General features: G+C 40.6%; 6 protein-coding genes and 1 long non-coding RNA gene across 11 annotated transcripts in view; 1 reads left to right on the top strand and 6 right to left on the bottom strand.

Annotated features, from left to right (window-relative positions):
* The window catches only part of crtac1a (cartilage acidic protein 1a), a 9,253-nt gene extending 6,748 nt beyond the window's left edge, over positions 1–2,505 (bottom strand). The window contains exons 1-3 of one of the 2 annotated variants that reach the window (XM_031289601.2): positions 2,421–2,505; positions 1,219–1,424; positions 926–1,122 (exon numbers count right to left, since the gene is read on the bottom strand). In XM_031289601.2, coding sequence (XP_031145461.1) covers positions 926–1,122; positions 1,219–1,415 — 394 coding nt within the window. In that variant the 5' untranslated portion in view covers positions 1,416–1,424; positions 2,421–2,505. Of the gene's footprint in view, positions 1–925; positions 1,123–1,218; positions 1,425–1,992; positions 2,255–2,420 lie in introns of those variants that run through there. The other variant, XM_031289600.2, reaches the window with a different exon arrangement.
* r3hcc1l (R3H domain and coiled-coil containing 1-like) lies at positions 2,411–9,619 on the top strand. Of its 2 annotated transcripts, none has more exons than XM_031289607.1 (7): positions 2,411–2,548; positions 2,907–3,413; positions 3,618–3,805; positions 4,042–4,112; positions 4,978–5,073; positions 5,186–5,326; positions 7,345–9,619. In XM_031289607.1, the coding sequence occupies exons 2-7, from the start codon at positions 2,937–2,939 to the stop codon at positions 7,395–7,397; spliced, it is 1,026 nt and encodes a 341-aa protein (XP_031145467.1). In that variant the 5' UTR covers positions 2,411–2,548; positions 2,907–2,936; the 3' UTR covers positions 7,398–9,619. The 2 variants fall into 2 exon arrangements, with proteins under 2 accessions (XP_031145467.1, XP_035856691.1); XM_036000798.1 differs by having other exon boundaries at positions 2,519–2,728.
* A 6,008-nt stretch (positions 9,620–15,627) lies between these two features.
* On the bottom strand, positions 15,628–34,929 carry LOC116042730 (lysyl oxidase homolog 4-like). Of its 2 annotated transcripts, XR_004897165.1 has the most exons (16): positions 34,758–34,929; positions 33,657–33,925; positions 32,925–33,562; positions 32,064–32,275; positions 26,484–26,522; positions 26,157–26,364; positions 25,391–25,571; positions 23,185–23,339; positions 22,922–23,089; positions 22,206–22,368; positions 21,109–21,352; positions 19,622–19,737; positions 19,100–19,236; positions 16,673–16,784; positions 16,411–16,571; positions 15,628–16,351 (listed from the first exon to the last, which is right to left on the bottom strand). XR_004897165.1 is itself a non-coding variant. In XM_031289047.2 (15 exons), the coding sequence occupies exons 1-15, from the start codon at positions 34,901–34,903 to the stop codon at positions 16,501–16,503; spliced, it is 2,859 nt and encodes a 952-aa protein (XP_031144907.2). In that variant the 5' UTR covers positions 34,904–34,929; the 3' UTR covers positions 16,358–16,500. The 2 variants fall into 2 exon arrangements, 1 of the variants encoding a protein (XP_031144907.2); XM_031289047.2 differs by lacking the exon at positions 15,628–16,351 and having other exon boundaries at positions 16,358–16,571.
* A 1,350-nt stretch (positions 34,930–36,279) lies between these two features.
* Positions 36,280–39,969, bottom strand: tekt4 (tektin 4). The gene is made up of 7 exons (XM_031289049.2): positions 39,271–39,969; positions 38,382–38,452; positions 38,109–38,252; positions 37,851–37,937; positions 37,597–37,732; positions 37,358–37,512; positions 36,280–36,739 (listed from the first exon to the last, which is right to left on the bottom strand). The coding sequence occupies exons 1-7, from the start codon at positions 39,796–39,798 to the stop codon at positions 36,526–36,528; spliced, it is 1,335 nt and encodes a 444-aa protein (XP_031144909.1). The 5' UTR covers positions 39,799–39,969; the 3' UTR covers positions 36,280–36,525.
* Positions 39,970–40,575: 606 nt separating this feature from the next.
* Positions 40,576–45,833, bottom strand: LOC116042733 (CMRF35-like molecule 1). Of its 2 annotated transcripts, XM_031289050.2 has the most exons (7): positions 45,419–45,555; positions 44,748–45,074; positions 43,955–44,275; positions 43,529–43,639; positions 43,168–43,272; positions 43,004–43,074; positions 40,591–41,184 (listed from the first exon to the last, which is right to left on the bottom strand). In XM_031289050.2, exons 1-7 carry the CDS (start codon positions 45,453–45,455, stop codon positions 41,044–41,046), a joined length of 1,113 nt encoding a protein of 370 aa, XP_031144910.1. In that variant the 5' UTR covers positions 45,456–45,555; the 3' UTR covers positions 40,591–41,043. The 2 variants fall into 2 exon arrangements, with proteins under 2 accessions (XP_031144911.1, XP_031144910.1); XM_031289051.2 differs by lacking the exon at positions 43,168–43,272 and having other exon boundaries at positions 40,576–41,184; positions 45,419–45,833.
* Positions 45,834–57,035: 11,202 nt separating this feature from the next.
* Positions 57,036–58,426, bottom strand: LOC116042955. The gene is made up of 2 exons (XR_004897166.1): positions 58,371–58,426; positions 57,036–57,639 (listed from the first exon to the last, which is right to left on the bottom strand). It is a non-coding gene; the product is annotated as an uncharacterized LOC116042955 (long non-coding RNA).
* Positions 58,427–67,460: 9,034 nt separating this feature from the next.
* LOC116042731 (polymeric immunoglobulin receptor-like) overlaps positions 67,461–70,525 on the bottom strand; it is a 6,318-nt gene continuing 3,253 nt past the window's right edge. The window contains exons 4-8 of the mRNA XM_031289048.2: positions 69,976–70,275; positions 69,181–69,291; positions 68,987–69,085; positions 68,808–68,878; positions 67,461–68,055 (exon numbers count right to left, since the gene is read on the bottom strand). Of these exons, the coding sequence (XP_031144908.1) occupies positions 67,882–68,055; positions 68,808–68,878; positions 68,987–69,085; positions 69,181–69,291; positions 69,976–70,275 (755 nt within the window). The 3' untranslated portion in view covers positions 67,461–67,881. The remainder of the gene's footprint in view (positions 68,056–68,807; positions 68,879–68,986; positions 69,086–69,180; positions 69,292–69,975; positions 70,276–70,525) is intronic.

Below are 70,525 nucleotides of genomic sequence, written 5' to 3'. Positions count from 1 at the left end.
AAATAACACAGCTGTTACACGAGCAGTGAATAGTGGGCCCAAATGCAACGATGAGGCAGGAAGGCAGGAGAAGGTTTGAGCGCGGGGGTTTATTTCATCAAAAAAAAAACAAGGAAAATGCCAACAGAGAGAGTCCCCAAAAGCCAAGGGGAAAAACTTACATCCAAAAAATACAAACCACAAGTCTCAAAAAACCAGGAAACAGATAAAAAAGGAAATCCAGGGAGTAACAACCTTGAATTGACTGACACAGGGAGGTAAAACACACACAAACTGACCGGACGAAGATACAAAACGATCTGACAAGAGACAAAGGAAACACAGGGGCTAAATAAACTAGGTAATGAGCACACACGGGACAGGTGACACCAGGGCTGGAGAACAGGTGGAGCACATTAGACAAACTAGACACGACAGAAAACTAGACTATCAAAATAAAACAGGAAACAGAACATAATACAAACAACAGGTAACAGAAGTATACACAAACCAGAATACACAAAACAGGACAAATCTACACCACAGTGAACAGAAATATACAGAATAAATATACAAAATGGGAAACAGACAGAATTAAGAAAACAGGCAACAGAAATATCCAAAACCACAACAACAGCAGCTTAAAAAACTTATGAGATGTTCAAAAAAGCTTGTTTCATTTGAAATAAGACTCAGCAAAATGTTTTCCACTCTTTCACTTAACAAGATATTTGAGATTTATCGTCTAAAAACAAGTCCCTATATCTCACTGAAATATTACTTGTTAGGTGATTGTGTCTTATATTAAATGTTATTACATATTATTACTAGAAATTAGATGAATATACTTGGTAAGATTTTACTTTTTTGAAGTGCATTCAGCTACCTGAAATTACTTGCTGGGGTAAAAAATGTTGAGGACATATCATAAGAATGCACTATTTACCAGAGTAGGCACTGTTTGTGTTGAGGAAGTAGATCTCCTCACGTCCATCTCCATCCACATCACACGCAGTAACTCCAATAGCATTTCCTGCTCGGTCCCTCAGGGCATAGTATGGAGAGTTGCTGTCATCAACAGCAATGTTTACCAGCCTGTTTTGAGTGTGATCGTACTTCAGCACCAGGTTGGGCCCATTGTACCTGACGGAGAACATCACACACATTTGTTTTGCACATATAAGAATTTCTATGCAGTGAAATGAACATATGAAACAAGCTAACCATTTTCACACTCACCCTGCCACAACCACTTCAAGGTCTCCGTCACCATCCACGTCTGTAACAGCCATTCCATAGTTGAGTTGTGTGGGATTGTGCAGACTGTCAGGAGGAAGTATTGTCTGTGTTACAACCTGAAGCATGGGCTCAGAGCCCTGGGTGTGGGACTGATGGCAGAGTCCAAACAAAAGGAGCAACAGACCTGAACCCCACATAATTTCAACCTGGTGGAACACAGAGCAGGGTTGGGTTATGCATTTCAATTTATAATACTCTTTTGGATAAAGCAGGGAAGACATACTGATGATGACCAAATATATTGTATAGAGATACTGTGCATGAGTAATATGTATTTACAGAAGAACACCACCAATTCAATTGATACATTTTACACATCAAAGTGTACAAAAAGCCTAAATTATCTGAAGGGTTTCAAAATGATCATCAAAACAAACAGAAATATTTGAGGTGTTTCTCTGCAAATTCACCAGTAAACACCATTATGTTTTTATTTTCCCATTTTGAGAAGGTAATCTTACATTTGAAAATAAATCATCAGATGCTTGCATAATGTCCATAAAACAAACATGTTTGTATCTGTATCTATACACAGCTATATTAACGCTCTGTAGTGTTAGTACATTTTGAAGATTTCTTGGTTAACTGTTGTTAAAAATGACGCACGATATATATTCTTGCAGCACTGATACCTAGTCCTCATTCCTGTTTGTTTCTGAGCAGACTGGCGTGTAGGATTTTTTTTTTTTTTTTTTACTTCAAAATCCTTCTTACCTGACAGCTCTATCAGTGTATATAGATGGAGATGATCTGACTTCGCTGCAGCGATGTGAGTGCACAGAGCGCTGCTTATTATATTAGTTGGCAAAGGTCCTCCACCTCACATATCTTCTGCTTTTAAAATTTACGAAACAGCTTGTGTAACTTATGTGAAGATTGACCAATCAGCGAAGAACTGCGTGCCTAATTAGAATGTTGACCAATGGCTGGTCTGTGCTTCTGTGAGCGTGTATGTCAGAGGCGGAAGTCTGCTCTGTTTGTGGCAGCTGTATGCGCTGATATACAAATACATTACTGCGATGACACAGGAAGAATACATTCAGGCGACAGCACATTAATAATTCCTGCCGGGGTAGAAATACTGACATATAAAGACGATAAATATTTTGATGAAAAACCAATTCGACGGTAAACAAACGTATTCGCCGTCCAGAGTGGTTCAGCTGCAGCGCCAAACAGGAACGCTATCTCCCAAAAAGCTTTGCGTTGTCCTATGCTTGCGTCATTAGTGCGACGAAAATCTGTATCGAGCTAAACAAAACAAACACGGGTAAGCCGACAGAGCAACCGTTATTATATATCATTTGTTAAGGCATGCTTTTGAATGAAATGAACGTCATTACATTTGAATGTACATCGATAACTTAATGTATAATAATAACTTTATGTTTATGTCTTCAATAAACAATTATTACAACCTCAGCTAGTGGAAGTTAAGTTAGCTGAATTGGTAAGCTAACTAGCTAACAGCATTGTCGTGGTTAAATGCTTTTAGTCAAATTTATAGACTAGGAAAAAAAACCTACCGAAAGGGGTGATGTCAGAAAGTGCTTGATTTCCGACGGAAGGCCCCTTGCTATTTCCACTGCATTGACTCTTCTCCTGTTTTCTTGTCCTCTATGATCCAGGTAACGTTATTTTTTAAACATAATTAAATAATGGAGTTGGAACAGGCAACAGAAGACTGTGCTCAAACCCAGCCAACACCCACACCTACCGCTCAGTCAAAGAAGCCCAGTCAGGGTCTGTATGTGCCCAAGCAACGACTTCAAGGCTCCAAAGAGAAAGCTCAGACTCAGGGAGAAGTAAAACCAAGACCCCGGCCTCGCTACACAGACAAGGCAAAGAAAAACGCCAAGAACAAGAAGGACAAGGCTGGAGCAGCGGCCAAGGAAGCGACTGTTGGAGGAGAAGATGGAGGTAAGACAGAGAATGGGGACCCTGATGTGAAGGAAGAGCAGTTACAGGATACAGATGTGCCGGTTAATGGTCAGCCTGACTCCACCAATGTGGGGGCAGATGTTACCTCATGGCTGGAAGAAACATCCCCCCAGGAAGGGGAAGGGGAAGAGGAGAGTTGGGACACCTTGTTCAATGATGATGGAGATTGTCTGGAACCACACCTACTTAAGGAGGTGAGAGCTTGGTCTGGGTGGTAGAACCGTGCCCAAAATTCACACACACTCATTTGTCAGTTTATTTGTATGCAGTTTAATACGTTTTCTTATAATACATTTAACACTTACAACACAGCAGGAAAACTCAAATCCAATTGTCCTTTCCCTCTTCTTCCACCTGTTCTCATCTGCTCTCACTCTTCTCACTTCTTCCCTCTTCAGCTCTCTTTGAAGGAAGGTAGAAAAAAGAAGTCAATCCAGGACCCCAGGTTTGATTACTACAACATGGATCGAGATGACGAGGACGACATCGACCTCACAGAGGACGAACTTGCTCACATTGTAGAGATCTACGACTTCCCTGCGGAGTTTAAGACGGAGGACCTTCTCAAGTTATTTCAGTGCTACCAGTATGTAGAATTCAACGTACCACTCCTAGCCTTGCTAGTCCTTGCTGCATTTTAAGATCAACATTGGAATCCTGACTAAAGCACTATAATGAAATCTCACAGAATGTGGTATCCCTGGTATTTGCATTGCATCTGAGAGCCATAAGACACAGAAGTAACAGTTGTATCTTCCTTTAGTTTTTATATCTGTTTCTGCACTGCTTGTTGTGTGACTATTCACTCCCTCTTTTTTTCAGAGAGAGAGGCTTTGACATCAAGTGGATTGATGACTCACATGCCCTGGGCCTCTTCTCAAGCCCCATAGCAGGTTAGTGAAGTGCTGCATCACATCAAAGGCAATCTTGGAACCCATCGGCTATCAGCCTGACAATGTTTTAGCCTCCGGCGGCAACGGCCAATGTTTCGGGGGTTCCAGTGAAGCCTGCCGATATCCGGATAACAGATCATTGTTTACAGTCTGAGTCAATACCTTTTGTAACTGTTTTAGCTAAATCATCGTCAGACGATAGCTGATGGGTTCTGAGATTGCATTTCGAGGTCAAGGTAAACTTTACTATCCCAAATAGGGAAATTTGGGCGGTCAAGGTGCAGATACACAAAGATACACAAAACAGTCATCAATCAATGTGTTCCTCCTCTTTTACTCTTCACACGGGCTGTTTACCTGCATGCAACCAAAGCCCGCTCAAACGTGATTGGTCAGCACTACTCAGACTACAAACAGAAACAAGAACGCTTCCAATACCAAAGTCTTGTCCGTTTGCCTACATATATCTGGCAATTATAGAGATTACATGAAGGGCGGTTTAGGTGGGAAATACCTAACAATACTATCCTCTGCAGTAGATATTGTTGTGATACTTTTCCCTGCCACAATGGGAGGAAATAAAGTAGATTCTGATGGGAAAAACTCAAGATTATCGACCTTAGTTAGGTGTTGCGAAGCTATTATATGATACTGTGGTGAGTTGTAAGAGGAAACACGTTTGAATCACGTTTGGACATAATTTTACAAATGTGCTTTTTCAGTTGTCTCCAAAATATATTAAACGACGTAGACGGTATTGAGAAAATGAATAGTTTACTGTCTGAATTGTTGGTGTGTTATTGTTGTATTTAACAGATTTTCCCACCACATAGACCTGTGTAATTAGTTTCTTCTCCATTTTCAGCTCGTGAAGCTTTAAGATCCAGACATCCACTGATGAAGTTGCGACCTCTTTCCAAATCCTCCTCTGCCATAAAGGCCCAAGCTCGTAGCTGCTCAGGTACAAATATAGCCATGTGCCTTTCCAGTTCTTTATCAGTTTGGCTTCTCTAGCTCACATATTTAGAGACTAATATTATGTTTACATTACTATCTTTTCTTCCCATCCTCAGACTACCTCCTGCCTGCTAAAGAGAGACCTCAGACGAGTGCAGCACTGGCTCGAAAGCTTGTGATCGGTGCCCTCGGTATAAAGAGCAACCAGACGAAGGATCAGCGTGAGTCAGAGAGGAAGAAGCTGCAGGAGGCGAGAGGTACATTATTAACAGAGATGTTATGTTCAGCTTATGATTTGAGTTTTGTTATGTGAAGCTGTACGGTGGTCAGCAGAACATCTTCTTTTGAAGGCCTAGGCTGCATTTCATGGCCCTTATTTGATAGCTCCTCGACTCCTCGGTCCTCGTCTGAACCAGCAGTTGTTCTGTCCCTCCTCGGTGAAGGCCGTCTCAAAGCTCTTATTTCTGCCCTGAGGAGCGAGGAGGGATCATCGAGGAGGGATCATCGAGGAGGGATCATCGAGGAGGGATCATCGAGGAGGGATCATCGAGGAGCTATAGGCGAGGATACACGAGAGTAGCCTTCCCTGAAGCCGTGTAGCTGAAGGAGTTGCTGACGAATTCATGTGGCACTTTAGAGGAAATAACATCTCATCCCTCTCAAAACAGATTTGCTCGTTGCCTCTCTCCTCCCATGATTTCCTCACATCTCTCCCGTGCCTCCTCGGTGGGAGGGACTAAGATGCTTGTAAAACAGGCAAGTGGAGGACTCAAGGAGGCCATTTAAGAGCCATGAGATGCAGCTCTGGTCTCTCTGCATGTAGTCTAGATGTTTGAGAAGCAGACTTTGACTGAAATACTGCAGATCTTTATCGCATACGTGAAGGATGGGTTTAATATGTTTGAGTGTCAAGTAGGGCTGTCACGGCATTGATTTTTTTTTTTTCATACCGCACAAATTTGTGAAGTCATTTAAATTGTCGCAGTTACCACCATAAAAAATGTTTTAATTTCAGCTGTTATAAAATAGTTCCTGTAGTAGCTAGTTCTTTCTAGCATACATATTCTAAATAGCTATCTTTATTTCAGTGTTGTTATTAAGAGGCTGACATTGCAGGAATATTGGTCTGGATCAGAGCATGTGAGCGGAGCGGGAGGGTTTTGGATGGAGCGCAGAGAGGATGTTTCAAAAAGTTGGAGCGTTGCCTTACCTCCCGCTCTGGTACTGCTGAGTTCTAAGCATCGCCGAGCCCTGCCCAGGCTCACATTGTACATGCAGATGAAGGCGCCCGCCCTCAATACCCAGAGCATCGCTGGCATCTGGCTGACTTTTTGCCGGCGGGTGAACGAGGAGCTCCTGGCACTGGTGGCATGGAGGGAGGGCGGGCGCCATTTCATAAATACAACGCAGCATGGGGAATAAACCGCTTCGTGAGGAGGAGTGAGAAATTCTGGACCCAACACTCTGCTCACATGCATTCGGCAGGCCCGCATTCATTATTGAAACACTTACAGACAGGCTACTCAACACTGTTTATTGACAGTAACTCGCTTGCAAGAACAAAAAAACAAACATCAGTTATAAGCTTGATTCACTAAGCGGTGGGTGTGACGTGACCGCGTCACCGAGGTAATGTGGTAATTACCACAGCCATACTGTCAAGCAGGGTGTCCTTAAAAAAAGAACATGGGTTCCCAGGCAAACCGTCACTGAATAAATAAATATTAATAACACGTAACAGTCCTTATCTGACTGTCCTAGTCTTTGCATCACAAGGTTTCCACCACAAGTGGGAGCTGTGTAGTTGCAAGTTGATGCGAAGTTGCTCTCCTTCCACTGCTGCACAGATCATAACAGGTCTATAATCAGTACAGCAGCCTTTTCCCTTCGCAGATGGAACATAAGTATATAGGCACAGAAAACCACAAATGGCTGTCCACTAAAGAGCCAGTCAGGAAGTTAGGACCTTGAGTATAGAAAACTAAAAAAAGGTTCCTTTGTTCTTACTGCTGTGCTCTTTATGTAAGATCACAACACGCACAGTGGATGTCAGCGCAGACGTGCATCATGTGCCGAACATTGTGTCCTTGGAATGAATGCCACGTAAGGTCTTATCCAGAGATTAATTAACCGCCAGCTCTTCAGTCTGCCTCAGCTCTTTACTTCCCTGACCGCTATACTAATTTAGAGCACCAAATACACGTAGTCTTGTTTAGTTAAGGGCTTTGGCTGATTGATATGCTGAACTGTGTCTTTGTGATTTATTTTTTTTCAGAACAAAAGCACCTGGCAGCCAAACAGAAGGAAGATGCCTGGGAGGGAAAGTGACTGAACAGAAAACTACTGTTTTATTTCAGTTTTCTTTTTAGATGCTTTGGTTCAGCAGAGGCTAAAGTCTTCTCTGTCTCTTCCGCTGTTCTGTTTTTGTCAACTGACCGCTCCTTCCTACCACCGCACTTCCCAGAAATGTAGTCCCACCACTTTTTCCTTCTCTCCGCCACTGTCCTTTACCAATTGTTACCGACGGTCTCATCATCCACTGTCCGTTTGCCTGTCGTGTTACATCAGATGAGAGGGTCCTACTATTGTTCTCCCACCTTTTTATGTTTATAGTCTGTCCATGCAGGGACTGTTGCCTCTGTGCCATGGCCCGGGCTAACACAACCGACTCACCAGGGTTTTCTTTTTATATTTCGTAAGATTGTAACCACCGTCTGTCGTGAAGCACCCAGTCTAACCATTTGTCTTACCCAATTGACTAGATCTAAGGTCTCGTGTTTGTCTTTATATGGTTTTTTGTTTTTTGTTTTTAAAGATGACCTAAGTAAATCCACCTGTAAATGTGAGGGAAGCAAAGTTTTCTGTTGAAGGTCCCGTACTATTAAATTCAATCATGATGATCACTATACTATATATGAAGACATTGTTGAGGACCTGTTAGCTTGTCTTATTAAACATTTCTGAGAAGTGAAAAGCCTCCAAATAAGTTTCATGGCTGTTCTGTCTGTTGTATCCTAGGCGTATGTATTTTATTTTGTGTACTCTACACTGTACTGTCTGTACACATTTTCAACGAGAGGAGTCTTGTCCAAGAAAAACTGATACAGTTCATTCTGGTCATACATTCTGAAGAACACATTTCAATCAAATAAGTTTTTAGTTGACAGACAGACTTTGTCTTTATCTTGCTAGCCAGTTAAAAAGAGGAAAAAGTATGTTTGGGTTTGTTTTCGGGAAAAAAAAATTTGTGAACACTGAGACTTTAGACTAGAGGAACCCTACCTCATCCATGTGTAATGTGTCCGTCCAATAGTTGAGGCAAAAATCTTTGGAGGCCAAAAAAAATGGTCCTTTAGAATAATTTACATTTTTAACACACCTGGTATATTTGAAAGCTATATCCTAAACAATAAGTAGTATTAGCTCTTAACATGGCTGCACACTCACAGAACTCGGCTCAGCATACTGTTGAGTAGATATAGATTTTTAGCTGTATACATTTTAATTCACCAAGCTAGGCATTTTACTAGAGACAGACAATGTTTCCCAATTCATAGTCATGTTTAATAATGAAGCTTCCTGAAACACACACATCCAGGCTCAGGAGACTTTTGTGACCGCTGGAGGCAGCTGCCTCCTCTGAGGCTTCACCCAGCGTGACACTGTGTCTCCTTCACCTCCTCAGACAAAGAGCTGCACATTTGTTATTTGTTCTTATGCAAATTATAACTTCAAAATAAAATGTGCTGCTAACTTGTGGCCTCACTATCTGCTAGTTGTTAGTGGATGATATGTTAACAGTAATACGATAGATGGTGTCATCCATGTTAAAACACGTTGCCTGCAGACATCAATTTATTAAAATAATTGTGAAATTCAACTCTACCAATACTATATATCTATACATCAGTGCAGTTCGTTACTGCTCTAAGGAACCCAGTTTGTGTAACAGTTTGGCTCATTGGCTAATTGGCACGACTGAGACACAGTGCCACGTGGCTCATAGTGGGCTAATTAAAGTGCTGCAGCCTCAGAGGAGGCACCATTACTTGTTCAGTTTTTGTGTTCATTTCTTTTAAATCAGTAAGTCACAATGAGCATGACATAAATATTCACACTATTCAAATACAGTCTCTGCAGGTATTAATCTTTTTCCAAAGTGTCCTTCTTTCCAAAGATGTATTTGCATTAGGAGTGATGGTTTTATGTTGTTTGTTGTCAGCAGCACATCATACATACTCATACATTGTTCATTTGTTGTATGGTTGTAAAAAATGCATTTGACAGCATGTGTTTTAAGGGTTTTGGGGATTAGAGAAATACTATTTTAGTTAATGGGGAAGGTGTTAAAAAAGACAACTGTATCTTATAGTTTTTATTTATGCCTGCTGTCACACCATTATGTAATAATTTATGTACACTTTTCCAGGAAGTGAACGTAATGAGATGTAAATGATAATATGCCAAAATGATTAGTGATGTTGTTGTGAATTTTACTATTTACTGCTTTACTTCTATGACATTCAACAATAAATGGTCATATAGTTTGACTCACTCACACTGTCATTCATTTCACAAAACAATAAGATAAAATGTATGTTTTGTCATTATGTAAGCTTACACTTTATGCTTTTTTGATTGTGGTGTCTCTTTCTAGTGTTGAGATCATGTCAAATATTAAACACTTTTCTTGTCATTCCTCGTAAAGCTTTTTTGTCTTATTTTTTTTAATTTTTTTTTTTAACTGTTGAGGTCTCAGCTGGTCTCATTGCACACTTGACTATCTCTTCCAGTGAGGAATAAAACCAAATGTGGACACATTTTCATAGTGAGTTTGCCAGAAGAGAAGTGGACCTCCCTGTGCTCTGTTGTTCTTGCAGCTGAACTAGATTCTTTACCATCATCGTGTGAGATCTGAGCCCTGCCTATAATCTCATCCTTTACTGTGGCTTCATGAGGAGGTGATGTACCGCAGAGCAGCCTGCTGGGTGCCTGGCACACAATCATTAGATTAACTACACAAACACAAACCACTACTGAGCAAGTGGTGGTTCCAAGTGCCAGCTCTGCATATCATGGAGCAAATTAAATGTGAGGCATGGTCCAAATGAAGGAATAATCTAATGTCCCACCACAATAAAGGACTCTGGTGGTGTAGGGTGGTGAGTGTCCCGCTCGATGGTGTTTTAAGCCCCCAACGTCTCCTTCCAGGCAGCGCTGCGACCGTTGACTTCAAGGCACCTAACCTAAACCCTAACCCTAACCCTAACCATTGCCTAATCCTAGTGCCTTCCAGGCAGCGCTGCCTGGAAGGAGACGTTGGGGGCTTAAAACACCGATAAACGAGTGTCCCAGCACCAAGCACTGTCAGCAGACACACTTTCCATCACCCTTCCCCTAATTTTAATTCAAAGATTTGCTACTAATGGCACTCAAACTGATATATCACCACCACCTGAGCAATAGTATTATCATTGCATTTATCGACATTCATCTTGTAGAGAAGAGGTGTATAACAGTCCAGACAGATGATAATGCACACTTAGAGCGAGACAGTGTAAGATTTGTAATTACACTCTTTCTCTTACAACTTTAAGCAATAAAAAACACTGTTCTTAAATTCAACACACTTAAGTCTTTTATTTTAAACTTTGCTGAAACAGCCTTACTTGCATGGTCTGGTAGGCCTATGACCAGTAGGATAGCTCATGTGAGCTAATGTTAGCTAACATTATGTTGCTGTATAATGGACATGACTGATTCGGTTTGCTGCCTTTGTGACTCTTCTCCACTCCACGACCACACTGAAAGTTAAGTATTGACATTCTGTTGAAAATATCACAGATTCATGCCCCCCAGGTATTGATCCTAATGGCACTTTACAAGTGAATGAATCTGAAAATGTTTTCTGCAGGGTAACATGTAATACTAGTACTATTCCAGTTATAATCAACAATAGACCATACAAAGTGTTGAATCCCCTAAGTAATAAGAAGTTGACTGCAAACATAGTCAATTTAGCATCCAGTTCACGTCAGCCACAGGTAACCAAAAAAGGGGCAATACTTAACAACCTAATTGGAATTACAACTACCACTGCAATGATAGAACAGGATAGGAAAATTAGATGCGGTCTACTAAATATCAGATCTCTGTCTTCTAAAGCAATACTAGTAAATGAATTGATATCCGATAATCAAATTGATCTATTCTGTCTAACTGAAACCTGGCTGGGCCATGAAGATTATGTCAGTCTAAATGAAGCCACTCCTCCCACTCATATTAATACTCAAATTCCTAGAGGCTCAGGCCGAGGAGGGGGAGTTGCAGCCATATTTGACTCAAACCTGTTAATTAATCCTAAACCTAAACTAAATTATAACTCTTTTGAAAATCTCGTTCTTAACCTTCAGCATTCAACATGGAAAACAGTACAGCCAATTATATTTGTTGTTGTCTACCGAGCACCAGGTCCATATTGTGAATTTTTATCGGAATTCTCAGAGTTTTTATCATGTGTAGTCCTAAAATCAGACAAAGTACTTATTGTAGGTGATTTTAATATCCATGTGGACGTTGACAGCAATAGCCTTAGTATTGCTTTCAACTCACTACTAGATTCAATTGGTTTCAGTCAGAGTGTGCATGAGGCCACGCACTGTTTTAACCACACCCTCGACCTTGTGCTAGAATATGGCATCAAAATTGAAGACGTAATAGTATTCCCGCAAAATCCTTTATTATCAGACCACTTCTTAATAACTTTCGAAATCTTACTACCCGCTTATATACGAAATTAGATAAAAGCTTCTACGCTAGAAGCCTATCTGACAGTGCTATAGCTGAATTTAAGGAAGATATTCCAACAGCACTAAACTCATTAACGTGCCGTAATATAACAGAGGATCTTTATGTAAACTTTAGTCCCTCTCAAATTGATCATTTCGTAGACGATGCTACGGCCTGCCTACGGACGACTTTAGACTCTGTTGCTCCCCTTAAAAAGAAGACGATGAAGCAAAGGAAACTAGCACCTTGGTATAACTCCCAAACTCGTAAATTAAAGCAAATCTCGCGCAAACTTGAAAGTAAATGGCGTTCCACCAAACTGGAAGAATCTCGTTTAGACTGGCAAGACAGTCTGAAAACCTATAGGAAGACCCTAAGAAAGGCCAGATCAGACTACTATTCATCACTAATAGAAGAAAATAAGAACAACCCAAGGTTTCTTTTCAGCACTGTAGCCAGGCTGACAGATAGCCACAGCTCTGTTGAGCCATCTATTCCTATAGCTCTGAGTAGTGACGACTTCATGAGTTTCTTTAACGATAAAATTATAACAATTAGAGATACTATTCATCACCTCTTTCCCCCAACCTCTAATGGGTCACCTTTAACTGACAGACTGCTAGAAAGAACGACTAGACCTGACATATACTTAGATTGCTTTTATCCTATAAACCCTCAACAATTAATTCTAAAGGTCTCTTCAGCTGAGCCATCTACCTGTCTCTTGGACCCCATCCCAACGAGGCTACTTAAAGAAGCGTTACCCGTGGTTAACACTTCATTGCTAGATATGATAAATATGTCTTTATTGACAGGTTATGTACCGCAGTCATTTAAAGTAGCTGTGATAAAACCTCTACTGAAAAAACCCACCCTCGATCCTGAGGTCTTAGCCAACTATAGACCTATATCTAACCTTCCCTTTCTCTCCAAGATCCTTGAGAAAGTAGTCGCTAATCAGTTATGTGATTTTCTACATAGCAATAGCTTATTTGAGGACTTTCAGTCAGGATTTAGAAAGCATCATAGCACAGAGACGGCACTGGTGAAAATCACTAACGATCTTCTAACTGCATCAGACAAAGGACTTGTCTCCGTACTTGTCTTATTAGATCTTAGTGCTGCATTCGATACTATTGACCATACCATCCTCTTACAGAGACTGGAACATTTAGTTGGCATTAAAGGAATCGCACTAAACTGGTTTAAGTCCTACTTCTCTGATCGATCGCAATTTGTTAATGTTAACAATAAACCCTCCAATTACGCTAAAATTAACCATGGCGTTCCTCAAGGCTCAGTGCTTGGACCAATTCTATTCTCCTTATATATGCTTCCTCTAGGCAATATTATTAGGAAACACTCAATTAACGTTCACTGTTATGCGGATGACACCCAATTATATCTGTCAATCAAGCCAGACGAAACCAGCCAGCTAGCTAAACTTCAAGCTTGCATTAAAGATATAAAATCATGGATGGCCTACAATTTCCTGATGTTAAACTCAAACAAAACCGAAGTTATTGTCCTGGGCTCCAAACCCCTACGAACCTCATTAGCTGAAGATATAATTACTCTGGATGGCATTGCCCTGGCCTCCAGTACTACTGTCAGAAATCTAGGAGTTATTTTTGATCAGGATCTATCCTTTAACGCCCATCTAAAACACACCTCTAGAACAGCCTTTTTTCACCTTCGTAACATTGCTAAAATTAGGAACATCCTATCTCAAAACGATGCAGAAAAACTAGTCCATGCATTCGTTACTTCCAGGCTGGACTACTGTAATTCCTTATTATCAGGATGCTCAAATAAGTCCGTTAGGACTCTCCAGCTGATCCAGAATGCTGCAGCGCGTGTTCTGACAAGAACTAAGAAAAGAGATCATATTTCTCCTGTATTAGCGTCTCTCCATTGGCTTCCTGTAAAATCCAGGATTGAATTTAAAATCCTTCTTCTGACCTATAAAGCTCTAAATGGTCAAGCTCCTTCATATCTTGAGGACCTCTTAGTACCTTATTGTCCCACTAGAGCACTACGCTCCCAGAATGCAGAGTTACTTGTGGTTCCTAGAGTCTCTAAAAGTAGAATGGGAGGCAGAGCCTTCAGCTATCAGGCTCCTCTCCTGTGGAACCAGCTCCCAATCTGGGTTCGGGGGGCAGACACCGTCGCTACATTTAAGACTAAACTGAAAACTCTCCTCTTTGATAAAGCTTATAGTTAGGGAGTGAGGAGTTGCAGTGAACGCCTAGACCGGCGGGGCAGGGTGTATAGCTGCAGACACAGCACCCCTGCTTTTCTCTGCTTCTCTTTACAGTCATCAGATTTACCTATCGTATAATCAATAATATAGTGCCTCTCCTAGTTATGCTGTTATAATTCTAGACTGCCGAGGAAGTTCCTTCTTATGACACGCTCTTTTCTTTTGTTTCCTTTTATGCACATCCTGTCTCAGAAGTGCTTGTTACTCACCTAGCTCTGGGGAGTTTACTCCCCGGAGTCCTTATGTTTCTTCTTCGCCCAGAACATCGCCTCGGATTAGGGCGACACCAAGACCTGGGTCTTGGGTGCAGCTGTGGCTATGGACCTGCTACACCCTGCTACGCTCTGCGATTCCCTGCAATGCCCGGCTACGTCCTGCTGCGTCCACCGCGTCCACCCATGCTCTGCTGTGCCACGCTACATCCTGTACCGTCATAACCCCAACCGTCAGACACCGCCCACCAAGAGTCTGGGTCTGCCGAGGTTTCTTCCTAAAAGGGAGTTTTTCCTCGCCACTGTCGCAATAGCCACTGCTAATGCTTGCTCTTGGGGGAACTATTGGAATTGTTGGGGCTTTATAGAGTGTGGTCTAGACCTACTCTATCTGTAAAGTGTCTCGAGATAACTCTTGTTATGATTTGATACTATAAATAAAATTGAATTGAATTGAAAATTGTGCTACTGTTACAATAGCAGAGCATTTTAGCTAAATGCGAGACAGTAGTTTAGCATTTAGCATTATCCCATAACTGTCACTCGTAGCCGCAGTGGCCTTAGAGGCTGCTGAAAAGCAATTTAAATAGTCCTTTATTCATAGAATTCTTTTAATATTTCCACAAAGTGATAGTCTAGTCATAACCTGTAGGAAAACAGTAGCCAGTAACAGCCAACATCACCACTCTTCTGCCAATGTAACTAAAAATGGCATTTCTTTTAAAATTTCTATCATTCTTTTTGAACTCTGTATAACTACTTTGATTTTAATTTGTCCTTTTACTTATAGAAAGTGAAAATGATATTCTTCAACTCATAAAGGGGAAAAATAAGACCAAAGTAAGCGACTTATTAAAAGTATAGCCTATGTAATGTGACAGTGGGCAGCTGTGAGAGTTTCCACAGTGTTTGTATGTCATTCAGTGGGAATGAGGTTGGAAACAACCATAAAATACGGGTTAGCTCAGGCTCCCTGGAAAGGATGGGAAACCCAGGCGTTGTTGAAGCTTTAATCTTTTTACTGTAGATCTTTTTTTTTTCTTCTTTTTTTTTTTTAAATCTGCTGAAGGAAGCAAAGGAGTCTACATGCTGTTGTGATGAGACAATCAAAATTGCATAAGGCACTGTATAACCTGCTTGCTGCTGTTAGGGATAACTTGTCCTTTTGTTATTTATCTTTCCTATATAGTTAGTTAAAGTTATCGTATTCCCTACATCTTCTGCAGAAACTAACATTACCCATTATCTTTGTTCTGCATTAGAAAACTCTGCAGTCAAATAACAATGCCTCAAATAACCATAGTTTGTCAATTTGACGTTTATTCTTTAACTACCATTACCAAGTACTGTTAAAGGCGCAATACCGTGGTACAACCACATCTCATCTGATGTTTCCGATGCTGAACAGGTGAAAAACAAACAAGTGAAAATATTTGTCATCATAAAATAAACAATACATAACACAGCCACACAGGGACAAGGTTCAACTCAAAAGTACATTAAATTTCTGCATAAATTAGAGATCTAAAGAACAATATTCCAGAGAGGTAATATAAAACTGTACATGACAATACATTTGCAATACATTACAATATTTATTCAAAAGGCAAAATAGCACCATGAAATAAAAAACAATTCTCATTCAAACCAAAAACCACACAGTTGTAACAGTAAATACTGCATTAGTAATGTCAACAGTGAAAGCACAGGAAGCATGTACAGAGTTTTGTAGAAAGTCTGTTACCTGGGTTGATTTTATATGAACGACAGCCTGGTGGTGTACTGTAAAAGTAAAGGATGTGTTGTTCTCATTGTGCCTTCATGTCATTACTTTCTTAATTGTGGTTAAGTTTTGATCAAGGGAATTACATTTGTTACAAAAGTCAGGACACACTTTTAAAATTGTGAGCTACTCTATGTTTTATCATGGTGACATGATGCTTGTGATGGTTTACTTTAGTCTTTTTCTGTCAGGTTACGGGATCCTAATTAGTCATTTTGCATGAAGTCCCTCCCATACCATCCCAGTTTCCCACCCTCCTCCCTCTGACCCTCTTCTTTCTATTTACTGGCATGTCATTGTCATTCAACCTCTTTCCCCTGACATGTTGAGGTGTGGTGAGAAGTTGTACAGTTGTTCTGTCCTTAAATCGGTGTGTTCCTTAATTCACAGGAAGTTGTTGGAGATCTGACGTTGGTGGTCAAACAAGTCCTCCACCTCGGCACTGTAAGCATCACCTGATGAAAAAAGACAAAAAGAAGGGAAGTGGAATACATAGCAACAAGGATGTATTGAGATGTAAAAATGTACTTAAAAAAAAAAGGTCTTCACACTCTACCTGCATGGCATCCAAACATGTAAACTCGTTCTCCATCATACTTGCACCGACAGCGCATCACGTTGTTTTGGAAATCAGACTCGGCCATGTCTAAGGAAGGGTTGACCTCCACCTGTAAGAGTAAATAGACTAGAGATAAGATGCTGCAAGATTCAAGTCAGTCATCCTCCTCACAGTTAAGTGCAGCACATTTCTGATCAAACAGAATTTATTAAAGGACGACTTTCAACCAACGATATGCAAAGCCTGCTCAATATATGTATAATGGAAATGTATCCAGACTCTAGTGCGGTTCTTTTGCTATATATGGCCCAGGCAATTGAATCACTCTCACAAGTAGTTATAGCTTCCCAGATGGGCTTGTGTGTTGTATTTCCCTGTATGCAAACTATATTTTGTTATATTTGTTTAAAGTCTCCTTTAAGCATATACTTATGAATTTTTGAAATTTGAAATCATTGGTCAAAATCCAAACAAATGCCCCTTAATACTGCAGCCAAAAGTATCCACCTTCCATCTTAATTGACTGTCAATGATTCCTTTACCTATCTGGAAATAAAGAGCATTTCTTGGCTGGGAGCCGTGAGACTTTGCTGGTTGCCTGACAAAGTACCTTTCTGTCTAGATCAGGAACACTGCAAGGAGTGTTTTTTAATAAAGGGAACAAGTGACAAGTAACTTTAACTGGTCTTCCACGAGGTCAACTGAGAAGCCACAGGCTTATTGTTCTACTCTTTTCTATACAGCTCATGATGCGTAAATTAGGGGTTCAAGCGATGCATGACATCACTTTCCACGTTATCTCCGTGCAGGAAAAAAAGTGCCAGAGATCAGATGACAGTTTTGGGTTTAGATTTAAGTAGCAGCCTATCATTAAGCTGTAGCCATGGTTGGTTGCCATGGTTTGTTGTTATCCACCCTGTCTGCCTGCTGGCCATATCTAAGAAAAGCACACAAATGAATTTTCCTGATGCACACATCAAACAGATAACCTGACCACATATTCAACAAAGCAACCCAGTTTCATTTTTTTAAGTACAGTATAAATTTTGTGGTTCCAATTATATTTACAGGCAAAGATTTAAGATGTAAAATATTCATAAATATGATTCTTTTCATTACATTTTAAGCCAAATTTGGTGTCAAGAACATAAAAAAAAAAAATTACATATATATATATATATATATATATATATATATATATTTTTTTTTTAAATTGCATGTTAAGAGCAACCAATGATTTCAGCACACGTTATAGTCCCAATGTAAAACACCATATTTACTGGCAGTTGATGCCCTCTTAAAAGATCTTGTAATAATGTGAAACAAAGGGCCCACAGCCTGTTTTACAGAACAATGAAAGGTTGTCACTGTCAGTAAAAGGCTGTGAGGTTGTGCAGCTGATTTCTAAATGACGGAGCAATCAGGAGCAATCAAGCGGAGGTGGACGTGACTCATCGGTTTTAATGTATGGTCCTAAAAAAGGCTGCCACCCTGCGATTCTTGGTGAAGACTCAAAGAAACACCCAGTTGCATAAAAGACGAGCGAGCATCTGCACCCTCCCTCCATCTCTCACTTCTTACACAAATTTATGAGCAGCTCAACTACTGTTGAACCACGATCCCGACCACAAACTTTGCTGCTGGGTCACGTCGTCGTGGCAACAGTGGATCTTTGCTTTATGACATGCATGTGGTTTTATCTCTGAAGACCACTCCTGCATGTAGTTTAACCCCAGTCTACGCATGCACACGCGAGTCACACATACACATCTAGATTTTACCTAAACACTCCAAAAATAATTGGAAACTGTAAACATCATCACTTTGCTGCCACTAAGCTGCCATGAAAAAATAGAACAAATGACAGAGAGGGAGGACAGATGAGTAGGTCACCACAGCCGATTGGATGTCTAGAACAAACTTCGCTTTCAAACATAAAACTAAATGTAAAGTGCTGACAGAGCTGTTCCACCACCAATAAGCATGCACGTTCTGAAAGGGTGGACTAATAGCAGGTCTACTTTCTATATACATCCAGACTAAATTCCCTTTCCTTAAATACCCACACACCCTTAAAACTGCCTACATACTGTACACCTGAATGGTACACCAGCCAAGAGCCATTTAGCTCAAATTATAGTCTTTTATCACAGCTTTTATCTCATGTGTGCCTTCAGATGTTGAAACTGCTCTATTTTTTTTTCTTTTTTTTCTCACTTTAATGCCTAAGATGTTGCTTAAGCTACTAAAATGATGGATTTCACCATAAAGATTGAGAGAAAGGTGGATTATTCTTTTCCTCAGCATTTTTATTCGACTAACAATTTCACAATTAACTTTATGGACAGCTAAGCGGACTGTGCGATACAATCATGGGATATTTAACTATAGTAACTTTTTGTTGTAATAAACAAGCTTCCTAACCTGGAAGACGTATTCGCCAGGTCGTATGTCTGTAATGTCGATCCACTGGCAGTCAATATCGTGGCGGTAGGTGTCCCAGCAGCCAACTGAAATACCCTGCTGTCCCATGTTATAGCAAGCATACCGCTTATGGATACCTGGTAGAAGAAAAAAAAACAAACAGTTGGAAACACATGAGGCGAGATAAAAAGGGAAGACTATGATGTGTAAATCTTCTTTTTATGTCATTTGATGTGGATTTAAATTTCTACAACCAGCCTGGAATTATAGCAAAATGATTTAAAAACCAGATCTTTTTTTGGGGACTGTCAAATGAATAGAAAGAATCTGAGCTGCATAAAGCTGTCTGGGCTTTGTGAAGCCAAGATCAATTTAGGCTTGGCCTCTGATCTTACAGCCTGCCGCCTGGCTTTGAATGGTCATTATGGGATTTCAGTGTTGCACTTTTAGGTTTTCTTGACTCTCTTGTTTGTTCCCTCGAGAAGCAGATTTATTTGACATTAATCTGTAGTCATGTCGTACCTTCAGGGCAGTAGGTGTCCTCCAGACAGAAGCTGGCCTTGTGACCCTCCGCCACCTTGGTCCCATTGAGCGTCAGCAGGTCATAGTGGGTGAACACCTCAATGCTGTGGTAGTGCCTGAAAATATTAATATGTGATGGAAGTCAAGAAAACTTGTGGCTCAGTGGTTAGCACTGCTGCCTCACAACAAGTAGGCACTGCAGGGTTCAATTCCCAGTTTGGGCAGGGCCTTTCTGCGTAGAGTTTGCATGTTCCTCCCACCATGAAGACATGCATGCTAGGTAACTAGGACTACAGTTGAAAATTAGCCGGCTGGCTAACACTGGCACATTTACAGAAATGTTGATTAATGTGCATTGTCCTCATGAATAAATCAATCTTAAATGATAGAATGTTGGGTTACACTTTACTTGAAGGTATCTACATAAGAGTGACATGACACTGTCATAAACATTATAAACAAGTCATAAACGTTTATGACATAACGCTTCTTTTAGTAAGTGTCATTCGGTTTTTGTCATGACAAGTTATGGTTAGGGTTAGGGTTAGAGTTAGGGTTAGGGTTCATGTATTATAACTGTGTCATGACAGTGTCATGACGTCACTCTTATGTAGATACCTTCAAGTAAAGTGTTACCGAATGTTGTCAAAGAGACAGAGCAAGATCTCGCTGTACTTGTTGCTGTTTTTGTTCACACCTACATCCTCCTGTGGAAAAAACAACAACAACCCTGAGGTTTATTTGAAATATAGCAGCCATAAATCCTGGTACGTTGTTGCGAAGGCGTCAAACAGACACGGACAACAATTGTTAAAACACAGAGTGGGCACATAGATATCGGTTTGGTGGTGCTTGTTCTCTCATTACAGAACCATTCCCAGAACAGACTGTACTAAAAGTCAAACCATGTGTTTGCTGGTTGGGGAGGTAGTGATTGGATTGCTGAGCTGTGCCTCTCGTTCTGGGACACAAAACCACAACCGCTGAGATAAGAGGCCAGGCTGCATTCACGGCTCTGACTGTAACAACTGGGCGGCCAGTGAGGAGGATGTTTATTGTAAACATCATTTTGGAGGATAAAAGATTGTGTTTATTGTGCTAAATAACATACTTTTATATGTGTTTGGTTATTTATAGTCCAGATCTTACATCCATCATTTGCTGCAGTCATTACATTTATTTTTTAACCTCTGGTAGCATTGTTCAACATTGTTCTTTCTAAAAGACTTCTGTTTTCTCACGCCACCTCATAATGATGCCCAGTCCTGTGCCATAGAGAAGGTTATGCAGCTTCATTTCATTTCCAACCAAACCCTGCAGCAGCTACAATCACCATATAGTCACTCCCTATCTGGCTGAAGGCGTAAAATGAGCAGCTGTTGGTCCAAATGAAAACCTGAAAGCTCCTCTAAGTGACACAGTGACTTGAAGCAAACACTGTAAATGTTAAAGAGGAGGGTGTAAATGCCCCCCCCCCCCAGTCTTACCTATGACACTGGTGCCATGTCCAACTTTCTCTGGAGGCTCGGGGTCGGAAGTCGGCGCGGCCCATGTTCATGATACGGGAGGAGAAGCGCAGCAGGCGGCGGTGTCCGTAGGGCCAGTTCATCCTGGCGGCAGAGGAAGACAGGCAGTTCTCCTCATTAGCGCAGGACAGCAGGTGGAGGGGTCGGTCCTCCAGGTAGGCCGTCTCCTGGACGAGCTGAGCATCCAGGACAAGGTCAGGAGCGGCTGCAGGGGCCAAGGGTCAGAGTTTCATTAAAAGAGATCTCTAGAATTGCATTCCCATGACATTGTGAGACAGTTAGAAAAAAACGTATCTTTTTGTTCTACGCATTTTTCTTCCTTGTCAAAACCTGACGCCTACATTACCCACAATGCAACTCAACTGCCGACAGTTCAGTCAAACGCTGCGATTCATTTACCTCAGAAGTCAGAGTCGGGAATGATGTCACACCCAAGTTAACCGCGTTCCAGTACAACAGTCAAAAAAATGATATTTCACAGTGGGGTTTGCTTCAGTGTTAGCAACACCAGTGGATAACTATGAATTACGTTGTATTTTGTGCAACATGTCCACAGATAGAAGTTGGACAGTAGCCTACTTTGTGTACAACTGATTCAATGAGACACAAATAAGACGGAAGTGCTAATAAACATACAGCTTTCACTACTGTTGCTACGCAGAGCGCTCTCCTGACTTTCCAAGTTGGAACTTCCCAGTTCAAATGGACACCAGAAGAAACAGGTGTGTTATGCTAGAAGCGGCTAATGTAGCCTCAAGCCACTAGCCTCAGGCAGATTTGAGGAGCTACAGAGGTCTGGTAAGTTCACTTCTTTCTAACTCCACACCACACCCCAAGATTTTTTATTAATTCAAGACTTGTCTTCTTAAGCCTCAAACAAAGTCCTACATTTCGCACAGCACACCCCCCCCACCAGGATTTACAAAAGGCTTTATACACCTTTTTCGCAGAGCAGTACTCCCCAAGACTTTGATGTGTTGGATCTGTGGAGTTCCCCTTTAACAAACATTGCACAACAAATACAAATGTGTCTCTGTGGTTGCTGGTTTTGGACTCACTTTCTACACATGTGACTCCTGCAGCTCTGCCAGCTCCTCCTCTGGGACAGTACACGTGTGTGTTTCTGCGACACTGCTGGATAGACATCTCAGTGCCGATGCAGTGCGTTCCACTCAAAACCACCTCACCAGCATCTGAAGAACCAGGCCAGTACCAGGTCTCCTGTACAGAGACACAAGAAGAGAACAAATTCATACACAAAGTCATTAGATTTGTGCATTTGTGTTAAACACTTCTGGATTTGTAAAAAATATTTCAGAGCTGAAGGCAAATTCTGCTATAAACAAAGAAACCCCATTTTTTTTATAGGAGCTATCAGTACACATAATCACATTTTCCACTCTTTTTCACTATTTTAAAACTGCCTCTTAAATGTTCCCAGAAGCCCCCCTCAAAACACACTCACGCTGCCCTTTCCATGCACAGTTCTATTTTCAGTCTGTTTGCTCTGTGAATTTATCCAGATTTCTCTTCGCCTCACTTTCCCTCTTTTATTTTCGGTGCGCTGGAAGTGGACGTTTGAAAAGCCTGTAATTACCTCAGGCCTCGGTAATAACACAGCACAGACTAACAAACAAGGAGGATGGAGAGAGGAGAGAGAGAGAGAAAGAGAGAGGGAGAGAAGGAAATATAGGAGCACAGAACAAAAGCTTAGAGACGAAAGAGGAGAATGAAGCAGAAAATTGCATACAACATGATCTATTCTGTTGTTCACCTGATGAGCACTTGAAGCAAAGCCCAAACCCAGCTGTCGACAGACCACCATGGCCTCGTTGATGCCCCAGTTCTCACTGCAGATGGAGCCCCAACGCTTCACCCCTCCGACCTCCATCAGCACCTCCACACGGCCCTCTGATGGTTCTCTGCCTCCTGCCAGACGCACCTGAAGGTTATGGGAGGAGAAAGTGTTTTCTTGTCAGTCCGTGAATACCGCTTAATGCCTGTCCGCATAAATGCATGTATTTGTGTGTTTCTCACCGTGGCCTGCATGCCAGTGTTGGGAACGTTGCAGCGGACTGCTACATCCTGGTTGTGTTTGCAGCTGTAAAGCGGCACCTGTCTGTAGGCACACTCTGTAATCGAGTTCTCCCTGCCTGTACACTGCACGCTGTTCATGTGGATGGGGCCGGTACCTACAGGAGAAGGGCGTAGAGTTGATTAATTCATGTGTCTTACGAACCACGTGCAAAAAGACAGGCTTGCACACACACACGCACGCACGCACGCATGCACGCACACACACACGAACACACACACACACACACACACACACACACACACACACACACACACACACACACACACACACACACACACACACACACACACACACACACACACACAGGGGAATTAAAAGCCCAGACATGATTGGGACCTCTGATGTGGCTCTGAAACTGAGCTTAGCCAGAGAACTTTCTGTCTAAATTACTGTACACTCTGTACTGCACACTGCCCACCAGGGCCATGCTTTATAAACCAAAATAGATACCAAAATGGCCAAACGGAGGAAAATCTTTGAACACATCTATGTTGGCGTAGGTGTGTGAGGCCCAGGCTAAAGCCCTATAATTTGGCCTTAAATAGCTGATGATGTCAAGTCTCTCTTTGAGTTGCTCTCCTCTAACTGTGCTACCGATGAACCTTCACATTGCTCTGACAACACACAGATCCATCTCTTACATATTTTCACACAACTCTGGTAAACTGGCCTAAGACATTAAAAGCCACAGTGCTCCATTTAGACATTTAACCATGTTCATTATTCAGACACAACTGAACCATAGCACCTACTTTTATTTAGTCCTAAAGCACTCAAATAAATTGCCATGAATGACTTCATTAAGTTAAGCAGAGAGAAGGAAATGCAGCCACCATTATAGGACATGCTATGTGCTCATTTGGGCAGAAAGATAATGGGAGGAAATGAATGTGATTACAGTTACTGCAGAGGTGCGGCAAAAAAAAGGACAATAACTGAGTGTGTGAAAGTGGGGTCTATTTCCTAGGAAAATGTTTAACTATTATTGCTGGATAACTTAGCCGCTATACTCTCATGCCCACAATAAAAGCAGTGCCAAAGTAATCACAGTCTTTCTGAACGTTTGGTCCTGCTCGGCGCTAATTGCCTGACATCCTGATTTCAAAGCTGTGCTAACTTTTCACACACAGCAGGTTTATTTTGACAACAACAAATGCCATTGTTTTGGTCGCTGGAACCTCCGAGCATAGTTTACACTTGTATAATTGGTCATGGGTAGAGTTCCTCAACAATCAGCTTCTGCGATAGAAGTAGAAGTCAGGCTGTAAACAATTTCTCTGGGTTTATTTGTCTGCTCTGGTTCTTGGAGTGCTGCGTTTAGCAAGTGTTTAATCCACATGTGTCAAACTCAAGGCCCGGGGGCCAAATCCGGCCCCTTGCAAATTTTGATCTGGCCCGCATATCAATTTAGGTTTACAGCAAATTTTGGCTCGACTAGTTGTGCACCACACCAAAAAAAATGAGGAAACTGTTTTTCATACTGTAATTATGCGACACTGGCGTGCAGAATTTGACAGATTTGCCGACTTTGAGACTCAGAATTCCCCGCAGAAGCAGAGAGTTTTTTAATATTCAGGCTGTGAAACAGGTTGTGGTGAGTCAGCTGGGTGGTAGCTGCTTTTAGAAATGTAATGTTTGTTTTTCATGACTTGCTAAATTCTACGATGACTAAGAAACTTTTTTGCTGACTTTTTTAGAGTTTTATGTTGACCAAACTGTATGGGAGAAAGCTCTATGAGACATGCAAAAATACAAAGTTAATTGACTTTTTTTGTTAAATAAAAGCATGTCAATAAACTCAACATGTCTGGCCCTCATTGTGATCGTCATTTCCAGTGTGGCCCTTAGTGAAATTGAGTTTGACACCTGACTCACTGAGCACAACACTGATTCAAAGTCGGTACCCTTAAACACATAAGTGGTCATCAGATCTGTAGCAGGGACTCTATATGATTTTATGATTCTGCTCACTATGGGACAAAATGACTAAGACCCAGTTATAGTTTTGTTCAAACAAATAATCGTTTCCCACCATGACCTCACTATGCATGGTGAGTAAATGCATTACTGGAAAGCACCAAAAATACTTCAAAGTGCACTTTGGGTACACTATGTGTGTGGCTATGTTTATGTGTCCTATCTTACCCTGTCCCAGGTGAGCTTTGGTGAGTGCCTCTTTGGCCGTCCCAAAGCCCAGCTCTCTGCAGACCACGCTGGCTGCAGCCATGTCCCACAGGTGGTCACACACGGTGCCCCACTTCCCCTCCCTCAGCACCTCAACACGGCCCTCCCCGAGCCGGGGCCCCGCCTTGAGACGCACAACGGGCTGAAATGAAAAAGGAAGAGTTTAGATGCAAAATGGAAGTTTGTGAAGTGATTTAGAAATCTTATACTTGTAGAGCCTGTCTGGGTCTGGATGCTCATAGCTACATTTTCAGATTTAACAGTTAGACTGCCTAATAAGAACTAGATTTCAGCCTCTTAGGGATATTTGGGCTGCTTCTTTGGCTAGACTGAAGACAAAAGATGACTTTCTCTACACAGTCCAATGAACTGCTTGAGGAAGAGAATATCAAAGTATCAAAGTTATCATTTTAAAGGAATAATTTTGACAAATACACTTATTCACCTACTGGCTAATAGGTAATTGAGAAGATTGAACCCACACCCAGGAGAGAGAGTGGTATCAATCTTGTCATCTTAACACTCGACATGAAAGCGATTAAGCATTTCCCAACGTGGAAATAAGCGAATCAACTGGCTGTAGCTTCAGATTTAGCGAACAGACAGGAGAGTGGTATTGATGTGGGCAAGAAAACAAATAAGCATATGCAATATCAAATATCAAATCAAAAAATGATTCCATGATTTTTCAGAATCTATTTTTTCCAACTTCCACCTCCGCACTGACCGTCACGGCGGGCGGTGCAGGTGCTCTGCCATAACGTGTGAACTGGGACCCAGGGACACAGCGGACCACAGCGTGCATGCCATCGCGGCACGGGACATCACTCCTGGGGAGGGACAGCTGGGCCTGGCACTGTGACAGAGAGACCTCCTTGCCCTGACACTGCACCTTCTCCACCCAGTAGGCCTTCTTACTGATCTGCGTCCTCAGCCTGGAAAGGGAAAATATGGAGGAGGCAGAGAAAGCAGAGAGAGACATGAGAGGTATATTTATTGCTAATGAACTTTAAAACCCAAGTTATATCCTTCAAAAAGCATATGTTGATTTTACCTGGAGGAGGGATCAGCTAACTTGGAGTCCCACAATTTCCTGAAAGAGAGAGAACATCACACTCTTGAGTTATAACTGTGCTTCTTTACATCCAGTAGACTAAACAACCAGCTGTCCTATACACTCCCACGGTCTGCTCATGTGCCCAATCTCATTTTTCCTCTTCAATTTTCCTTAACATGCATATACTCTTCCATTCTGTCTATCAAACCTTCAATAAACAAACTGAAAGCTATGAAGGAGACACAACATGCTGGGAAGGGCGTGTGTGTGTGTTTGGATAAACATAGCCCTTATGTAAGCGACAGGGAGGGAAAAAGAGAGAGGGAGATTTACAATAACAGATCACATAACTCCCTCTTACCTCTCAAACCACCACCTTCTTGTCATTACTTTTTTAGATCTTCCATTTCTACATTCATGAGTATTTCTGTTTCAGTGTTTGTCTATATGTCTACAGTGGATGTCTGGTTTGGGGCATCCATGTGGAAAAAAATATATGAATAAGCCACTATACATTAATCCCTTTTGAGAAGCCTTATTGAGGTCTGCCAACTCCAACAGGGGTTTCTAAACTGTGTCTAGCTTCAGGGGTATTACCTGAAACTAGAGTCAAATTCTAAAGGGAAACAGTGTGTATACACAAAATGGGCCCCCTACGCCTGGGTGCACGCACACACACACACACACACACACACACACACACACACACACACACACACACAATGATACAACCTAAAAAAGTGAAGAAAAAAATGGGTAATTCAATAAAAAGAATGATTCACAAACCAGGCTGAGTCTGGGAAGTGTGACACACACACACACACACACACACACACACACACACACACACACACACACACACACACACACACACACACACACACACACACACACACACACACACACACACTAGAGCTGACCACTTGCATCGGCCAGTGTGACCACAGACAGGTGCAGCGTGACTGACGCCCTTCATGAATCTGTGAATCTGAGTCACAACACCAAGTATAGACAGGAGGAGAGTTTACTGTACAACCAGATTCATGATGCAATTAAATATTTGGCTACCTAAAACGGAATATGTTTCCTCTCCAGGAGAACCCCAGTATTCCGGTAATCTACATGGGTTATTATGCACAGTGCCAATATTAGATGAGAAATGTGTTTGAAGTTGGAGGGGCCTAGAAGAAAACCCACAATAAAAACCCTGAGCCAGACAAACTACTCTGTGGAAAGAAAATATCTGGCTACTTTTTACTCTGCCTGGAGTTACTAGTTTCATAAAACTAAATAACATATTGCAGAGAGTACAGCATCTCTCCTTCTTTCTCTGTTCTTTACTTCCTTACCATGTTTCTGTTCTTTTTCTTTCTTTCAATCCCCCTTCTTTCCCTCTTTTCTCATTTTTTCTCCTGACTTTGCTTGTTTTCTTTTCTCTGTCATTCTTTCCTACCTTCCTTCCTTTCTTCCTTCCTTCTGTTGCCCTTCCTTTTTTCTGTGTTTATCTGGTCTGAAAACATCAACATCCCTAAAACTAGAGATACCCCCTCTGCAAGGGAACAGGGCACATACAATGGTATATATAAAACAACAGAATGGATCTAGAAGGGTAGAGTTCTCTGTATGTTGATAAGAAGGGAGACGGATTATATGGCTTTGTTGTGCATTGCAAATATGTATATGTATTTGTGAGTTGTGTGTGAGGGTGTGTATTTGCTTGTGTCTATCTGTGTGTGTCTGCACAATTTAAGATGTTTCATAACTTGGTGGTAAATATAAGAGACAGACTGTAAGGGGGTGTTAGTTCATGGTTTCTACCCATATAATTGCCTGCTCTGCTTGGCAGTGTCTGCTGTGCGGTCGAGCAGTAGCATGTTGGTTCACACACACCAGACATGGAAATATGCACGTACATATCAACTTTCCCTGCCTTGCCTCTGTAAAAGCAAAGCTCTTTAAAAACCCCAGCGTTGTTACCCAACGCATGCTGGGAAACGAGGAGAGAGTGATGTAAGTCTCTGTGAACTGGGCAACTTTTATGAGCATCGCCTAACTTCACAGGACGAGGTAAAGCATGTTCTTTTGGTTTTCACTTAAGACAATTAAGTTGTCCTGCTGAGAGCTAAAAGCACGGTGGATGTTGCTCTTTGTTAGGTCGAAACACAAGTTGGAGCTGAGTTGAGGCTCCTACAAGGAGATTTTAAGGACGGGTAGTGAACCACAGCATCAAGCCTCGGGCACAACAAACAGGTTGTGACCACAGCACTGCTGACTCATTTTAACCAGAAGAAAACTTTCTTACTTCTCAGGATCTTCAGCCCGGTGCCAGGTTTTTTATGCAACTCTGACCACACAATACCATAAGCCATGTTGGAGAGAGGATCTGACTGTCAGGAAAGCAGAGATAACCTGTTATTATACTGCCTGAATGCAAAGCTGCCTGACTGGAACAATCGGCTCACTCAGGAGACAGCAGGTTGCTACACAGGCTCCACAACAGCCTCTAGACAGTCCCATCGACCTCCATGTTACAAACACCTTAAAGGGGTCATAATGATGTACTTTCCATGAAATGTGGGTTTTAGCATAATTGCCACAAAGGCATACACAGTCTTTAAAAAAAGAAAGCTGAGGAGGGGAGAAGGAGCAAGGGGTTAAAGTAAATTAGAAGAACTGAAGTTACTGTCAGCCTCAAAGAGAGTGTGGATGTGATGAAACAAGGGAGCTGGAAAATAGCTTTAGCGCTTGCCTTTTGTAAGCACAGCAAAGTGGGGGAGTATTTAAACAGCAGTAAAAATGCACTGAGCAACTTAACAGGCAGAGACAAAGGCAGTCACATCAAAAAACAACAAAAAAACAACCACATGGCCAGAGAGGGAAGTGCTGACACAGCAAAGGGTGTGCAGCAGGTTCAGTCAAGAGAATATTCTAGTAGATTTCTCAGACCATAATTACAGCTGTTCCAGTGGACACAAACCCCAAGGAAGAGCAGGCATGGACCACTGCCAGCATAGTGGGTAGCACCAGGAAGATGTGATGTGACTTATGCTTGGATCAATATAAACAATATAAATAAAGAGTCTACAGTCACGCTAGCGGCTCTGTGCAGCTCTCTTAACAGGGATTTGGTCATACACCAAAGTATTGGATAAATTAAAATTTTTACCTGATGATGAGTTAAGGGATCATTCAAGTTATTACAATTCCTCCTGAGGGGGACATGAATGTGTTATGGCAATCTATCTAGTAGTTGTTGAGACATTTCACAAAAAACAAACCAAGATGTCAACCTCATGGTGGCGCTTAACAGAAGGTCAGAGGATCACCAAAGTCATTAGAATAAAGTCTGTGAACCATAAATGTCTGCACCACATGTTATACATTTAGGAGATGTTGAGATATTCCACTGGATAGGTGAAAACTTTGACCATGCTGGTGGCGCTAGAATTTTTGAAATTATTGAATTGATCCTCTGGGTAACATGAATGTCTGTGTCAAATTTCATGGCAATCCATCCAATAGTTGTTACGACCAAAAAAACATTTCAACCTCCTTTTGCCGCTAAAAGAAAAGTCAAGGAACCACCTAGTGTGCGTCATCCTCTGAGGACCATGAATGTTTGCACCAAATGTCATGGCTATCCATCCAATGATTGTAGGGACATATTTAAGTCTAGGCCAAAGTGGTAGACAGGCCGACCAACATTGCTATCACCAGAGCCACGCTGCTTGCGTGGCAAAAAAATGGCTGTTGTCGCTAAATATAAAAATGCATCCCAATTTCTACCTTGGGAAACATTTTCAAAAGGACAGTCACCAACATAAGTATCTGCTTCAAAATACGTGGACACATCTCTTAAGATGCCTTAAAAGAGATAAGACACTATAAGAGAGATGTATTCATTGCTAGGCTGTGGCCGTGGTGGTGAACAGGGCAGCTGAGGAGAAGCAGCCCGTATCCTGCCGCAGAGCAGAGCAGGACACAAGGGCTAATTATTGGCGACATGGAGAGACAGATGGTGCAGGGCAGGCCAGTACAGTCGCCCTGTTAGCCAAGCCATAAAAAGACCTCTGTGGGCAGACAGACGGACACACAGAGGGTTGTGTTTGCATGTGCACGAGCTTGTGTGTGTATTTATATTTGTTTGTATGCGCGCGTAGATTCTGGACATAGTTTATGTAAGGTCTTGTAAGATGCTGTGCGACGAGGGTGGAGGCAGGGATGTATTAGCATGTGTGTGTAAGTGAGGTATTGAGGTTTTTCTATGGTATGTGTGTAAGGGCTTTGAAGGTTAGTGTAGGTGCTAAACGGGTATTTATGGCGAAAGTTGGAGGGATGAGCTGGATTTATAGAGACAGATTCAGCATAACAACCTGACATTATTAGTTGAGGAAATGATGAGTGTTTGAGGGACAATAAATAAGTTTAAAAAAAAGTTTTATTTACACAAAGCTGAAGTCTCTTTTCTTTGTGTATCTAGCCTCTGTACTCTAGCCTCTGTAACTCAATGGGTTTTCTGTCTACATCTATGACTGTACTACTGAGTAAGATAGCACATTGTTGTGATTCAGCAGCTCCCATGCAGCAACTAACTAACAAACTAACAAACAAAATCATCATTTTGTCTTTGTACAGTAATAGACACCAGGTTTAGACACCTCATCACCATCATTCGCGTTTTCAGTTTTATGTCGAACATGTTAGCAAACAGTTGCCTATTTTTACATCTAGCAGATACGGTGCAACATTATGATTCTTTTGGAGTTTATATCTGATGAATCCCAAGCAAATATTCAAATATGGTTTGGCCTCCACCAACTCCTGAGGGAAACATCTGGCACTTTAGCGGCTAAACGCTCCTCTATGTTCACCAGTTAGCTGTCATGTCTATCTGCTGTTTGGTGCTGGCTAGATAGTGTACAGAGGGGTTTTAGAGCTAATAATAGTGATAGAGATCAAATTGCCTCGATGGTATATCTACATAAGATAATAGAGGTGCGTCCTCAGACTTTCAGACATGCCACTCTGCTTTAGAAAGTGCTGCTGCACACAGTTTTCCCTGGGGGTTTCTTAATTATATGAGATTAGAAACCATGTAAGGGAGGTTTCATGTGAAGACACACACCATGATGATGATGATGATGATGATGATGATAATCGTGTACTCTGGATCTGACATTAATAACATACTCTCTAAGACTATTTTAAAGGTCTGTGTAAGGGGCCCACTCAGCCAATGGGGCAGACAGGCCTGGCGGACAGCCGGGCTCGGCTAATGCCACAGTGGACATGTCATGCCAAGTGTGGTTTGACTAATGACAGCAGTTGTGGTTAACCTCTATACTACAGGGGGGATGGAACAGCAGTCCAGGCATGGGGCTGCCTAATCCGTGAAGGGATGTGTAGTCCACCGCACCTTTCCATCCCTTTCATAACCACACATACACACACAGACACACAGACACACACAGACACACAGACACACAGACACATAGACACACACACACACACACACACACACACACACACACACACACACTCTCTGCGACTCGGCCGTGTCCACTCTCGCACACTCACCTGTAGGCGTTTTGGTCAAACACTTCTGTAGCAGGGAATCCTAACATGCCACAGACGACACGGCTGCTGCTGAGGTCCCAGCCCTGGTTACACACATGACGCCACCTGCCAGCATGCTTCACTTCCAGCACTCCCTCCGTCACCAGACCGCCATGGTTGCTGGACAGCACAGGCCGTAGTCGAGCCTCCTCTATGTGAACCCTATCAGATCCCTGCAATTTTTTAAGATTGAGAATGGACTGCTTTGTCCTAAATAAAGACTGCCACCACAGGATAGATCTTTGTCAAACACACTAAAAAAGGATCAATTTAAGTTAATAAACATGACTTCATCTTTGCTCAAACAACACTTTGTTTAACTAAATATCTGCAGACAGCACGCAATGGAGAAGAATAACATGATAAGATGACATGCTATGTCTCTAATCATCACACTCTCTACTGTACTCTTCCACATTACATAGGCAGCAGGAAGGAAACTAACAGAAAACATAGTTTGTTTTATGTGTCATGATACATGCCATGATGATTACAAAATGGTTGAGAACTGTAAACTCTGCAAGTTGAAAAGAAAGAAAACTAAACAGAAGTGATAAATGTCTTGCAATTTCCTCTGGTCTGAATTTCTTGCACGTTTGAAGGAAGGCACTGTTGAGCTTCTGGTGGTTGGGTCCTAAACATAAGGCTGCATAAGAGCTTGATCTGGATAAGGTCTGGTTTTAGTTTTGTCTCTAATTAGACATGTCCACTAGCCTGTGGCTCCACATATGACATTTATGTATGGGAGCCTGAATAAAGCTGGATTGGGCTACTTCTTTGCAGTGTACTGGAGGTTATGTTTGTCTATGTGTGTGTTTTTACCTGTGTGTAGTGCACATCAGTCTCCAGTTCCACATATGGTTCGACATGGTTCCCACTGAGCTGCTGATGCCTGTCACTCCTCCGCTCAGACTGGTGTTGGGACTGCCTGTTCGTCTGTCCCTCTGCCTCTTGTCTCACGGCTTGTGGATCGCTCCTCGCTGTGTCCTGTCTCTGCCTGTAGGCTGCGCCGTTTGCTAGACGTGAAAGTAGCTGGTGCCCTTGTGGCAGAGCTGAGCTGACCTGCGGGCTTGCTCTGGAACCACCTCGATTCCGTTGCAAGATCCGGATCTCATGGCCATTTTCTTGCGGGGAGATGATGCTGCGACGGGAAGAAGTTGGGTTGCGATGGAGGGCGATCTCATGGCCTCTTGCAGAAGATGAGGAGATGTGGGCTGGGGGTGGCACAGACTGTGGCAGCGGTGGTGGGTTTATCTGTACTGGCTGGTTTGGCTGGTGCCTGGAGGATGAAGGAGCCTCCTCCACGGAGACAGTGGGTGAGCCAGGTCTTCTTTCTGGGCTGCAAATGACCCCCAGGTCCTCAGCGTGGGTGCAGTCATTGATTCCCCAACCATTGGAGCGACAGTTAGCAATGGAGAGCTCCGTGCCCGTACAGCGCACATTGTCCAACCAGATCAAACCTAGCAGCAACAAAAGGCAGTAAGTTATTGAATCAAAAGAAATAAAACTTTAGTAGTAAGGTATTCAAAACTAAACTCCATTGGCTGGACATACCTTGACCCTCGCCAAACTTGGCGCTGTGTGCCCAGGTCAAGCCGCGTTGGAAGCCCAGCTGACGGCACACCACATTGGCCATATTAAGATCCACCTCGTCATCACACACTGTACCCCATGCGCCATTGTAGAACACCTCTACACGTCCCTCGTTGGCATTGCGACGGCCTACGCCTGCCAGACGTACACGCACCTCCTGAGCAGACACCGGAGGGGGGTAGAGGAGAAGCAGGAGGAGGAGTGTGGACAGGGAGCCCAGGCACAGCATCCTGGAGAGCCAAAAAAAGCAGAATGGAGAGATGAGAAGAACAGATGGGAATGGAGGCGTCGTGACGTTAGGTAGGCCTAAGGAGAAGTAAAACATTGCAGAAAACAGAGAAGATGCATGTAAAGCAGTAGGCCCTAAATATATATGCACATGTTACCACAAAAATCCCAAAAATCACACAAAACCATGGAACTAACATTCCATACCCTGACAAAACATATAATTTGAAACTTCTCCTCTAACCCTAATGGGACAGTCTGCAGTAAAATGAAAGATTGATAGATGTTTTTATCCTTTAAAATAATCAGAGTCATTTAAAGGACAGTCAGAGACTTGAGAAACATCATGAAAATGTAGCCCTCAGTCGGAACCAGTCAGGGCAAAGGGGGTAATAACCAAAGCTAAAAGTAGCCTTGCAGTCCAGCCAACGGAAACTTTGGCTTTCCACAAACCCTCAAGCTAGCTGCATGCATTTAGCCAACAGACACAAAAGCAAATAAACACCGTCATAAAAATGTTCTCACACATAAATAAAGCAGCTGGTTAGCGTCCGTGAGAGACGTTTTGGTTAATGAGCAATGATTAATTCATCCTGAGACCACCCCTAAAAACCTTTTCTTCTAATCGAGAGGAAGACAATGACCTACATAAACATTTATCAGTACAAATATATGTTTAAAAAAAGCAACAAGCCAGACTCATGAGGCCTAAATTAAGGAGAGATGAGTGTGGATGATTTCCGGCAGCTGCAGGAATGAAATCCTGAATAATGGACTGAAGCAAAATGTGAGAGAACAGTTGAAGTAAAGAGAAAATGCTGAAGTTGAACTTACCTGTTGATCTCAGCCTGGAGTCGCAAGGAGAAAGAAGGGAAAGAGCACTGGAGGAAAAGAAGGATGTGAGTTTGGTCCTGCTCTCTATTCTCCTCTTCTCCCTCCCTCTTACTTTTTCTGTCACTCCCTTGGATCTGCCACTTCATCCATCCCTCCCATTTTCTTAATTTAAGCAACATTTTTCTCCTTCACCTCCTTCTCTTTTTCTTTCCATCACCAAATGTCCATCAAAGAAGTTTTGACCACAGAAATCAATAAAAACACATAGGAAAGACAATCCAAACATGATATATGCACTTTATATTTTTTTTCGCTCTCCAGATGTAAAATCAGACTACCAACTTTTTGATGATGTTATAATAATTTGTACATCACAGACTTGTCAACACTTGTCACGTTCCCCTAACGTGTCTGAAAAGACTAAAAGGGCGTGCATTCTTAACGCAAACAATGGTAAAATCATATGCACACACACACACACACACACACACACAGACACACACACACACACACACACACACACACACACACACACACACACACACACACACACAGACACACACACACACACACACACACAGCGGCACTGGTACCATCCCATGCCCACAGTTAGTGGTGTGATGAAATAAATACTACGTGCTCCACAGTAGGAATGGAGCTGCCTGTCTGAACTCTTTCTCTTTGCATAAAGTTCAGTTTCATAACATCCTCAGTCGTGGCACCTTCTCACAGGAAGGAAGTTCTCTCTAAGAATAGAGATGGACGGTTGCTTTATATTTTACAGTAAATAAAGAAGAGCAGATATTTCTAAAGATGAGGTTACAATGCTTTAACACTTAATGAATTCAACCTAAAACTGAATATGTAATAAAAATAAAAATCCACATTAATGTATGCAATTTGTAGAAATTTCAGGATTGTCTTTACTGTAAAAGTTGTGAAGGTCCTTGTTTTGATGATATAGGGCTGTGTTTCAATGTTCCTTTTGTTAGAATACTTAATTAATATTTACCTTCTTTAATATGATGTAGCTCTGAGTGCTCAGCAGTGAGACAACATGAAAGATGTGTTTTGGGATTAGAACAGATTTAAAACTTGTTTCATATAATAATAATAATAATAATAATAATAATAATAATAATAATAATAATAATAATAATAATAATAATAACATTTTGTGTGTGTTATTTTAACAGTTTACATGTATATGTAAAATATTTTGAGATTTTTATGGTGCTTGTGTGGTGGAAGTCGGCTCACTGTAATCAGATGTGACAGGAGACGAGACATTGAGGCTCAAGAGCTCACTCTGGTGGAGTAAATCATTGCAATAGTTGAACATTAGTAACCTTGGTGAATATGGAGAAGTTACTACTTTACCAGCAAAAAGTTATGTTGGGATGCACATTCTTTCAGCCTGCATTTTTTGGTCTGCCACAAAATGTATCCCCTCTCTATAATGCACAAATGATGCCTTACTATCAAGTGTTTTATTTTTGTATACCTCACAAGGTCACAAACACAAAATGTATTATTGATTATTATTTTTTATTTATTTGTTTCTGCTTTACATAAAGGGGGACATGAAAATGCTTTTAGCACGTAGTCATACAAACATACTGAAAATACTTTAAAGCTTTCTTGCTGACACAATATATCACTGATTCTTACAACACAGCACAGCAAAGAGACAAAACAATCCAGGATTTTAACATGAAAAATAGCAAAACCAAAGCATATTTCACACAAACACTCAGAGTCGTCGTCTTCAGTATCCTGACAGTGTGGAGACCGCTGGGTACCGTTTTCGGTGAGTCATGCACTTGTCTCTCTCGATGAACAGTGAGTGGGTTTTACAGTTAATGTCCTTCTCAATTGTAATGCGTGAGTCTTCCAGGTGGGACAGGGAGCCTCTGGCCTCACTCAGCTGCTGGTGCAGAGATGCCAGAGTGGCATCAATCTGCCTCACCTCCCCTTCCAAACTGCAGACACAGGAAGCACAAAAAATGAAGAGAGAGAAAGGAGGTCAAGCAACAGAGTAATACGAGACACTGCCTAGCACTCGGAGCTACATCATATTAAAGAAGGTAAATATTAATTAAGTATTCTAACAAAAGGAACATTGAAACACAGCCCTATATCATCAAAACAAGGACCTTCACAACTTTTACAGTAAAGACAATCCTGCAATTTCTACAAATTGCATACATTAATGTGGATTTTTATTTAGATTACACATTCAGTTTTAGGTTGAATTCATTAAGTGTTAAAGCATTGTAACCTCATCTTTAGAAATATCTGCTTTTCTTTATTTACTGTAAAATATAAAGCAACCGTCCATCTCTATTCTTAGAGAGAACTTCCTTCCTGTGAGAAGGTGCCACGACTGAGGATGTTATGAAACTGAACTTTATGCAAAGAGAAAGAGTTCAGACAGGCAGCTCCGTTCCTACTGTGGAGCACGTAGTATTTATTTCATGACACCACTAACTGTGGGCATGGGATGGTACCAGTGCCGCTGTTTGTGTGTGTGTGTGTGTGTGTGTGTGTGTGTGTGTGTGTGTGTGTGTGTTTGTGTCTGTGTGTGTATGTGTGTGTACCTGAATTGGGGCACATCTCTGCAGAGCTCCATGTTGGGTCTGAGGGAGCGGAGGTAAAGTCTGGACTGAGCTACTCTCAGTGGAGCCTCTTTGTTGTGGATGGCCTGCTGCAGAGCCACAATGTTCCTCTCCTGGGCCCCAATCTGCTCCAAGACCTACACACACGATCATACAATAAATGAACAAGTAGCCAATCAATCTGCCACTCTGTCAGTCTGTTTGTCAGTTGGCTTTTCTACCTGTGCGAGCTTCATCTCCAGCTGGGTTTTGGCCTCTATCAGCTCTGCACAGCGCTGGCTGAAGGCTCTGTCCACACTGGAGCACTGGACTCTCAGATCATCAGTGGTGTCCTGCAGCACTCTCTCCACCAGCACTCTGACACACACAGCATCACTGTATTTACTAAAAAACTTGAAATAATATTTCACATTGTTACCTTTACAGTAGCCTCTGTAACACAGAGCTTTAAGCACATGTCTAAACCACACCTGACCTGAGACTGTTGGTGGCCTGTTCTTCCTGCAAGGCCTTGGACAGGTTGTCCTGTGTAAACTTTGTCCACACTGTGCTGTTACACACCCTGCAGCAGACAATGTGGCAAATTGCATGGAAGTTATGCACTTTGTTTCTCATTTTATGTGTTTCTAAGTTTAGAAAATTATGTTTTACACACACACACACACACACACACACACACACACACACACACACACACACACACACACACACACACACACACACATAGACTCACTGGTCCTGCAGGTTGGCTGAGCTTGGGTGGTGCTGCGTATCTGGGCTCATGTTACTGTATCTTCCACTGTGGTCATCAAAGTTGTAGGCCTGGTACTTATCAGACCAGTCTAACTCCAACGTCTGCTTGGCCTCTCTGTTCATCCTGACACACACAAAGACGCAAACCGAAGGATGATAATTTAGTTCTCTGTTAGAGCTTCAAAAAAGAAGACATTATGTGGGTTTGCATGACAGGTTGCTTAACCTTCAGGAAACGGGTTTTGACACTCACTTGATCTGAGTGACAACCTGAGCTCTAGTTCTCTTCAGAAGAGCCTGGATGCTCCTGATCAAGTCCACTTCCTGTAAAACACACGGTCACACTTCTTGTTAGTGTGTGTTACAGTGAGCCCTCTGCTGGTGATGTTTTACTGTTACACCTAGTTCACTACTAGACACTTGATAGTCAAAATAGCAGGAGCACAACAACTGAGTTATTTTATTGGGATCTACAGATTATTTTTTTGGATTATTCGATCAGTCATTTAGTCGAAAAAACTGCTCATCTTAATTTTCTATTTTTTTTCTCCGACCAACAGTCTAAAAGCAAAATATATACATGTATATGTATACATATTTAACATAATTTAGGAAAAAGAAAAGCAGCAAATTCTCACATTTTAGGAGTGATCAAATAGTTGGCATTTTGCATAAAAATGGACTTGAATTGATTAACAAATGTTAAAAATAATAATTTTCACTTCACTAATCGTTGCAGCTCTATTATTTTAATTTGAAAAAAATATGTCTCCCAATAATAAGTATAAATGTGTCCATTCCCAAAGTATCCCATTAATGAGTAACAATGAGTCAATATTGTTAACTAATGTTCACCACATACTAACTATTGTTAATGTCACTACATACAGTAAGTAGGCCTATTAATTTAACTTATTCTGGGAAATATTTGCTGTATTCTACATTTGTCCTAGTCCTTATAGCTAACTATTATTTTATGTAGCATTCTATTCTTTATTTGTTGATCATTAATATATTGCTCATATTACTGCTTAAATTTCACATTTCACAAGTAGACCTATATTTCATATTTTTCCATGCAAAAAAATTACGTCCTGTCTCGCACACAACTTCATAAACTTTATTATAAAGCATATGGTTACCTTCACCAGCTCCTCCTCCACAGTGTCTCGGACTAGGTCTGCTCCAGGTCTCCTGGCCCTGCAGTTGAGATTATCGGTGGCGATGGCAAACGGAGTCTCGGTGGCGTCCAGCGCCTTCTCCAGCCTCGTTTTCAGCGCCAGCAGTGACTCTGTGTCGGCCAGCAGCTTGTCGACGTGCCGCTTCAGCTCAGACTTCCAGTAGTGGGTCTCTTGTAGTCTCTCTCCCAGAAGACGTGTTCCCACGGCCTGGGTCTTCAAAGTGGCAGCCTCGGTGTCCTGGTGCAGAGTTTTGGACTCTCGCTGGATGCTCTGGGCTTCGTGGTGGTGGGTACCGGCCTGCTGAAGCACGGTGCGGTAGTTTGAGAACCATTCAGCCGGATAGTATTTAGCGGACCTGTACCCCGCTGTGGCTGAACCCGAGGACGGCTGCGGGACATCCGGCTCTACATGAGGGTCTCTCACCGGGACTCCCTGAGCCACTGCTCTGCTGTCATAGTGGGGTCTTGACACTAAAACCTCAGAGCTCATTTTTTTGGACAATTAAATTAGACTACAGCTAGGCTATGCACAGTTTCCACAGTCCTGAAGCAAACCCAGCTGTATGTTTGTTTGGTGTTGCCTGGTTACATGTTGGTAAGAGCAGCTCCAGCAGCAGCTCTGGCTCAGGTGATTAGTTATCAAAGCTGATAGGGATTAAATGGCAATTTCAGTCATTAATTTAGTGTAACAAACACAGTAGGACATATGAGCTATACGGTTTCATTATTATTGTATTGTTACTGTATTGTAATTGTGACAGTGTTTTTGAGGACACTCTTTGTTGGGTATAGGATGTACTGTTATGTTTTGTTGTTATACCAAAACAAATTTCAAATCAATTGGTTGCAAGTGCGGTTGATATTGGAATACATTATTAAATCTTGAAAACATGTTGAAATCTCTCAAACCAGCAGGGTTTTATCAACATGAGATCATTGATTCATATAGTGTGAAAGCTTCCGAATGACTATATGATTGCTTTAAATAAATGTGGCTCTCTAATTTGGGAGCAATAGTTAATCAGTTATATGTCACCTCACAGCAAGAAGGTTCTGGGTTCAAACCTGCCGGCCAGGGCCTTTCTGAGTGGAGTTTGAATGTTCTCCCACAGAACACAGAAACACAGAAAACAAATCAATCAAAAAAAGTGGGGCTTAAATAAACTAATTTTTTTCTTCTTCGTTCAAAATACATTTAATGTATTTTACAATGTGTATCTCCTGGGGAATATTTTCCCACTTTAACAACTTTCAAATGTTGTAATGTTATGAGTCGTTTCACCATAGACTGGCTTTTCTTGGTTTTGTTTATTTATTCACTTTTACTAAAGATACATACATGAAGGTAACTCACATTTGGGTTATTTAGGTGAAATGTTTATCCACAATTTCTTATAAGGAGTGCAGGTGTGAAAAAGTGTTATTAACAGTGAGCAATCATAATGAGTGCAAAGGTAAAAGCAATAGTGTAAAATCAAAGTTAAAGCAATTACTTAGGCAATGAATAGAAGTAGCCTACTTAAAATACCTGATGGTAATTATTAAACAATTCTGTACATGTAATTATTTCACTGTCGTTTTCAGTAAGACAAATAAAAGGTTGGACCATAGCGGTATGTGAATATGTGCCAGATAACTGTTAATTAAGATACAAACAGGATCATTTGTGTACAGATGTGACCCGAAAATGCAAGGTTTGATCACAGATGTGCATGCTGTTCATCTCCTATTGCCTTTAAATTTGATTACAGTAGATATCATCTGTATTGGAGAAGTTTTGGTACACAGAATCTTGTTCGGCATCATGGTGTTGACAGCTGCTCTGTGGTTTGGTGGTCCGCTGTTTTGAGCATGCTACGTCTTCGATTTCATAAATCTAAAAAAGAATCAACAAAAATAAACAGACAAAAAGGCAATGTTACTCAGATGATAATTCCTATAATTATACACATGAAAATGGCCAAATAATCAGGTTGTTGGTCATTTAATTTGCTAATAAATGATGACGCCTTTAATTCAAAGTTAAGTTAGCATTGTTTGAGATGTTTGTGTTATGACAACTTGACATTAAGCAAGACAATATAACTAATACTGTATACTGTACTGTCATAAGTGGTGGGTTTTTACATTGGATTTCATGAGACTATTATAATTGCGTGATGAATATTTTCTTTGACCTCAAGTAAAGTGAAATAATTTGGATTTGTCATTAAAGGACAATTCCGGCGCAAAATGAACCTAGCTAGGGGTTAATAACACATGGGTACCGAGTCGACCGTTCTCTGGGATATGTTTATGTTTATGTTCGACTGATCGTGACTGCTTTCCCAAGATGGCGCCTGCCTTTATACCGAACGGTACTGTCTTTATAAACTATGTTTTTAATAAACTGTCTGTTCAGTCATGACCGAAAGAACGAGATCCAGGGTACAAGCGGCCGAAATGGGTTTCCTCAGGAGGGTGGCTGGCGTCTCCCTTAGAGATAGGGTGAGAAGCTCAGTCATCCGTGAGGAGCTCGGAGTAGAGCCGCTGCTCCTTCGCGTCGAAAGGAGCCAGTTGAGGTGGTTCGGGCATCTGGTAAGGATGCCCCCTGGGCGCCTCCCTAGGGAGGTTTTCCAGGCACGTCCAGCTGGGAGGAGGCCTCGGGGAAGACCCAGGACTAGGTGGAGGGATTATATCTCCAACCTGGCCTGGGAACGCCTCGGGATCCCCCAGTCGGAGCTGGTTAATGTGGCTCGGGAAAGGGAAGTTTGGGGTCCCCTGCTGGAGCTGCTACCCCCGCGACCCGTTACCGGATAAGCGGAAGAAGATGGATGGATGGATGGATGTCTGTTCACTTACAAAGTTCTCAATGCTTCGGTTTACATGTAGGGACCTTCATTACGCTACCATGGAAGTGTGGTGCTATTTTGAGCCTTGTTAATGGTATAGAAGTAGCAATTTCTTTTTACTTTAGCATGCCCCGACGACTAGCGTTACAAGCTAATTACTGTTTTGCGCTAAAACTGGTCACATTTGATTAGCATGAAAACATATCCCAGAGAACGGTCGACTCAGTACACATGTGTTATTAACCCCTAGGTTCATTTTGCGCCGGAATTGTTCTTTAAGATGTCATAAAAGTTATAAGATCAGTTTGACGACCGAGGTGATTTAGGAGCTCTGTCTCTCAGCTAACTAAAGTTAGCGGTTAGCAACAAGTACGGTACTCCTAAATCACCTCTGTACTTTATTCACTATCGTCAAACTGGTCTTTTATCTTTTATGACATCTTAATGACAAGTCCAAATGGTTTCACACTTACTTGAGGTCAAGGAAAATATTTATGACACATAATGGTCTCATGACAATCAATGTAAAAACACCACTTATGACAGTTTAATGTAATACTAAGTTTGGTAATTAGGCCTGCTATGACATGTTTATGATGTATTATGTTGTCTAGGTTAATGTGAAATTGTCATAACAAAGACATTGTTGGCTTGGTTACACAAACATCTCAAACAATGCTAACTTTGCATAATTAACAGAAGTGTAATTCAGTAGTGCCACCCTAAAAACAAACTTTACATATTGAGCCCCACTAATAGTAAAATCATAACTTGTTATGCACCACATGTTTTCTAATGTGGACCATAATGAACATTGCAGCCTTTTGTGTCTATTAACAAGGCGTTGTATTTTAGTTTTCTTACATCTGCTACACCTATCACTTCCTCTGTTTCTGCTGTCTTGGTTTTGTTTCTGTTCATGTTGCCTCCAGCTCCTTGAAAACACACAGCATAAGAAATGGTTAAACAATTAGTTTGCATGCATGTGTGTGCATGGTTCTGTGCATGCATTTATATGTGAAACATACCTCGCACTTTGTAACATTTGTATTTATAAACTGTGACCAGGGCAGATGTCAGTATGAGCAGCACAGCGGGCACAATGAAACCCACAGAGTAAAAGAGTGCTGCATCTGGGGGAAAAAAACAGAACAGAGTAAAATATACACTTCCTGAAAACATGCACTCTTCACATACATGTATCTGATGTAATCTCAAGCACAAAACATCAGAATTGGCACCAAATATCAGAACTATGGCTTCACAACATTTGGTGTTAAAACATAACTGTTGGTTCACACAGATACACACACACACACTTGCACGCACGCACGCATGCACGCACACACACACACACACACACACACACACACACACACACACACACACCTTTGATCTCTTTTCCAGGGATAGGTGTTGCTTGTGATCTGACAGGTTCCACCATAGTGAAGGTAGGAACCACATTGATAGTAGACATCACAGTACTGGTCTGCTGAAAGTCTGTTAGAGAAAGTTTCTTAGTACACTTGGGAAATATTCTTACTTTTAGTAGCAGTTGGGCTCTGAGGATAGCAATGTTTGTTGGTCAGTTGGTGGGTCCACCAATTGCAGCCTGTATTCAGCTTAGATTAGAAATGGATCACATGATTCGGCTTTCTTTCAACTGTTTGATATATGTTGACAAATCATAAATAAAAGGTTTGCTTCTGAAAACTTTTGTCATTTTTTCTTAATATCAATTTTACAGAAACGTGTTTTTTGACTGATTTACATTCTGTGAAAAATAACAGTAATATGATGAAGTAGATCTTTTACCTTTGACTTCTAGTTCAAAAGCAGAGAAAACATCCAGGCCAGTGTTTCCATGGACACCACAAAGGTACGACCCAGAATTATTTTGGGTCAAACTGGTAATGGTCACTGTGAACTTCCTTGATGCCATGTCATCTGTAAGTGTGAACTGTCCCTTTTGTTTGTTGTCAGAGGAGATTAGTGCGTGCTGCAGACACACGGAGGGCTGGTTCCCTCTGCAGATGTACTTCAGGCTGTTCTGGTACTCAGACTCATACGGACAACTGAAGGACACTGAACTCTCCTCATAACGTTGGACTTTGGCGGAATGATCACAACAGCTGTCTGTCAGTAAAATGAACAACATCACAGACTTTTAGAAGCACAGACATAAGTATTCAGATGTTTTACTTGAGTCAAAGAAGTAATATAATGAAAAAGTATTGGCTATAAAAAAATTACTGAACTAAAATGGAAAAGTAAAAGTGCTCATTATGCAGGCAGAACAACCCCTCTCATTTACGTGTAGGAGCAGCATAGCTGATTCATGTGGAACTGAAGTGAAGTAGAAGTGTAAAGTGTAAAGCAGGAGAAAATGAAAATGTTCAAATAACGTATAAGTACCTCAAAAACTGTACTTATGTACAGTACTTCCCACTCTAAATGTGTCAATTGTTTAATGTTCTGGCCTTATACCCATAACACATTATCGTGACAACCTGTAGCAACTAAACAAGAAGATCTAGATGAGTCATGAAATAATTAACGTTACTTGACGATGTGGAAATTCTGCACTGGGGTTTATTCATTTATTTACCTTGTTCTACTTCCAGCATGACTTCAGTGTAGATATCCTTTCCAGTTCTGGTAACCCCACACCAGTATTTCCCAGCATCCGTATGACTCAAATCAGAGATGGTCGCTGCAAAGACCCGTTTCTGTTTGTCATCATGGATGGAGTATCTGTTCTTCTTTGCTTCTGTTGTCGTAATAAGAACATCATCACTCCCACAGTCATTCTTGCACAGGTACTTCTCATAAGACTCATAACCCTCTCCATAGGGACAAGAAACTTTAACTTCTCTCCCTTCATACCCAGACACATGGATTAACTCTGCTGCACTCCTCACACAGCTTAGGATACCTGCAAAGAGAAGACAACATTAAATGAAAAACAGTGCTGAAAAAGCTCTTCGTGTAATATATCTTACAGTTGTTTTAGGTTAAACCGAGCGCACAGATATGTGCGTTTAAAGTTTAGAGCACATCTGTTGTCTATATGATAATTTTCACTATTTTTGAGTTTGATTTATGAGATCAGTTCAATTTGATTCTCATAGCAAGTTTGTTATTATTGTTATTTTTACATGTAGACATTAACGCCAGCTGTGTTAATGAAATTAATCATAATAGTGCATTGCCAAGTCAAGGAAATCTAGACCACTTGTATTTGCTTTTAAATGATTTTCATAAAACAAATAAACTTACTGCAGAGGATGAACAGCAGGTTTTTAAGGCTCAACATCTTCAGGCAATTGCAAAGAAACAGAAACTACAGCAGATGTGGTTGTAAACTGTAAATGTGTGAACTGTTTGTTTCAAACAGCAGTTTATAACATGTTGAGAATATCAAATGGGTAAATGTTACACCCATAATGTGACAGAACACTTTGCATTGAACTATTTCACATCAACAACCAGTGGAAACGTTTCTTACACCCTGCAAACCCACTCACGAGGTTAGCCGTGGCTTGTATAAGAGCAATGCACAATCGCACACACACATGCTGCAAAGGAGTACAAGCATTTTGTGAGAAAGAAGAAGTGACTCTCCCACAAATTGCAACACAAAGTCTGACTATTATCAGGCAATTTACGTACATGGAGTCTGGTGGGTTTGATGATAGTGATTTTGGGGCTGTTTTATGTTCAACTAAAAAGATCTTACTCTTTAACAAAAAGGTCTATCTCAGTGGGGATCCTTTCCATAATGTTGTCAGATACTTAGAATAATAATCTGAGCATGTCAGTGGCAAAACCAGCACTTTTAGTGGACGCAAACTGACCGTGTGCATTTTACATTGCAGCCTGGTTTGAGGCTGTTGGTTACAGGGTCTCACTCAATATTGGACTACAGATTATAAAAGATTTCAAAAGATTTCAAAAGATTTTGGTTCACATTTGTCACTTAGAAACCAATGCATGGGAAAATAGGATTCAAGTTGAAAAATACTGAAACACCATTATTTAGGCAAATTAGCATATATTTAATTAGACAATGCCTAATTTGTAATATTAAACATCAAAGTTCAGAAAACTTGTAATAATTATTGTCTTAACTAGTACAGTGCCCGTTCAAAATGTTCCTGTTTGGAACGGACCAATTGCTTGGCCTGTGGTATTGCTGCTTGTAGAATTCTCCAGAACCAAATTGTACTCCAAAATGACTTACAGAAGGATAACCTACTACTGACTTACAGTTTACTTCAACATCAGAGGAAGACATTGTACTACTACATTACATACACCTGATTACCAGATTGAGAATTTAATCATAAAATATCACAATTATAATGTGAAATAATTAGACATTTGCCTCATGGACTCATGCAGTGCCCTACCCATCCTGCCCGTTATGCAGGATAACACAGTATTGCAGGTTGATATCGCCACAGTCAGCGTTTAATGACGGCTGTGTTGTCTCGTCTTCTATTATCATTAACAAATTTAACACTTCAGCAGAGGTGTTCATTTCCAAACAGGCTTAGTGGCTCGACGGTTAACGTTGAAGTATGGATTCATATGTCCTTCAAAATGAAACACTGCATTTAAAATGTCATGAACACCTCTCAGAATGAAGCTTTTGCACCAATTGGCAAACACTTCTCTCATAATAGTAAATCTTTGGATACACCATGTACACACTGTTGTTCTAAATCTAAAGCTCTTTTGTCTTTCATAGCCCTATATCTACATTTCCATTTAATGTTCTGAAGTAAAAGTTAGCTGCTGAGAGGGCTTGAAAAGTGATGATGAAATGTTGAAAACATAAAATATTTATTGTACAAAACAAATCCGATATGTTAATTTGACCTATGACCTATTACAGGCCTGTACTGAAGCAGTAATTGGTTAGTGATCAGTTAAGCAATTAGTGTTTGCACATGTGAGGAATGTGTGTGTGTGTGTGTGTGTGTGTGTGTGTGTGTGTGTGAATAAGTGTAGCATTTTGATTGGTTGTGTTTGTAAAAGGAAAGCAAGTCACTTGCTGTTAAATTTTTGTGTCTTAGGTAAAGAATTGTGCGTAGTGTTTTCAAAAAAGTGTTTTATGCAATTGAAAACTGAATGAAAGGCTCAGAAATAGCTTATGATTTTGAAGATTTGGTGAGTAGTTTTGCTCTTTGAGTGAGAGGTTTAACTAGTCACTGTGCATGAGCCATATGGCTTGCACTGTTGTATTTATTTAATTGTTACTGTATTGTAATTGTGACAGTGTTTTTGAGGACACTCCTTGTTGTGTCTACTATGTGATTTTATGTCTTGTTGGTATACCAACATTTCAAATCAACCATGGCTGCAGGTGCGGATGATATTGGAATAAATGATTGAATCTTGTAAACATGTTGAAATCTCTCAAACCAGCAGGGTTTTTATCAAGATATGATCATTATATTGTTTTATTTGTGTGAGAGCTTCAGTATGACTCTATTATTGCTTCAAATAATCATGGCTCTCTTATTTGGGAACAATAGTTCAACAGTTCAATACCTCACAGCAAGAAGGTTCTGGGTTCAAACCTGCCGGCCAGGGTCTTTCTTAATGGAGTTTGAATGTTCTCCCTGTGTCTGCATGGGTTTTGTCCTCCCCCAGTCCAGTTTTAGTCTAGATGAATCCTTAATCCATGTGTGCCTAGTGCAGGGGTCTTCAACGTTTTTTAAGCCAAGGACCCCTTCATCAGGGACCCCCTATTACATATATTGTATAAAATGAAGTTGCATATTAAACTGGGCCTACGATAATGTGTAGGGCGGCCTAAAGCCTTTATTCATTTTTGCATTGAATAATAAGATATTAAAATATGAATTGTTGGCAGGATTTTATAAATCATCTTTAATGTCACACATACATACAGCACAGTGAATCCTTAGGATGAACTGTATCTGTGTATGGCTACCTTAGTGACTACCTTACCTATAGGCCAGTAAGCCTATCATCAGTGGGGATTTAAATTTGCTAATAATATTTTGGAATTATGTTATAACATTTTCATTTTTGAAAAACCTTTCAAAAATTGACAATAATTTGGAGGCTCTGAGGACTCCCTAGGGAGGCCTAGTGCTATTTAGTTTTTCACTGGGCAAGAACAGAGAAAATGTTTCCCTTTATTCCTTATTGACAGTGGATAGGCAGGAAAGCTGGGAGAGAGATGGGGGATGACACACAGCAAAGGGCCGCAGGTCGGACTCAAACCCGGACCGCTGCAGAGGACTCAGCCTACATGGGGCGCACGCTCTTACTGGGTGAGCTAGAGGTCGCCCCGTGATTGCTTTCTAAATATGATTATATATTTTACAATTTGCATATCCTGAGGTATGTTTTCCCACTTTTCAACTACTTTCAAATGTTGTTGAAAAATGTCTTAAACATGCAACTAGATTCAAACTGTCAAGCAAACATTTATTTACTAAAAATAGGAACAGTTTGTCTAAGCCAATATCTTGTTGGCAAAGAAAGTCAAAAACAGCCATGAAGGCGAGTGAAACCTATAACTATCCATCCATCCATCCATTATCTGACATCAGTGAACACTGGGCAAGAGGCAGGGTACACCCTGGACAGGTCCCCTGTCAATCACAGGGTGAAACCTAACTACTTCAAATGATTTATTCTCTAAATAACAATTTGCATTTGTTCGTATTAATATGCCTATACATTATTATTTGGTGTGCTACATCCTGCAGTGATAAAAAGGGAAATAGACAAAGTAAAATCTGAAAAAAAGTAATAGGAAAATGAATCAAACAAATAAAGTTGTTTTCTCTTCAAATGAATACAGATGAAGTCAACCGTATGTATGGACTGATAAATAGTTATTGATGGGCTATGCAATCTGGAATTCGAAGATCAAGTCTAATAGTAAATTCAGTATAACAATCAAACAGCACCAGCAGAGGGCTCACTGTGACACATGCTAACCAGAAGTGTTTGAGTTTAGTAATAGGAAATAGACTTGATCAGTGAGTTAATCTGAAGAAAACTACAGCTCAGCTTGTCAGTTAGATCAAGTGAGTGTCAAATTCTGTTTATTAAAACTGCATTGTAGTTTTAAAAAACATATTGAGTTTAATGCAACAACTTCAGAAAACTGAATCCACTGAATTGTGCGTTTGTCTTTATGTGTGTCAGGATAAACAGAGAGACAAGCAAACATTAGAGCTCAGCCACTATGGACAAGTGTGTGTGTGTGTGTGTGTGTGTGTGTGTGTGTGTGTTTATTACACTGCATAACTTACTGGAACAAAATTGAGCAACGTGTTGTTGCTGGTGACAAAACCACTGATAAAATATGTACATTGAAGTGATACTGGCGTTAAAGTCTCGCTGATCGCTGTCCGATTCTCTGATATGAATGCCCGCCTTGCATTGTGGGATATCGGCTTTGAATGCACCCAGGATCATATCGTAGTGTTCTGTCTTACAGCATAGGCCTACTGTAATAGTTCACCGGTAATAAGACCAAAATAATATTATTAAAATGAAGAAATGAATAGCATTGTAGTTTTAAAAATATCAATAAACAACAAAGTAATCCAGCGTCCCTGGTAATAAGACAGAAATAACAACATTAAAAGAAATACATAGCCTATAAACCATGATAAGATCTGGTGAATAAATGTTGATTAAAACAGCGGTTATAGGGCTAAAAATACCAATAATAGCAAAGCTGTATACAGCTTCTCTGCTGCAGCCCGAGAAAGAATTGTGCTGTGATCACGAAAGATGCTTCCCATTGAAATACATTAGTTTAAAAAACGGCATTGTAATAAAAACATTGAGTTTATGCAACAACTTCAGAAAACTGAAAAACGTGCTGACCATCACGAAAAACACGTGTATACGTGAACATTTCACAAACTGCCGTGAGACTGGGTTGTCTCTCTGTGAATATTACTGGAATATACAGTAGTGTCATGCTCTAATTTACTAAAATGACTCACTTGAATATTTCAGTATTTCAATATGGCTACCTTATTACTACCTTTGATTCATTATAGGAAAATGAATCAAACAAATAAAGTTTTTTTCTCTTCAAATTAATACAGATGAAGTCAACAGTATGTATGGACTGATAAATAGTTATTGATGGGCTATGCAATCTGGAATATATTGCCGATTGGTTCTTCCATCTGTAGGATCAAGTCTAATAGTAAACTCAGTTTGTGAGTTTAGTAATAGGAAATGGACTTGATCAGTGAGTTAATCTGAAGAAAACTACAGCTCAGCTTGTCAGTTAGATCAAGTGAGTGTCAAATTATGTTTATTAAAACTGCATTGTAGTAAAAACATTGAGTTTATGCAACAACTTCAGAAAACTGAAAAACGTGCTCATCATCACGAAAAAAACGTGTATACGAATCAATAGATTAAATTACGTGAACATTTCACAAACTGCCGTGAGACGCGTGCGCCCAGATGTGTCCTGATTTCTTATTGTTTTGTTATCCTGCTATAGCAAGATATTTCCTGGTTTCATCCTTAGCAAACAGGATGCTGTTCCTCTGCAAAATATATATATACTCTTGTCTTTTTGTGCTACTTTGAGATCTCTTCCACTGTACTCTGATACGTGTGCTGTGTAACTCAATCTCCTTGCTTGCAAGCAATAATAAATTTGAACAAACTATTACGGAACAACTTGTCTCTGTTTGAAACTTCTTTATTGCCCAGTCTGTTGACAGAAATCTTACACCACAATTTGGCGTCACGAACAGGATTGGCTGAGAGGACATCGGGACTTCGGCGGACCGTCAGTGAACTGGCCTTCCAGGGGCTAATAGGCCAACCCCTGCCTCATACCTCAGTACATTGGAGAGAGAGGACTGACTCCTCCGGGGTGACGGTTGTTTCTCCACGCCGATCCAAAGACCTGAGAAAGTAATTTCTACAGACAAAGGGTGAGAAATATAAATTTTGAAAACTGAAATTATTGAATTACAGGAAATTAATAATTCCCTTGGTGATCATTTAATCAATTATCAGAAGATAATTTTGAAATACAAGGCAATATTTTGCAACAAATTGAAGCAAATACAGAGACAGGAAATCAAGTGTTTTTGCTCATATGGAGTTTTGTGTTGTTAATTTGTTTCATAGTTTTGTTGGAAATATTGGTTAAGTTGGTATAGACTAAAATTTCTTTGTCTTCTACGTCATCAGTTGGGGGTGGTCATATCTGTTAGAGTAATAACAGATATAATAACGTAATAAGGAAACTTTACGGGGTTTTTGCAACGTTTTTTCCTAGAAAAAAACGGGTAACGTAATAAGGAAATTTTACGGGGTTTTTGCAAAGTTTTTCCTAGAAAGAAACTACGCCTTATAGTGACGACTATATTGTAAGAAAGAAGTACTTCAACTACGCCAAGGATGGGTAGTAAGCAGAGTAGACCACATGTTCCTGAGGGACCAATTGTTGACCTGATGACAAAGAAATACGGCCAAGATTGTCTTGACTGTCTGACCGAATGGTCTATCCTATTTGGATTTCCTGAGAATGGTTCACTGAGTAAAATGAAATTAAAAATGTTACGACAAGATTTAGAGGGAAAAGAAAGGATAGTTAAGCAAAAAAAAAAAAAGAGAGCGAAAACAAATGATGAAACAGTTACCAAAAGGTGACGGTAGTGATTCAGGGAAAGAATGCAAAAACACACATACACACATACACCCACCTCCTCATCAGCTCCACAACCTAACCAAAGCTCATATTCTGAGCTTTCCACTTCTTTACAAGCCATGAAGATGAGCTGGAAACCGGGGGACGACGACGAAAACCATGTTCGAAGCGTCTGTATGCATGTTGCAAAAGGCTGGTGGGCAACATATGGAGCGCGGACCTGGAAAAGGCCGCGGTCACGAAGGACGTGGTCGAGCCAGAGGAGGCCAAGGCGGGTACCGTGGACAAAATGATGAGCCCTACAACCCAGACCAGTGTTTATACTGCAAGGACTTTGGACATTGGGTACGTAACTGCCCGAAGAAAAAGCAAAAACCACCTCAGACGGAGAACAACACTTATCCCTCTGATTTACTGAGTCCAAAACCTGATGAGGAAGGTACTGCAACCACACATACACTCGCTTCATGCAATGAAGAAATGCTTTGCACTGATACACTGTTTTCTTTGCTATTAGGGACAATTGATAGGTTAGAAAGTTCTGGAAAAGAATCTAAAAAAAGTTAAACCAATTTACAGTATGTTATCTTCTGAAGCCTACAAGAAAATGCCTACTATTGAGTGTAAAGTTAACGGGGTTCAACTTACCTTTTAAGTTGACTCTGGTGCTACAAACTCAATTATTAGAGCTAAAGAATTGACACTGAAGCTCAGTGGTCGTTTTATTTGGTCAATTGGGGCTACAGGTCGAACAGTAAAAAACATTTCTCTATTCCCCTCTCATGTACATGGGAAACTGAGGACAGCTCAGTTCATAGCAAGCATTCCTTTTTGGTATCTGAATTATGCCCATTTAATTTGCTTGGTCGTGATTTAATATGCACTTTTAACATTGTTAAATTAAATTTTAATTTTAATTTTAAATATTGTTAAATTTCTTGTAACGATACATCTGACATAACCACTTTTGTCAAATACAGCCCTACAACAACACTTTATGTGTATCAATGGTGGCTGGATCACAGTGTGGCTGATAATGTCCTTACTGAGGCGGCGTCTGTAATCAGCCCTGCCTCTTACTGTATGAATACTGACAACCTGCATTGCACGGCTCATGTTACTACAGGGCCTGATGAAGAATTCTCAAAACAATTGTTCAGAGACATAAATGACAGTTTGACAACCTCAAATCTGATTTGGACTGATACTGACTATAGCTACAATGTTGTAGCTGCATGCTTGACTGACAAACAATATCGCCTTTTTTGGAGTGGCCAACTCCTTGTGTGTTTTTTCTCCCTCTCTCAAGGCTTGAGCACCTGCTCTTTTCTTCCTCAAGAGAAAGTGTTTTTATTTATTTATTTATTTTGTATTATTCGTACAGTGCTGTTTCCTGTAAAATTAACAGAATAGCAGTTTTTTTTAGTTTAGTGTTAACTATTAGATTTTTTTACTTGAGTCTGTCCCCCAAACTGTCTGTGCACGTCCCTGATGTCACCGTAAAACTTCTTGCTGCAGAAGGCCATGAAGTTTAAGAAAAAAACAAAAAAAAAGAAAAAACTCCAGTTTGTTCAATAGGAAGTATTTCTTTCTGGGTCATGTGATCACAGTTGATGGCAAATCCATCTCACCCAAACATATAGTAGCTAACTGGAACTTTCCCCAAACATGTCATTTAGAAAAAGTCTTGTCCTTCTGGAAATATGCTCCTATTACAGAAAGTTTATTTCTAATTATGCAATTATGGAAGCTCCATTGAGCTCCCTGATCCATGGTAAGAGTCTCAGTTCACATCAAACAATTTCTTGGATGCCCGAAGCTGATGAAGCGTTTGTGAATATGAAACTGGCTCTGCAGTCTCCGCCGACGCTGGGACTGCCAGATCCCTCAAAACTTTTTATGCAGACCGTTGACGAGTACAAGAGCTGCATGACCTCTGTGGTGCTGTAACACCATGGCGACAAACTCCGTCCGGTTGCATATTTGATTCTGTCGCTATGTGTTGACAGCGATGCCTCCGTGCAGTGACTGCCGATTGAGGAAGCATTAAATACGTCCAGATACACTGTAGGCTACTCAGACTTCACCATCAGTGTTCCACATTCTGTGTCACACATTTTGTGGGAACAGAATGAAGAACTCTCATTTATTTGTGGCCAGGTACCTTAGATATTACTATTTTGTTAGATATGCCAAATGTCACTCTAACAGATGCACTGTTCTTAACCCTGCTTTTCTTCTCCCCACACCAGATGACAGAGAGGAACAATTGTGTTGCAGAGCTACAGGTGGTCTGCATACCACAACCTGACGTTTCTGACACACCTCTCACTAACCCTGATTTCATTTTTTATGTTAACAGTTCTGCTTCCAGAGACTCTAGCACTGGCCTGAACTGTTTGGGCTTCTCTGTTGTACCTGATTCTGATGCTATCCGATCTGGACTTCTGCCATCTCATCTCTCAGCACAAGCAGTAGAGCTCATTTCCCTAACAGAAGGCTGCCCAGCCATTTCATTCCTCATTTTGCAAAGTTGACACATGGATTAGACCATGTGTAAAAGCGGGGATGATTAGTATGATGGAAAACCAATTGAGGAAAAAACTATTATTATTTATTTTTTAAATTTCTGATCAAGAATACTCTCAGTCACGTCAAAACAGACAGCAAGTGTAGTAGCCAAAGCCCTACTCACTGAAATAATTCCAAGATGGAGAATTCCAACCAAAATCTCAAGTATAGTGGTTTGCATTCAAAATGCTGCACAGAAACATGCCTATTGTACTGATGTATATGAGAATGTGCACGCGCGAGCGACTTAACCTGTCACCCTTTGAGATCTTGTTTGCAGCACCTCCACACGTTGGACTTGGGCCAAGAGGACCCCCACCGGACACAGCATTGTGTGAGGACCAAGCCCGGTGACTATGTGTTGGTGAGAGATTCCAGGAGGAAGTCTTGGCGCCAGCACCGCTGGTTGGGACCCTTCCAAGTCCTGCTGGTCACCCACACTGCAGTAAAGATCACTGAGAGATCAACGTGGGTGTACACATCTCACTGTAAAAAGGCACCAATTCCTGATCATACGAACAACCACAACGACAGTAGGAGACACTCGTTGATGTGCCAGTAACCACACACACACACACACACACACACACACACACACACACACACACACACTGGCCAGAAGAAATAGTGCCAGAAGAAAGAAACGAGACAGTGGTAATGTACTGTTCTCCCACGGTGTGTCACGTGCTAGTGGACGAACCTCTGACACCGAAGAACGTGGAAGAACGAAGAAACCCTCCGTAGCATCCAATGAGGCGCTTAGGGTACCAACTTATATGTCTCGCATGTTTAACTCTCCTGTTAATGATTATTATGTTTCTGTTACTGTGGTTTCTCAACCAACCCTTGTCTGACAACCCCTCTGACAACACCACAACACAGACCTCTGCTGACTTACTCTGACGTACAAAACATAGATCTGCAGCAGGTGCACAATGGTTAACCCACATGACAATCTACGCAGACCCCACCAAGATTGACCCCACTGCTTTTAATCTGACGGTGTCATCTCTGCATTCAAAAGTAGATTTTTTTTGTTCTGTGTATCGCTGTTCTAACCTAAAAATTGAAAGAGCCCTAGCTAGTTCTGACACTTACCTGTGTATGGTATATTAAAATACAGAATCTGGTTGGCGTTGTCCCAAGTGGTCTAGCGCGATCTGGACAACTTCACCAAACGTATGGGCTAATCACATTCGACGCAGGGAAAACTATGACAATTTAGAAACCAGACTCAGCATACACAGAGGCCCTTTTAACCATACTTGCACGCAGGGAAAGGCAATCCAGTTTTCATCTCATTGGAATCTCCAAAACCAACTGATGCATATGTTTAAACGCTAGGGGCTTGGGTTTCAGATTCCGATCCAATAGCTAAAATCCAATTCAAGGGAACTCCACCAGGTAAAACAACCACAGCTAGAGAAGCCCTCCAGAGCCATACACAGACTTTGTTATCCTTCGAAAATTTGCAATCATTGCGCATATTGCCTGACCCAGACTCTGACCACTCTACAGGCCATTCAGGTAATCTTTGGTATCGACCCTTGATGCTGTTTGCCAGAAGAGCAGGCATCAATTCCTCCTGCTATACGTGTCTCTATCTGCCTTATCTGATGCTGTGCCCATGTATCCACAACCCATAACTGGTAATGAAACAGCAACGGCGTGTTAGCTTTGTTCAGCAAAACGTCCCAACACAAATTGTTTCAACAGGTTTTCCTAATGATACTGGTTTCCCATTAGAGCGCAATGATGGTATGTCTCTGAGAATTGCGAATGCCGATGCATACAAATCTGTTTTTGTGTTCAACCTTAACCATCACCCATACTTTAGTCCTCACGTTGTTTCCAAAGGCTGTGTTTCCGCAACTCTCTATTTTTAGGGGTTACTTGCTACATTACATGGCCATCTGACAAGGTGCTGGCTCCCTCCAACACAATGTTTGGGTTTGTGGCCATCAGGTATACCAGTCTCTATCACCCACCTGGTGTGATTCCTGTTCTTTAACACTGTTACACCCTGCAGCACAGGTTTATGATCAGATAATGCATGTAACTCATCATTATCCTCATTATCCCCGCAGAGAAAAGAGAAATACCATTCAATCTGAGCAACAAACTGTGCGAATTTCTGCAGGGGAGAAGTTCCTCTCAGGGTTTCTGCCCTGGTGGGAACAGTTAATAACGCACATCAAATTGACCAATTGGCTGTGGACCTTAAGAATTGCCAAATTTAACTCAACTTGGTTTTTCTGTGTTAACTCCAACTATGAAAGCCATGCGCACTACTCTAATTCAACATCAGGCAGCATTAGATTACCTGCTCACTCCTTACCAGATCTCTTCCACTGTACTCTGATACGTGTGCTGTGTAACTCGATCTCCTTGCTTGCAAGCAATAATAAATTTGAACAAACTATTACGGAACAACTTGTCTCTGTTTGAAACTTCTTTATTGCCCAGTCTGTTGACAGAAATCTTCCACCACAGTTGTCTCTCTGTGAATATTACTGGAATATACAGTAGTGTCATGCTCTAATTTACTAAAATGACTCACTTGAATATTTCAGTTCATCAAATGTGTCAATGTTGTTTTTATATCATATTTATATAGTGCAACAAAACAATAGCGGCCAGTTGTTTCATTTTGTTTATTTATTCACTTAAACTAAAGGTGCATTCATGAAGGTAACTTACATTTGGGGTATTTACCTTGTAGGGGAACTGGTTATCATGACTACAAGTCTTATATTGCAGGTGTGTAACAGTTATATTAACAATAAGCAATCATAATGAATGTAAAAGTAAAAGCAAAAATGTAAAATCTAAGTTGAAGAAATTAAATAAGCAATGACAATAAGTACTCAATATAACTGATAGTAATTATAAAACAAATCTGTACAAATAATTATGTTACTGTAGTTTTCAGTAAGACAATGAAAAGGTTGGACCATAGCGGTACGTGAATATGTGCTGGATAACTGTTAATTGAGATACAAACAGGATCATTTGGGTACAGATGTGACCCAAAAATGCAAGGTTTGATCACAGATGTGCATGTTGTTCATCTCCTATTGGCTTTAATGAAAATTTGATTACAGTAGATATCATCTGCTGTGGTGACGTTTTGGTACACAGAATCTTGTTCGGCTTCACCTGCGTCATCATGGTGTTGACAGGCGCTCTGTGGTTTGGAGGTCCGCTGCTTTGAGTACGCTACGTCTTGATTTTGATAAATCTAAAAGAGAATCAGCAAAAATAAACAGACAAGAGGGTGAGGTTACTCAGATGAGAATTCGTAAAAAAAATATGCACATGCAAATGGCCAAATAATCAGCAAGTTGGTCATTGCATTGGCTCAATACTTGTCTCAGAGCAAAACACCTTTCCATTTAAAGGTCAGATTGTTATGGAATTTGGTGTGACTTTTCATTGGCCAAATGATTACTAATAATTTTGGCCATGAATTTTCCTGTAAATGGCAACCAGAGAAATTATTTTCACATCCTGACCTTTCTTCTGATGCCGTCATGTGGCCAGAATGTCCACTTGCGCCCAAGAAATATCAAAATCTAATGGGCATATTATCCTCAAATTTTCTGAGCACATTCATGCTCTCAATAGGACAAACCCCTTCAGTTTTAGATCCCGATCTTTTCTCAACCACCCCCATGAGCCAATTTTGTCTAAGCAGTATACAAGATAGTCAGATCATTAGACTATCATGTGTAGTATATTTAGACACAATGTGCTTAGCAAATTTCACTGCAGTCTGCTGTGAAATTTGTTAAGGACATTTTTTTGGGCATACACCTTTTGATTTTGATGATCCCACTTCTTTACATATTGAGCCCCACTAATAGAACAAAATCATCACTTGTTGTGTCCCACATGTTTTCTAATGTGGACCATAATGAACATGCAGCCTTTTGCGTCTATTAACAAGACTTTGTATTTTAGTTTTCTTACATCTGCTACACCTATCACTTCCTCTGTTTCTGCTGTCTTGGTTTTGTTTCTGTTCAACAGCATAAGAAATGGTTAAACAATTTGTGTGCATGCATATGTGTATGTCTGTGTGTGCATGGTTCTGTGCATGCATTTGTTGAAACATACCTCGCACTTTGTAACATTTGTATTTATAAACTGTGACCAGGGCAGATGTCAGTATGAGCAGCACAGCGGGCACAATGAAACCCACAGAGTAAAAGAGTGCTGCATAAACAGAACAGAGTAAAAATATACACTTCTTGAAAACACACACTCACATATATGTATCTGATGCAATCTCAAACACAAAACATCAGAATTGGCACCACATATCAGAACTATGGCTTCACAACATTTGGTGTTAAAACATAACTGTTTGTTCACACAGATACACACACACACACACACACACACACACACACACACACACACACACACACACACACACACACACACACACACACACACACACACACACACACTCACCTTTGATCTCTTTTCCAGGGATAGGTGTTGCTTGTGATCTGACAGGTTCCACCATAGTGAAGGTAGGAACCACATTGACAGTAGACATCACAGTGCTGGTCTGCTGAAAGTCTGTTAGAGAAAGTTTCTTAGTACACTTGGGAAATATTCTTACTTTTGGTAGCAGTTGGGCTCTGGGGATAGCAATGTTTGTCGGACAGTTGGTTAGTCCACCAACTTGGTCTAGAATGAAATATCTCAACAACTATTTAAGGAATGCACATGGAATTTGGTACAAATGTTCACGGCCCCCATGCAGAGGATAAAAAACTACTGCATAGATGACACAAACTGTTGTACCTTCAGATTGTCACAACAACTGTTGGATAGATCACTATGCATATTTTTTATATAGCTATTGATGTTCCCCAGAAGAAACAATGTATAATAATAATATGTATATAATAATGTAATATCCTGTCTTTTCTTCTAGCTCCATCGTTAGGTCCAATTTTTCCAGTCTTTTGCTTTATGAACAAATACCAGTTAAACAAACGAGATTCCCTTAGCGTTCTTTATGTTTAGTGTTAATTTGTAAATATTAGCATCTTAGCATGATAAACTGTGGTGGCAAACAATGTAAACATAACGCCTAACTACATGCTCTACAAATCAAGCTTTCAGTTCAAAGGGAATACGTTCAGCCAACATTGCAGCCTGTATTCAGCTTAGATTAGAAATGGATCACATGATTCGGCTTTCTTTCAACTGTTTGATATATGTTGACAAATCATAAATAAAAGGTTTGCTTCTGAAACCTTTTGTCATTTTTTCTTAATATCAATTTTACAGAAATGTGTTTTTTGACTGATTTATATTCTGTGAAAAATAACAGTTTACTACAATATGATGAGGTAGATATTTTACCTTTGACTTCTAGTTCAAAAGCAGAGAAAACATCCAGGCCAGTGTTTCCATGGACACCACAAAGGTACAACCCAGAATTATTTTGGGTCAAACTGGTAATGGTCACTGTGAATTTCCTCAGTGCCGTGCTGCAGACACACAGAGGGCTGGTTCCCTCTGCAGATGTACTTCAGGCTGTTCTGGTACTCAGACTCATATGGACAACTGAAGGACACTGAACTCTTCTCATAAGTTTGGACTTTGTTGGAATGATCACAACAGCTGTCTGTCAGTAAAATGAACAACGTCACAGACTTTTAGAAGCACAGACATAAGTATTCAGATGTTTTACTTGAGTCAAAGAAGTAATATCATGTAACCCAGTTGAAATGTATTCATTAATATAAGATTTACACGTTTGAATAAATAATTTCATAGTTTAATAAATAGAATTTAAGGTTAAAAAAGTTAAGATTTATTGACCAACAACAAAGTTATTATTTGCTCAAAGAGAGGAATGCATATTGGGTAATGTTCATGTTAAACTGAATACAGCATTTAAAAGGTTAAATATTTGTTGTGTAATAATGTATGTGAAAATGCTCTAAAAATGCCTGTAAGAATAGGAAGAAAGAGTGACACAAATGTTTTGTGAATTTATTTTATTTGTGAAAGTTTTGTGAATGAGCCAATCACATTTGAGTTCAAAGTAACAAGGAAATGGATAGAGCGAGAGAAACGTAAGGATAACGATGAAATCAGGAAGGAGAGATAGTGAAGGAACGAGTAAGAGGGGAGAAGCGTGTTGTCGGCTGAATGAGAGATACTCATGGGCGTCAGTTTGGTTTGAAATGTGCTGGGGACAGAGACGCATTCGGAAGTACATTTCCAGAAGTGCGCTTTTGCGCAGGTCATGTTTTGAAAGACGCTGTCCTGTAGCTTATTAATGAATAAAAACGTGGTTTAATGTATCTAAACAACGACCAATCATCACCACATTTCTGGTTTGATTTTTTTGACAGTTTTCAGTGGTTATCAGGAGCAATATGAGAGAGAAATTTGGTAATCATTGATCATTGTTTAGGTACAAGCTTTTTCCTCGCCATATGCACCAATGAAGAAGACAACGCTAATGTGAGATAACTTCTATAATCGTTGGATTTCGGTTTAGTTTTTTTGACAGGCTTAAGTGTTCATTACAAGATATGGCCATGAGAAATTTGGTGATCATTGATCGTTGTTTAACTATATTCGTGGGGTCCAAAAACCGCCTATGGAGAAAGGTTAATGTTAATGTAATGCACCAGTTTAGTGAGAGTTTTAAACCAGGACTCTTATACGAAACGTTAATGGTGTTTGTAAACTGTTTGAGTGGACTATTCAGCACAAGAAGACAGAAAGAAGTTTAAGTTAGCTGCTGGCTAAGTGGCTAGTGCTTTCCTATGGACTTTGCTAACAAGCTGGCGGCTAGCGGCCTGGACTAGTCAAGCCTGTGTGGAACTGCGAGACGGACGGCGGACAAAGACCCTGACGGAGCCGGATAACGTTACCGAGTGTGGACTTTGCCGAGATCGTCAACTGTGTGAGTCTTCTCATTAATCCTGTGAATCTTCTCTTCAACTGTTTTCTCTCTATCAGTCGCCTTTCATCCTGCGCGTGTGAGACTACATTCCCATTGAGTACAGGTACTCTTTTGTTTTGGCCATGGATGTATTAGGAGAACTGGATACAGTGTTCGGCGGGGAGCCCCGTACATTCCAATGAGAGTGCTCAAAAGCGCATAAGCAAACATGGAGCTCGGCTCTTCCGCATTGTTGGCCCAAAACAATGGTTGGCTCACGATGGCATGCGCACTAGCAACAATTTGTTTGTGTTGTTGTAGCAACCGGTAGCAACATGCGCATTCATGAGCTTCTCTCTCGTGTCTCTTACAAGTGGCGAACTCATGAACTCGCCGTTTTCATTGTCTAAAATATTCACTAACGTTAAACATTGTGTTTTCGTTGTTCCCTATTGTTTACATGCTTAGCTAAATAAACAATAGATGTCTTTAGCTAGACAACCAAGGAGATTTAATAATTATGTTGTGCTACTAGCTAGCTAGCTAGCTACTAACTAGTGCTAGCTGTTAGCCTGCAGTTTCGTGAACAGTATACAAGCTTTACAGCATACAGCCCTCGGATGTATCATAAGAGAGAACCAAGGCGATGTAATCACTGTGTCTGTAGTAACGTTATGTAGGCATATAGCTAGCTATGTATAGATCTTAATACAGCTGTGCTAGCTACCCCTGATGTTAGCAACTAGCCGATAGCCCGCCAGTTTGGGAAACGCTAATGACGTTACATCTACGTAGCTAATAGGCTTTACAGCATAGCTACATACATCCCTCGGATGTATCATAACTTCATAAGATAATACCATGGACGTATTAATAGAACACATGGTGAATTACAACCATTAGCTATAGCCATTATTACAGCTAGCTACATGAGCTCGGGAGAACAGTCATGTGAGCGGGCCATGGCCGTGGACCATGACTTTAATCGCGTCCACTATGCACGTTCATCATGCCAAATTTAATAATTCTGGATTCGCTTCTAGTGAATGTTAAAAATGTTAAAAACGTGACGTTTTAAACAAGGACCCTTTCAGTGTTCGGGCTGGTAAGTTGATATACCCAGAAACAAATTATCCGCTGAAATATAGACGTTTCTTTCGCCATGCAAAGTCTATGTGAAAAGTCTTTCTGGGCCATGGGGTGCAGTACCACCGTTATCCGCTAAGCCCATGGTGGCTTTTAGACTTGGAGCTCTTCCTGGGGGCTTGGTTTTGGCCTGCGTGGTGGAGCCGCCATTTTACTAAAGGCTACAACGTCCCCGAGCTACATACAGGCCTGCATCATTTGGACATTTGAAGGGTATTTCAAGTTAGGCTAGGTTATTGCCGCCTATTTTCTTTTCTTGGGCCCTTATGTTTTGAATGTGAATGTGAATGTATGTGTGATTTGAGTAGTGATTTTTGCAAGATACATTTAATTACTAACCTACTTTTTTCTAAATAAATCTTTTATATTGTTTTTTTATAAACAGTTGTGGTTAGTGACTATTTTGATATTTTAAGTTAATTAAGAAAGAGTAGTTTTGATTTAAAAGTGGATGTGCTTAAAGGTTAAAAGTAATTAATGTACATTTCATGTTAAAGTGTGAATAGTAATGTTTAAATGGTGATTTAAAGGGAAAGAGTATTTCATACAATAAGTTAGTGAATACACACACAAGTTAAACACTGATAAGGTTATTAGTGAAACCCCACTTATTTGATTAATTGGATAGAAGTTTTAAAGAACTCAGGATAGCCTCCTCTCACTATAGCCAGCCACGCTAGAGAGGCGCTACAATCACAATGAAAAAGTATTGGCTATAAAAAATTTACTGAAGTAAAATGGAAAGGTAGCTTAAACGTATAGTGAAAGCATCAAAAGTAAAAGTGCTCATTATGCAGGCAGAACTAGCCCTCTCATTTACGTGTAGCAGCAGCATAGCTGATTCATGTGGAACCAAGTACAATATTTGTTTCTGAAGTGAAGTAGCAGTGTAAAGTGTACAGTCCACTCTAAATGTGTCAATTGTTTAATGTTCTGGCCTCATACCCGTAACACATTATTGTGACAACGTCTAGCAACTAAACAAGAACATCTAGATGAGTCATGAAATAATTAATGTTACTTGATGATGTGGAAATTCTGCACTGGGGTTTATTAATTTATTTACCTACCTTGTTCTACTTCCAGAATGACTTCAGTGTAGATATCCTTTCCAGTTCTGGTAACCCCACACCAGTATTTCCCAGCATCCGTACAACTCAAATCAGAGATGGTCGCTGCAAAGACCCGTTTCTGTTTGTCATCATGGATGGAGTATCTGTTCTTCTTTGCTTCTGTTGTCGTAATAAGAACATCATCACTCCCACAGTCATTCTTGCACAGGTACTTCTCATAAGACTCATAACCCTCTCCATAGGGACAAGAAACTTTAACTTCTCTCCCTTCATACCCAGACACATGGATTAACTCTGCTGCACTCCTCACACAGCTTAGGATACCTGCAAAGAGAAGACAACATTAAATGAAAACAGTGCTGAAAAAGCTCTTCATGTAATATATCTACATTTGTTTTAAGTTAAATCGAGCGCACAAAAATGTGCTTTTAATGTTTAGAGCAGGGGTCTTCAATGCTTTTTAGGCCAAGGACCCCTCAGTTGAAAAAGAGATGGAGCAGGGACCCCTTGCTGTTGTATAAAATGTGACTATAAAATATAAATTGCATATTACACTGGGCCTGCAATAACACGTAGGGCGGCCTAAAGCCTTCACACATACCTTTTTATGGGGCATACAATACTAAGGTATTAAAATAATAATTGTTGACATATTCATATATTTATACATAATGTTCACAACGGTGAATCCTTAAGCTTAACTGTATCTGTGGATGGCTATCTTATGGCTATCTACCTATAGGCACGTAAGCCTATCATCAATGTTGTCAATGTTGTGTAAATAAAAAAAAGATTTATCTTTACAAATAATATGTTGGATTCAAGTTTTTATTTGTATTTTTTTTAATTTGAAACTATTGAACAATAATTTGGTGCCCCCCCCTGCAGCAACTCTGAGGCCCCCCCTGGGGTCCCAGACCCCCTGTTGAATATCTAGGGTTTAGAGCACATCTGTTGTCTATATTCATGATCATTTTCACTATTTTTGAGTTTGATTCATAAGTTACATTTGATTCTCATAGCAAGTTTGTTATTGTTATTATTAGATGTAGACATTAATGCCAGCTGTGTTAATGAAATTAATCATAATAGAGCATTGCCAAGTCAAGTCAATCTAGACCACTTGTATTAACATTTAAATGATTTTTTATAAAACAAATAAACTTACTGCAGAGGATGATCAGCAGGTTTTTAAGGCTCAACATCTTCATGCAATTGCAAAGAAACAAACAGAAACTACAGCAGATGTGGTTGTAAACTGTGAATGTGTGAACTGTTTGTTTCAAACAGCAGTTTATAACATGTTGAGAATAGCATGTCTTTTTATAGGCCTGATGGAGTTCACCCAACCAGATGCTTGGTTTTAGCAGTCAACCTACAGCTCGCTGTACAGTCTGCCCCACGTGCGTGACTAATCACCCCCCCTCACCCCCAAACTCTCTGGTCCCAGTCCTCTCATCACTTCCGTTATCTACCACCCCCCAAGCCAAACCCCACCTTTCTCTCAGATTCTTTGCATTTCCTGACCCAGCTCTGTGCTATATCACCCTCTATCCTCATCCTTGGAGATTTTAATTTCCACATCGACAACATCAACTGCAAATCTGCCACTGAATTTCTGGAACTGTTAACTGCTTCAACTTCTCATGCTAACTTCCCCACCCACACTCATGGTCATATCCTCGACCTGGTCTGCTCCACTGGTCTCACAGTAAATCATCTCTCCAGCGTCAACCTCCATATCTCAGACCATCTTGCAATCATCACGGACATCAACATCCCCATTCCTATCCCAAAAGACAAGCAAAAAATCTCATTCAGGAACCTCAAATCCATAAATTCATCTGCTTTCTCAGCTTCTCTTTCCAATTCAATATCTGCCTCCCCCCCTCAGTGTCTGATGATCCACCCCACCTTGTGGACTACTACAACAAAACTATGTCCTCCTGTCTTGACCTACTGGCTCCCATCATTACTAAAACTGTCTCCTTCACACACTCAGCCCCCTGGTACACTCCTGAACTTCACCAAATCTTCTCCCGCAAACGTCAGCTGGAAAGACTCTACAATAAAACCGGTTTAACAGTTCACCTCCATGCATATACCGACTACCTTCACCAATACAAAAACGTCCTAAACACTGCCCAGTCTTACTACCACTCACAGCGCATACACTCTGGCTCCAACAACCCCAAGACTCTCTTCTCTACAATAAACAAACTTCTTAAACCCCCTGACAACATTTCTACAACCTTCACATTGGACAAATGCAACTCTTCCCTCATTTTTTATATCCAAAATCAACACCATTTACAAGAACTTGACCACCTCCCCTGCTCCTTCAACCACCACACCTGCCTCCCCCCCTCCACCCTCTCAGTCACTCTCTCATTTCTCCCTGCTGTCTCCTTTGGCTACCTTAGTCCAGTAAGCCTATCATCAGTGGGGATTTATATTTGCTAATAATATTTTAGAATTATGTTATGACATTTTCATTTTTTGAAAAACCTTTAAAAGATTGACAATAATTTGGAGGCCCCCCTGCAGTGACTCTGAGGACCCCCTAGGGGGCCTAGTGTTATTTAGCTTTTCACTGGGAAAGAACAGAGAAAACTTATTAGGGGGCTTAAATAAACAAATTATGTGATTTGTTTTTTTAAGATTATTTTTTGGGGCTTTTCCCTTTATTTTATATTGACAGTGGATAGACAGGAAAGGTGGGAGACAGATGGGGGATGAAACACAGCAAAGGGCCGCAGGTCGGACTCGAACCTGGGCCGCTGCAAAGGACTCAGCCTACATGGGGCGCACGCTCTTACTGGGTGAGCTAGAGGTCCCCCCGTGATTTCTTTCTAAATATGATTATATATTTTACAATTTGCATCTCCTGAGGTATGTTTTCCCACTTTTCAACTACTTTCAAATGTTGTTGAAAAATGTCTTAAACATGCAACTAGATTCAAACTGTCAAGCAAACATTTATTTACTAAAAAGAGAAACAGTTTGTCTAAGCCAATATCTTGTTGGCAAAGAAAGTAAAAAATGAAGGCAAGTGAAACCTATAACTATCCATCCATCCATCCATCCATTATCTGACATCAGTGGACATTGGGCAAGAGGCAGGGTACACCCTGGACATGTCGCCTGTCACAGGGTGAAACCTAACTACTTCAAATAATTTATTCTCTAAATAACAATTTGCATTTGTTCTTATTAATATGCCTATACATTATTATTTGGTGTGCTACATCCTGTAGTGATAAAAAGGGAAATAGACAAAGTAAAATCTGAAAAAAAGTAATAGGAAAATGAATCAAACAAATGAAGTTGTTTTCTCTTCAAATGAATACAGATGAAGTCAACAGTATGTATGGACTGATAAATAGTTATTGATGGGCTACGCAATCTGGAATTCAAAGATCAAGTCTAATAGTAAATTCAGTGTAACAATCAAACAGCACCAGCAGAGGACTCACTGTGACACATGCTAACCAGAAGTGTTTGACTGTGAGTTTAGTAATAGGAAATGGACTTCATCAGTGAGTTAATCTGAAGAAAACTACAGCTCAGCTTGTCAGTTAGATCAAGTGAGTGTCAAATTATGTTTATTAAAACTGCATTGTAGTAAAAACATTGAGTTTATGCAACAACTTCAGAAAACTGAAAAACGTGCTGACCATCACGAAAAAAACGTGTATACGAATCAATAGATTAAATTACGTGAACATTTCACAAACTGCCGTGAGACTGGGTTGTCTCTCTGTGAATATTACTGGAATATACAGTAGTGTCATGCTCTAATTTACTAAAATGACTCACTTGAATATTTCAGTTCATCAAATGTTTGGAACTATGTGTCAATGTTGTTTTTATATCCTATTTATATAGTGCAAAAAAACCAATAGCGGTCAGTTGTTGCATTTTGTTTATTTATTCACTTAAACTAAAGGTGCATTCATGAAGGTAACTTACATTTGGGGTATTTACCTTGTAGGGGAACTGGTTATCATGACTACAAGTCTTATATTGCAGGTGTGCAACAGTTATATTAACAATAAGCAATCATAATGAATGTAAAAGTAAAAGCAAAAATGTAAAATGTAAGTTGAAGAAATGAAATAAGCAATGACAATAAGTACTTAATATAACTGATAATAATTATAAAACAAATCTGTACAAATAATTATGTTACTGTAGTTTTCAGTAAGCCAATGAAAAGGTTGGACCATAGCGGTACGTGAATATGTGCTGGATAACTGTTAATTGAGATACAAACAGGATCATTTGGGTACAGATGTGACCCAAAAATGCAAGGTTTGATCACAGATGTGCATGTTGTTCATCTCCTATTGGCTTTAATGAAAATTTGATTACAGTAGATATCATCTGCTGTGGTGACGTTTTGGTACACAGAATCTTGTTCGGCTTCACCTGCGTCATCATGGTGTTGACAGGCGCTCTGTGGTTTGGAGGTCCGCTGCTTTGAGTACGCTACGTCTTGATTTTGATAAATCTAAAAGAGAATCAGCAAAAATAAACAGACAAGAGGGTGAGGTTACTCAGATGAGAATTCGTAAAAAAAATATGCACATGCAAATGGCCAAATAATCTGCAAGTTGGTCATTGCATTGGCTCAATACTTGTCTCAGAGCAAAACACCTTTCCATTTAAAGGTCAGACTGTTACGGAATTTGGTGTGACTTTTCATTGGCCAAATGATTATTAATAATTTTGGCCATGAATTTTCCTGTAAATGGCAACCAGAGAAGTCATTTTCACACACTGACCTTTCTTCTGATGCCGTCATGCGGCCAGAATGTCCACTTGCGCCCAAGAAATATCAAACTCTAATGGGCATATTATCCTCAAATTCTCTGAGCACATTCATGCTCTCAAGAGGACAAACCCCTTCAGTTTTAGATCCCGATCTTTTCTCAACCACCCCCATGAGCCAATTTTGTCTAAGCAGTATTAAGATAGTCAGAACATTAGACTATCATGTGTAGTATATTTAGACACAATGTGCTTAGCAAATTTCACTGCAGTCTGCTGTGAAATTTGTTAAGCACATTTTTTTTTGGAAATGCACCTTTTGATTTTGATGATCCCACTTCTTTCCCACCCTAAAAGCAAACTTTACATATTGAGCCCCACTAATAGAAAAAATCACCACTTTTTGTGTCCCACACGTTTGTAATGTGGACCATAATGAACATTGCAGCGTTTTGTGTCTATTAACAAGGCTTTGTATTTTAGTTTTCTTACATCTGCTACACCTATCACTTCCTCTGTTTCTGCTGTCTTGGTTTTGTTTCTTTTCATGTTGCCTCCAGCTCCTTGAAAACACACAGCATAAGAAATGGTTAAACAAGTTGTGTGCATGCATATGTGTATGTGTTTCCCTGTGTGTGCATGGTTCTGTGCATGCATTTGTTGAAACATACCTTTGTAACATTTGTATTTATAAACTGTGACCAGGGCAGATGTCAGTATGAGCAGCACAGCGGGCACAATGAAACCCACAGAGTAAAAGAGTGCTGCATCTGGGGGAAAAAAACAGAACAGAGTAAAAATATACACTTCCTGAAAACACACAGCCACGCACAGGATGCACGCATGCATGCACGCACGCACGCACCTTTGATCTCTTTTCCAGGGATAGGTGTTGCTTGTGATCTGACAGGTTCCACCATAGTGAAGGTAGGAACCACATTGATAGTAGACATCACAGTGCTGGTCTGCTGAAAGTCTGTTAGAGAAAGTTTCTTAGTACACAAAATATTCTTACTTTTAGTAGCAGTGGGGCTTCGGGGATAGCAATGTTTGTCGGTCAGTTGGTCGGTCCACCAACTTGGTCCAAAGTGAAATATCTCAACAAAAGGAATTGACATGAGATTTGGTACATATATTCACTTTCCCCAAACAAAGAATGAAAAACTACTGCATGGACTGGCACAAACCATATACTATACAGCTTCTCAATTGATGTATCTAATGATTTTAGTGCTCTCCCTTGCTTTTCCTCTAGCCCACCTTCAGTTTGTCTCAACAACTGTTAGATGGATGATTATGCATTTTCATATAGACATTGATGTTCCCCAGAGGAAACAATGAATTTATATAATAATGTTATCTCCTGACTTTTCATCAAGCTTAATCATTAAGTCCAATGTTTCCAGATACTAGCAAAAAAGATTTCCGATTCCAGAGTCCCTCAGCGTACTTCATGGTTAGTGCTATATTCATCAGTCTATAGTTTCAGGATTCAAGAAGGAAGGAGGAGGGATTAAATCCATTATGCCATGGTGTCATGATGCATACCTAAGCTGAACCAAGTTTATGAAGCGGATATCAAACCCCTTACAGCTACAGTCATTTTCACTGTCATATATTGAGCTGTGTTCTCCGTCTCTCTTACTCTTCAATATCTTACCTAGTGACAGTTGAATCTTGGTGTAATTACCAACACTCCACTGTGAGTCTGAACCACACCAGTATGTCCCAGCATCCCCTGCTTTCAGCTCTGTGATCGTCACTGAGAAAGAGCTGGATGTAACATCATCTTGCAGCATGAACCTGCTTTGACTCGTCATCATGTCTTTACAGTTTTTGCGGTGGTCTCCCTTACAGAGGAACTTCCTGTTATCCCTGTGTTGTGGTGGATAGGGACACTGCATAGTTACTGGCCGTCCCACAATGCCGCTAAGTTTGTGTGACATCACACAGCACCACTCTGTCAAACAGAAAGAAGATCAGCCAACATTGCAGCCTGTATTCAGCTCAGAATAGAAATTGATCACATGGTTCCACTTTCCTTCAACTGTTTGTTATATTTTGACAAATCATCCAAGTGTCAAATCAAACCTTTGTTTCGTAAACCTTTTGTATTTTGTTCTCAATATCAATTTTACAGAAAGTGTTTTCTAGCTCATTTACATTCTGTGAAAAATAATAGTTTACTACAATATGATGAGGTCGATCTT

The sequence above is a fragment of the Sander lucioperca genome, chromosome 4 (genome assembly GCF_008315115.2).
Source record: "Sander lucioperca isolate FBNREF2018 chromosome 4, SLUC_FBN_1.2, whole genome shotgun sequence".
Lineage (NCBI taxonomy): Eukaryota > Metazoa > Chordata > Actinopteri > Perciformes > Percidae > Sander > Sander lucioperca.
This window is presented reverse-complemented; position numbering and strand designations above follow the sequence as displayed.

Excerpts from the sequence above, each read along its gene's own strand:
- r3hcc1l (XM_031289607.1), top strand. The coding sequence starts at position 2,937 with ATGGAGTTGGAACAGGCAACAGAAGACTGTGCTCAAACCCAGCCAACA. Across the intron at positions 3,414-3,617 it reads AACCACACCTACTTAAGGAG|CTCTCTTTGAAGGAAGGTAG; the intron begins GTGAGAGCTTGG and ends TTCCCTCTTCAG. Across the intron at positions 4,113-4,977 it reads CTTCTCAAGCCCCATAGCAG|CTCGTGAAGCTTTAAGATCC; the intron begins GTTAGTGAAGTG and ends CTCCATTTTCAG.
- LOC116042730 (XM_031289047.2), bottom strand. The coding sequence starts at position 34,903 with ATGAAGTGGCAGATCCAAGGGAGTGACAGAAAAAGTAAGAGGGAGGGA. Across the intron at positions 33,563-33,656 it reads CAAGTTTGGCGAGGGTCAAG|GTTTGATCTGGTTGGACAAT; the intron begins GTATGTCCAGCC and ends TGTTGCTGCTAG. Across the intron at positions 26,365-26,483 it reads TTAGCTGATCCCTCCTCCAG|GCTGAGGACGCAGATCAGTA; the intron begins GTAAAATCAACA and ends TTCCCTTTCCAG.
- tekt4 (XM_031289049.2), bottom strand. The coding sequence starts at position 39,798 with ATGAGCTCTGAGGTTTTAGTGTCAAGACCCCACTATGACAGCAGAGCA. Across the intron at positions 38,453-39,270 it reads TGGAGGAGGAGCTGGTGAAG|GAAGTGGACTTGATCAGGAG; the intron begins GTAACCATATGC and ends TGTGTTTTACAG. Across the intron at positions 36,740-37,357 it reads AGAGATGTGCCCCAATTCAG|TTTGGAAGGGGAGGTGAGGC; the intron begins GTACACACACAT and ends CTGTGTCTGCAG.
- LOC116042733 (XM_031289050.2), bottom strand. The coding sequence starts at position 45,455 with ATGTTGAGCCTTAAAAACCTGCTGTTCATCCTCTGCA. Across the intron at positions 45,075-45,418 it reads CCTGCTGTTCATCCTCTGCA|GTATCCTAAGCTGTGTGAGG; the intron begins GTAAGTTTATTT and ends TTCTCTTTGCAG. Across the intron at positions 43,273-43,528 it reads CCCTGGAAAAGAGATCAAAG|ATGCAGCACTCTTTTACTCT; the intron begins GTGTGTGTGTGT and ends TTTTTCCCCCAG.